Raw genomic sequence first — 72,089 nt, forward strand, 5'->3', positions numbered from 1 at the left:
ACATGTTGTCTCTGGATCAAGTTGTAATTAAGAACACAACCACAGTGTACTGTAACTTCTTGCTAATTGACATACACTGTCTTTTCTCTCTCCATCTACTGCCTCGCATAGCTGAGCCTATGTGGCGCTATAGTCATGCTGACATGACACCATTGACTTCCAGCTTTCTGTACACAACTGGGAGATTTCTGGCAACATGCTCGCACGTTTTTATTCGTTTCGGCCAAAGGAGTAATATCTAACTCGTCCTTACGTTTTGTGGAGCTGGGTATTTTATTGGCTGCAGATAGATATTATATCAGCCAAAGGCTCTAGCGGCGTGGAATGTAGACCAGAGCCGAAATTAGGTCGCATCCACGGTCTGCCTGCTGGACGACGCCTCCATAAGTCAGCAGAAGCCTCCTGCTTTTGTGTTAACCCGTTTTCAGGTACCAACGACCTGAGATGACAGGAAGCTTCTACGGTGTGACCGACTGTTGCTTGATAACTGCTCGAACCCAAACACCAGCCTCCATCCAAGAGATTTCCAGATGACACAGAAACATGGTTCTTCTATAAACTAGACAATGATCTGCAATATTTAAACCCCCAGAACCAGACTGTCATCTTAGGCAGCGATGGGCCCTAATGCAGCATGCAGTCTGTACCAGTTGTCACAGTTCTAACGACGCCACTGTGGTTGCCATCTTCAGACCATGAAGCATCATCCTCTATCTGGTTGCCTCAGTCTGCGACTACTTGCACTTGCCACCACCTCCATGATCCAGTCCGAGCTGTAAGGTCCGAACAGCTCAGCAAAGGCTTTGCCCACTGCTACTCACCAGCTGGCAGATCCGTGTTTATTGCTGAGGTAGTCCTGCTAGGCTCGCCTGTCTAATCCTGTACTCCACCTCGTTCATCCCCACCTGCCATCTACTGTCTGTCTGGTGTAAATGCAGTGATCTACACTGTATGTATGATTGTTAATAACGAGTTTTAACAACAGATTGGTTGCTTACATCTTCACACCTCCACCTACTTCCATCAGTGAACCGTTCGTCCATACCATGCCATAACAACAATCCAGTACACCTGTTATCAGAAGAACTGTTGGAGGCTGTTGTTGTGGTTCACTAGAGGGGAGAAATGAAGAGGGTGCAGAAACAGAGGCCATCAGAGCAAGTTGCCAAGTAATTTGCGATTAAGTTTTGTTTTGCCTGTCAGGTTGTATTCTTTTCCTTTTCTTTCTTTTCTGTCTCGGTTTGTTGTACGTTTGTGTGCTAATGGTATGCAAAAATGTCTCTCAGTGAAACAGTATAAACACAGGGAGCGACTGAGCAGTTGCTGATTGAGGTAGCTAATGTTCAAGACGATACTGAGATTTTGGATGAGAAAACAGGTCATTTAAAGGGAGAAAGAATGGAACGGCCAATTTCTATCATGTCTCCACCCATCCTTGATACTCGTACTGCCTTATTAGTGACCTCATTCTCGGGTAAATCTGGGTTGACGTTTTGCCCTTTTGGATAGTTTATGTACTGCTGTGAAGTTAGGGAACTGGAGTAGCGAGCAGTTGTTAAATGTGGCTCGTTTACAATTAACAGGGGGCGCTAGAGCATATGTAACGTGCATCGAGAAGTTGGGGGATGCACAGTCTTCCACAGACTTTCAGGAAGGGCTTGTATATCGCTATCAGATCGTTAAGGGATCTATCAGCTGAGATGTCGCAGCAGTGCGCATGGAATTCCACAAAACCTTGGACGAGCAGTAGCAAATGTGGCAGCTTTGTCTGACATTGACTTAATGTCTAGGCCGAGGGAGAAATGAGTAGTTTATATGTTATCAGCGTGGCTCTCTGGAGTACATTCAGCAGTTTTGTAGGAAGCTACGGGTATCAAAGGTGCAAACAGGTCAGCCACTCCATTCAGAAATATGCCAAGGCATGTGGACTGTAACACTAATGCACTTCTGTTAAATGGGACAGCAGGTGTTGTGACCGTTGACAATGCTGCCAGCAAGTTTGACCGCAGGACACTCCTGTGTGAAATCAGTGGCAGACATTTGCCTATCTGCTGTGCAAAGGGAAAATTGTGGAAGTTTTTGTTGGATACAGGATCATGGGTATTTATGGTTAACCAGGACGTATTTGGTGCCATGAATTTAAACATTGTAGACTAATGAAGGCTATATGGTGTGAGTCGTAATAGCGTTCTCTCAATAGGTTCAGCAATGTTGGATTTCTGAATGGGGAGGAAAAAATTCCGCATGTGTGTGGAAGTTCACCCTATGGTAAGCATAAGCTATGACACCATTCTTGGCTTGGGCTTCCTAGGTAAACATAATACCAAAGTCAATCTGCAACAGCGCGTAGTGGAGCTGAATGGACATCATTCCATCTCGATTTTACTGCTGGAGGACTCGACCTGTCACGAGGAACACCCAAGAATCAGGAAACCAATTTAACTGCAGTTTTTTAGACTTGATTTGGGGATGCAATACCAGAAGGTACAGCAGGGCTGCTTTGGATGAAAGGAGCTGGTCTTGTGTACAGTAGAGCACTTGTTGGAGAATGAAGAAATGGATCAGGCGCAGTGTTTCATGTGATGTAGTTTGTCATTTGTGCAAGAAAGTGACAGATGATGGGTAGTGCCTGTAAGTGTAGACAATTTTGGTTTCGATGAGTTCAGGCAATCAAAAGGTGTACTGGTAGCTAACTGAGGAGTGTTAGAGGAAGATGAGATGAATGGGGATTTCGATGTAGAATACATGAAGCTTGGAGAGTGTGTCGATTTATCTGCACTAAGGTGTTGCATCTGAACAGATGTGATAGAGTAGATATGGAGAGATTATCTACTTCTACATTTACGCCTTACTCTGCAAACCACTGTGATGTGCATAGCACAGAGTACATCCCAGTGTACCAGTTGTTAAGATTTATTCCTATTCCTTTATTGTATGGAGCAAGGGAAGAATTATTGTTTGAATGCACCTGTTCATGCTGTAATTATTCTAATTTTATCCTCACAAGCCCAGTCCCTATGTGAGCGATATGCGTGGGGTTGCAGTATATTCCTAGAGTCATCTTTTAAAGTCAGTTCTTGAAATTTTGTTACTAGACTTTCTTGGGATAGTTTACATCTATCTTCAAGAGCCTGCCAGTTCAGTTTCTTCAATATCTCTGTGACACACTTCTACATAACAGACAACTGTGTAGGCATTTAATAACCCCTGTTAACATGTTAGTCCTTTTTGGTATGAGTCCCACACACTTGAGCAACATTCTGGAAACAGTCGCGTGAGTGGTTTGTAAACAGTCTCCTTTGCAAACTGATTGCAGTTCCCCAGTATTCTTCCAATAAACCGAAGTATACCACCTGCTTGACCCACAACTGAACCTATGTGATCATTCCATTTCATATCCCACAAAGTGCTATGCCCAGGTATTTGTATGAGTTCGCCGATTCCAACGGTGGCTCATTGATTTTATAGTCATGGGATACTACGTTTTTTCGTGTTGTAAAGTGGACAATTTTACATTTCTGAAAATTTAAAGAAGGTTGCCACTTTTAAATCTTGTCAAGATCTTACTGAATATTTATGCAGCATCTTTCATACAGTGCTTCATTATAGGTAACTGCATCATCTGCAAAAAGTCTGAGGTTACTAGTAATATTAACTTCAAGGTCATTCATATAGAACATGAACAGCAAGGATCCCAACATGCTTTTCTGGTTCGCATCCGAAGTTGCTTCTACATCTGACGATGACTTTCCATCCAGCATAACATGCTGCATCCTGCCTGCCAAAAAAGTCCTCAATCCAGTCACAGATGTCTCTTGAAACTTGATACCCTACTTCTGACAATCGGCATAGGTACAGTACTGAATCAAATACTGCCTCTACCTGACTGCCTTGATCCAAAGCTTTCAGTATGTCATGTGAGAAAAGTGAAAGTTGGCCACCACAGGATCGATGTTTTCGGAACCCATGTTGGTTGTTGGCATGGAGGAGGTCATTCTGTTCGAGACATCTCATTACGTCTTAGCTCAGAATATCTTCTAAGATTCTACAACAAATCGATGTCAAGGATATTGGCTGGTAGTTTTGTGGATCACTTCTACTAGTCTTCTTGTAGACAGGTGTGAGCTGTGCCTTTCTCTGAGAACTGGGCTCGGTTTTTTGTTTGAGGTATCTAAAATAGATTATAGTTAGAGGAGGGATTAACTTAGCCGCAAATTCAGTACAGAATCTGATGGGGATTCCACTGGGCCCTGGAGATTTGTTCGGTTTTAAGGATTTCAGCTGATCTTTAACACTACTGACACCAATACTTACTTAACAAAACATTTCAGTGGTATTAGGATTAAATTAGGGCACCTCTCCTGAGTTCTCCTTCGTAAAGGAACATTTCTAGTTAGGCTTTGCTATGCTCAACTTCAGTTGTATCTGGACACTAACTTTGGCGCCACTAACAGTGTTGGCATACGACCAGAATTTCTTTGGGTTTTGTGAAAGACCATTTGACAATATGCCGCTATGGTAGTCATTGAAGGCTTCATGCATCGCTCTCTTGACAGTCAAACCACATTTCATTCAGCATTATTGGAGGAATATGTGGGATTACTTAATCGTCCGCAACTCGTGGTCGTGCGGTAGCGTTCTCGCTTCCCGCGCCCGGGTTCCCAGGTTCGATTCCCGGCGGGATCAGGGATTTTCTCTGCCTCGTGATGATGGGGTGTTGTATGGTGTCCTTAGGTTAGTCAGGTTTAAGTAGTTCTAAGTTCTAGAGGACTGATGGCAACAGATGTTAAGTCCCATAGTGCTCAGAACCATTTGAACCATTTTTTTTATTACTTAATCTGTCTGGGCCATTGTCTGCTACACTGCTTGTGCAGTACAGAATTCCGACTGGGAACAAACCAACTGGGAACAAACCACCTATCTAAAAGAAACCATATAGGGTCCCCCATCATACACAACCAATGATGGAGGAATTTACTGCTCAACAGCTTCAGGATGGAATTATAGAAGAAAGAGCCAGTTCCTGCTCAGCACCGGTTGTCATCATGCCAAAGAAATCCTCAGTTGTTTGCAATGATAGGTACTAAAACAAGTGAACAACAACTAACGTGTACCCCATGCTGAACATTAGGCAATCTGGAACAATGGCACTATTTTATCACTAAGGATTTACAACGTGAGTACCACCAATTAGAAGTAGCACGAGAAGATTGGCTTACAACAGCTTTTTGAATCCCATTTGCCCATTTACAGCATTATTCTACGCCTCTATGTTTGGAAAATCCATAGGTAACATTCCAACTCTCGTTAGTCAGGCTGACATGGGGCCTGAAATCGAAACAATGCATGGTCTATCTAGACGATATCATTGTTTCTCCATGGAACAAACTTGATGACAATACAATGATTTCCAAGATGTTGTATCAGGATTGCAAGACATAATCCAACTGAAATTCAAATTCTTCTGCAATCCCTCTGACAGTCCGTAGTCGATAGGAATGCACAATCTCGTTGATTTTCCTGACAAGAGCATCGTCGGTAGACGTCGAAGGACATCCTGAACGAGGGTCGTCTTTAACTTCCGTCCGGCCGTTTTTAAACCGTGTGAACCATTCGTAATACAGAGTATGGCTTAAGCACCCATCACTGTAGGCATCCTGCAAAATTTGGTGAGTCTCTATAAGGATTTTCTTGAGTTTCACGCAAAATTTAATGCAGACGAATTGCTATTCTAGCCCTGTCATTTCGAAATTCGCAAACTGTGCGACAATCATTCTTCTCAATGCAGCACTCAGCAATAACTAACAGACACACAACAACGAAACTTCCAGCAGTTACACATTAAACACTGGCGTTTGCAAGGACGCCAACCGCGGTTCCCTCCACCACACCATCAGCGTGAAATTAGATACGTTCCTGAATTTTTTGAATAGGCCTCGTATGATATCGTATTTCGTGAATTATGTCTTGCCCAAAGATATAATTTTGCAGTCATATTCAGAGATGCATGTGAATACGGTCTGCAGCATATGTAGTGAATAAAGTTAATAGTAAAGAAGTAATAAACGAAACATCATGGATGATGTGTCGGTTTTACTGCATGAACAGCAAGTATGTAGAAAGCGATATATTTCTTTCCTATCATGATTTTATAGGGGGGTGTCAGCAAAAAACGTTTCTTGAGGGTTTGAAATTATGTATTCAATTCGTTGCAACTAAGTGCTCTCATTCTAAAATATTGGCTATTTGCAGATCGTGGGCTACACGTCTCTCGTCCCCCCTCCCCCCATCGCCACCACTTCGATAGGACAATGCTTCTTTCCAGATAGTAAGTAATATGTGTACCAAGTTTGCTTAAAATCGATACAGTAATTTATGAGGAAATGTGGAACAGACATAAGTACATACATTTTTAGAACATGTGTCGAAGCAGTGCTGTAAACAGGGTTTTGTAGCCACAACTGTATGATCTGCAAAAAGCTCATCAAAAAAATTCTTCATTCCTAGATATGTTTTGAGGTCAACTGTGGATTACTGCTCCAAAGTTCGTCTGTACTCTCACTTCTACTACAAATTCAAAATTGTATATTAATGTGACTAATTGAAATTTCAAGATGCTGAGATACATTCTCAGTATTAGGAGACAGTAGTAGTTTGCAAACGAGGTTATCATTTTCAGAATCTAACTCTGATATATGAAAGGCTGAGCAAAAGCAATAGTTACCATAGATATTATCAAATTAGAAGCACTTCCCTCTCCGCTTTCTCTTCCTTGTTTACTTGTTTAAGACGATACTGGATAGGCACTTCAAAATCTGTAAGAAATTCTGCTTAATCGAGAGCTACAAATCATATGTGGAAGACCATACAGTTGGACACAGTTCCTTCAGAGTCATTTTAACAAGTCTGTCAGTTGCAACAGATTCATTTATTTGTTGCCATCGAACCACAGCATTACTAAAGAAAACACAAAACTTTTGCAGTTCCAATACATTCATGATGAATTAATTTAGTACTACATGTAAATTGTGTTGAATAATGTATGAACTCAGCATTTGGGATCTGTGCTTTATTTCTTGACTGCAAACATGGGTATTTGTCACTCATACATTCAGCACAATTATATTCTTGACTTCTGAATTTATGCTGTTGTATGTTCATCTCCTCTAAATCAAATATTATTTCTTTTTCAAAACTCTCAGTATCACGGGCTCTACCTCACAGAAATCTAATAACGATTCCTTTATTTCAAACTCCTTTCTACCTGGTTTACTTAACTCTTATCTTATAACAACACCAAGTTGGTTCTTTGATGATACCATGGTTGTCGAAACTGAGGCCCGATGTAAGCCTCGGTTTGTTTCTAAATACATTTCACCATATGCTTGCTGTGATACTGGATACATCTTAAGTTGAAGGTATAGATAAGCCAGTGAAGGAGTCATTCAACAGCAGCTGAAGTTTTTGATCCAGAAACCGAGCAGTGGCGATGTCGTTATAGCTCAAACCAGGTGTTAGGCTGCTGATACTAGAAAAGAAGTCGGCTGCGATGTTATCGGCACAATGAATGTGACGGATGTCAGTTGCAATTTGGCAGACGTATTCAGTGTGTCTGAAGTGCCATAGAGAGCATTTTTCACTGATCTCTCGAAATGTTAACACGATGGGTTTGTGATCAGTGTAAATAGTAATATGTCAGGCCTCGACAAAAATGTAGAAACGGTTTAAACTCTCAAAGATCACCTAAAGATCTTTGTCATAAGTGATCCAACGTGTTTAGCTGGATTGCACTTTTTGGGGAAAGAAACTCAGAATCAGCGAGTGATATAGTGTTGGCGAGACTGAGATGCGAGTCCTTGAAAGCGGTTTCCATTTCCAGTGTCCATTGGAGGGAACATTTACCGGTTCTGTTGTGGCCTGCCAGTTCATTTGTGAAAAGGTGTTTGTGTTGCAGCAGTTTATGGAAGGTGGTGTTGCTAACAGTTAACCATGCCAAAGAAATGCCGCAGTTATTAATAATTCTGGTTGTTTATGCAGATGAGAAAGTAAAGTATCTAACTTTCGATGTATGGGTATGATGTGCCAACACTTTAGAGCCAAAGTAGGTTACCACAGGTTCGCTGACAATGTACCTGTTCTCGTCAAGTGCAATTTCTTAATCAATTAACCTCAGTTGTGCAGACTTTAAGAGATGCTCATATAATTGGGCATTTTTGCAAAATGTTAGTGTACCATCGAGATAACTGAAGCAAAATGGAAGGGCCTTTAGAACACCATGCAAAACACAATGCTACATCTGGGCTGCTTCTTTAAGCCTGAGAGATAACCAAAAACCCAAACAGTCCAAATTGAATTATCACTGCAGTTTTAAGTCTGTCATTGATTGGCAGTGCAATCTGATCATACACTTTTCGGCAGTCTAACGCACTAAAAATGGTTGCACTGGTGAAATCCTGGATGCTTGTTATCTCTCTGGAATTGGTCACTACAAGGACGGATTGAGCTATGCTTCTTACATGCTAGATGGAGTGGTTAGAACCATGGACTGTCTGAATGGCATATGACTCCATCCTTGGTCTTATATAGTTGCTCTGCACGACCCAAAAGATGCATAAGGAAACAGGTGGGCTTGGGATGGTAGAAATACTGTGCACCATTATGTGTGTGGCCATGCCTCATAGTTTCATGGTCTGCTGTGTTTCCGAGGACCCACTATATGGCAGGCAAGGGTAAACTATGAAGGTGTCTTAAGCGTCTCCAGTGTTCTGCAGATCGCTTGTAGTTTGCTTTCTATGGCCTTCAGTATAGCTTCCAACAGACTATTTTCCTTTTGTAACCTGGTAGTTTCACACTTGACAGTTGCATAATAATCGTCAATGCTATGGAGCTTGGATGCCAAGGTGCTATAGTAGGACCACCACCGACCTCTTTCGTCATCCAGTGCAAGAGTATTTAAGTTGCCTACCGTGAGTGTTGTGTGTGCTGTCAAAAGACTCTTTACGCTGGGAATAGTGAGACCATCGACGAAATCTAACAAACAAGCTTTCTGCAAAACCATGGTCAAATCTGCTTGCACGAGGAAATCTGTGTCCAAATTTCGTTGAGCAATGACAGCTAACATGAATGTCAATCTGCAGCGATCGACCAGTCTTATGTCAAACAGCAAACTCTTGTGACCATACAAGCATTTCACAGAATCATTGACTACCACTGAATGGAGCATACTGGCTTGCTTGCCATCAGGAATGTACGTGGCTGGAAGCGTTTTGAGTACCTAAGATGTCTATCCTGTGAGTGGTGAGTGTTGTCAAATGATCTTTTACACTGGGAATAGCGAGAATATCGATGGAATGTACCAAGCAAGATTTCTGTAAATCCACAGTCAAATTGGCTTGCACGGGGAAATCTGCCTCCAAAATTCGTTGAGCAGTGTCAGTTAACATGAATGTCCACTTGCAGTGATCTACGAATCTGTTTTAAACCGCAAAGTCTTGTGACCACACATGACATGAAAGAATCGTTAACTTCCATTAAAGGAACAACACTGGCTTGCTTGGTATCAGGAGAGTGTGGGACTGGCAGTATGCTGACGTCCGATATCACATCGATTAAAAGCACTAAGCCTGAAGAATAGTCATTCACAAACAGCCTCTGTGATGTTGTAGAGTGTAGTCATGCTGGAGGTGACAGTGCTGGTGTCGTACTGCAGTTCGCAGCAGGAGTAGCCCTAAGTGGGTTGTGTATTATAGGGTATTGACGGGTCCTTGTGATAGGTGCTGGAGGTGGTCGTCACTATCTCTTCGGCCTAACCCAGTCTGCATCTGGCATTTGGGTGTAAACATTGTTTTGTTTACTTCATAGCCTTCTGTGAAACCAGAAAATGTCTGTTTGTGGCAGCTCGTAACTATCTGTACAAGTCTGGGGTGCAAGGGCGTGGTGTGTATGTGCGCTACCTGCAGCCATAGTTTGTAGTTGCAGTATATCTAACAGATTATTCAGCTTCTGGACGGTGGTGCAGAGAGTATGGAGGTCCTCTGGTATACTCGATGGTCGTCGGGTGGTGGGGGTGGTATTGCAGCGAAACATCAACTTGTCAGAATCGTCTGGCACGGACCAGCTGTGTTTGGTAAGAAAGATGGTTGTCTTGGCAGCCACCGTGGTGTGCATGTAGAATATAGCGTATGCTCTATCAGTAACCTGGAGCAACTTGCATAATGGCTGTCCTTTGTGAGTAAGTAAGCTTAGTCGAACTAGTAGTAGCAGTTGTTGTCGTCAGATCTGTCGTAGCAGTGTGTCCAAAATAATGCTGATGTCATTAATTCCATGCAGATGTATAACGAATTCAGATGGTGTCTTTTCCCCATACCTCTCGTGGTAAAGGATTTGCTTGAGCATTTGACTCGTTAGTATTTTGCAACGTGAGATTAGCGCCGTTTTGAGAGTGTTGTAGACATGTTGAGAAGGGGTGTAAGTTACTGTCTGATACCAAAGACGTCATTCGTTGATGGAGACTACTGATCATTTGAGGTCGTCACAGATTTGTGGTTGGGTGCCAATGTTTTGACAGGCACATATGGCAGTGCCTGTAATTGTAAACGTGACGTGAGAGGACAGCGAGAGCTGATGGCCAGAAAAGTCTGTTGCTCTTGAGAGCGGTAATGATGCCTTTGGAGGAACCCGAACTGGTAGGATGTTCAGGTTGGGTTCAATGTCAGTTACCATTGCAGCTTGACTGTGTGAAGCATCCTTCACCGTAACTTCGGATGACATGACCACTGCAGATGTTAGCAGGTTCTTCTTAGTTGGTTCAGAGTGTAGCATGGAGTTCAGTGGTCAAAATACATGAGACGGGCGTTGCAGAGTCTCAATCTCGTCTTTAATGTCCTGGAATATATCCTTGTGAATCGCGACATATAAAGTAGCCACAAGAACAAAGCGTCTTCTGTAGGATCACCACTTACGTAGGAACGCTACCAGCTACACGTAAAACACACAGACGAATTATTTGTTTGACAATATTCAATTTTGTTACACTCAAACAAAAATCATGATGCAAACTCATTAGTAAGCTAAAGAGAACAGAACGATCAAAGACTATAAAAAGGTAAAGAAGCATTGCACTTGCCACATATCGATTAGTGGATTATGTCACGCACTTGCCACATACCGATTAGTGGATGTCACGCCCACATACTAAATTAGGAAACATATGAAGACAGACATGTGGATATATTCAGTTTTCTGGCCATCAACAGCCAAAAGGAATACTCCAACACTTCCAAATAAGCACACTTTAATGAGAAAATAATCACTGGGAATACAGAACAACAGATCTTGTGTCACTGCCACTGGAACAAGAATCTAAAAAACAATGAGTCTCAAGTACTTTCTACACCTACTCTCTCAGGCAATGCTGGTCGCCATAGAGACCCGCCATGGAAGTGTGGAGCACAGGGGTAGGGAGATGGAAGAAGTCCCATTGAAGTTTGTTTCTGTGCAATGAAATTTTGTGTGACCAACCATGTAATGTCCAGTCCTTAAGAAGACCATGGTTGGACCAATAGTTGTGGAGCCTACAGAAAAGAGTATGATGCATCTGGATACAAGGCAGTCTCAGAGACAAGCAGGTGGGTAAAGGTGGCTTCCTGTGCAAGAGTACAGGGTTGCAGTTGTGACGATACACACTGGCACGGTGATGTTAAAGAGTCCATTGCTCTCGATTCTGGCGCCAATGTTGGTGTCGTCCATCTTCACCAAGACCTGAAACGAGTGTGAGAGCGTTGCAGGTGGTGTTGCGCCATCGTCAGAGTCGTCTTTAGGCTTAGGGAACATGGAGAGAGTGTCATCATGCAGGTGAATGGCCAGGTGCTCTGCATGATGATGGGAGACGTCGATGCTAAACGTCGCATTTGACGATTGCACATGGTTTCCCAGTGAGCTGTCACCTGTCGGAGTTGAGGTGGTGGTTTCATCGTAGTGGGTGACATTTGCATTGGGGAGGGGGTCACATTGAGAAACAGGATGGAATCACATAAGCCTGAAAGATCCACATTTGACACAGACTGTCATTGTTTAACGTCCACACAGACTTGACCCTGTTTGTTGTTCAATACGATGCCCATCGTGTTCTTGGACCTGGCCAGGACATGGTGTGGGCCTGAGTAATGTAGTTACAGAGCTGGCCAGGCTGTTTCATCTCCGAGCATAGTCAATTTGAGTTAGCTAGTACACTGTGATTAAATATTCGGGCAGTTGAATGTGGTTGGGGTAGGGACATGCGAATTCAGCAATATGAAGTTTAACCTTTTCGACCATGCCAGTAATTCACGTGAAGGCATGACTGATTAGTGTTTGAAGAACTTGGCTGGGAGGGCGAGCTATTCCCCATAAAGTACTTCTGTCAGCAAAGCCTTAAGATCATCTTTATGCACTGCACAGATTTCTAGTAGTACCCAGGGTAATGCTTCAGTCCATGTCTTCTCATGGCACATGAGTGCTTTCTTGAACATACGGAGCCATCGTTCTACAAGGGCATTGCTCTGTGAGTGGTAAGCAGTGGTATGGAACTTAGCCACGCCATGCATGGTGCATAGTTTTTCAAGCATTTGGGACTCGACTTACCGACCTTGATCAGTTGTGATCGAAGATGGGCAACCAAACCTCTCGACCTACATGTTAATAAAAACAATAGCTACAGAGTTGTCAGTAATATCTTGAAGGTGCATGGCCTTCATTCACTGCATACTTCTATCAATAGCCAACAGTACGTATCATAAGCCCTTGGATGATGGTAGAGGGCCAATAATGTCAAGGTGGGTGTGCCTTGGGCGTCCTTCTGGAACATCAATTTTTTTTAATGTGATCTGGTTATGATTCCCAACATTATTTGTTTGGCACAAGCTGCATGTGCATAACCATGCCTGGCAGTCCTCTTAAAGTCTGGCCAGACAAAACGTTCTGCAATTACATGTACTGTTGCTGTAATACCAGAGTGTGGCCGAAGAGAAGATTCCTCTTCGCATAGCAGCTGTGACGAATGGACACAGATTACACATAGAGATGTCACAATTTCTAGGACTGGTGACCCCAGACAGCCGTTGCGAAACTACAGCAACATTTTGCAAGATGGCATTCACGAAGTCCTGCACCTTCCTGTCTTCTTGCTGCAAGCAACCCAACTCTTCAAAATTCAGTTGGGAAGTAAATGCTGAAACCCAGGATACGTACTCCACCATCACATGTCTGCTCCTGTAATGTGTGTGATGTCTGTGGTATACTGATTAATGAGAACCACGTGATGAAAATGGTGAGCTGGCAGATCTGCTACCAGGTTACTGATGATCTCTGCAAGGAGTTTGTGGTCAGTATATATGGCGACTTCTCTGCCTTTCAGTGTCACACTGGAAGTACTTCATAGTCTCATATACCATGAACAGCTCCTGGTCTAATGCAGACCACTTTCTTTGCATCTGCTTTCATCTGTGGCGATAGGAATGCACACATCTGGGAAGGTGTGCGTGAGCATAATGTAATTTGCTAATACAACATTGAGTTTCTTGAAGACTTTAATCATGTTGTTCATCCATTCCGATGTTTGTCTACCTGCTAAGATATCTGTTACTGGAGCCTGAATAAATGTGGGCTTAGGTAGGTGTCATCTACAAAAGTTTATGGTTCCCTGAAAAAAGATGCATTTTTTTAATCTTGTAGGTCTACGTAGGTCATGAATGACATCAATCCAATTGGATGCTAGCTGGACGACATCAACATCTCCTGCATTGCCCAGGAATGTCACTGAATCTCAACGTGATTCAGATCATTTCTGGTTGATTTTTACCCCGTTAACCTTCTAAGCTTATAAAACTTGCTGGGGGTGTGACTGATGATCCCCAACTAAGACACAAAATATTAAAATATTATCCAGATACGCATAGCAAAACAGCTTCTACAAGACCAAGCTGATGAACTGTTGCCATTGTTTGGCCACATTCTTGAGTGCATAAAGAATGAAACAGGTTTCAAACAGGCTGAAAGGGGTGATCAGTGCTATTTTGGGCATGTCTCCTGGACAGTATGCTTTATGACATTCAATGACACTAAAGACCTATACGTCATTAAGAAGATGTGCAAAGTCCTGTATATGTGGAACAGGATAAACGTCAATGATGGAACTAATATTAAGGCGCTGCAAAATTGGTAGAAACCTTCTTTCTCGAGTACAAGATGAGTGGGGGCCAACTACTTACTCTCCAAAGAGTGTATTGTTCCATTTCAGAAAAGTTCTTCCCCAACGGCCGGCCGTTGTGGCCGTGCGGTTCTAGGCGCTACAGTCTGGAACCGAGCGACTGCTACAGTTGCAGGTTCGAATCCTGCCTCGGGCATGTATGTGTGTGGTGTCCTTCGGTTAGTTAGGTTTAATTAGTTCTAAGTTCTAGGTGACTGATCACCTCAGAAGTTAAGTCGCATAGTGCTCAGAGCCATTTCTTCACCAACCTCTTTTGCATGGCGAAACTAATGTGCTTGTAGCCAATGTGCCTTGTGGTGCACAAGTGGATTATCAGTGGTATTTACCTTGTGTCACATGCGATTTTTAAAAAAATTGAAGCTAGTTCACCAACTTATAGGGCAGGGGGGAGGGAGAGGAGAGAGAGAGAGAGAGGTGCTAGGTAACAGGAGTGTAAGATGTGCTGCTACTAACCTGTGCTGCTAGGGTCGTCTTGGCCAAGGTATCCATAATAGAGAATGTTATGTTATATGTGAAAGTAGATGAGAGCAGCTGAAGTATGTGAAGAAATCCCTCAAAGTGATGTCGAGCAGACATTGCATCTTGGCATTTCTTATGTGGAGAGCGTCGACGTCAGTGCATTTCGCTGTGGGGCAGGCTCGGAAACTGCCAGCTGCTCCAATAAAGATGCTTGCTCTGTGAGTACAGATATGATTGACTCAGAATTGAGTTGCAAATAGGGTATGCATGCCTTGGTTTGATAGTGTACTAAGAGATGAGAATGTAGATAAAGGATAAGTCATAGAATCAAAGGACATCTATTCCTAGATCTGTGTCATCTCCATCATCCACCTGGAAGGTCCACGGAAAGTATACATCTGGCATGACTTAAACCTGCAGTTCGATTATACTGTGTACCCTTATATATGTCTTATTATTCGCATGTAAGGATAGTTTCATTGGACAGTCATGGCTTGTGGCATAGAACGTCAATATCGCATTTGAGTTGTGCAGAACCGATATGCATGAAAAACCAAGAGGGTCTTTTGAGTTTTGGAAAGTGCTTTTCAGGGATTGTAGAGTAAGCATCACTAGTTCCCATGGTCAGCAATGCCCTCTGGTGTCGATGCTCAGATGTGCTGCGATTTGGCGTTTCGTAGTTTTCCCAGGTCTGGCTTATGCCGTTATGGTGTATTTTCAATATTTTGAAAGAGGAATGACAACTTATAAGTAGCTGTAAAGAATTCTCAGATCTTACCGTGGCAAAAACCTGTGTAACACTGACTTTTAAATCGTTTTCTTGAAAGAAAAGTACATGAATACACTATAGTTTTTTTCATTTTTTGTGAGGTAGGGGGCAGCCCATTATTGCCCTTGCGCAATGGGTCGTTTAAATAAATAGTTATTCTTCCCGCGTTTCACAGGGAATGAAACGGTAGAACCGCTAATAACTGATACACTATACCGTGCACTTACAGTGGTTTGCAGAGCATGGATGTAGATTTATTTGTACACAGCTGCAGTTCGATAGTAGTGTTTGTACTGTGGGGAGCAAAGTGTTTACTGTTGGCAGACCAACTGAATATCTTTGGTTTGTTTATATTTACATCAGTATATCTATAGTAGGAGAAGCATTATTTGATGAAGTAAAGCGACGACATACTGTGTTTGTGGTTCTCAATATTATATTCACTGGATACATTTCTGAATTACTGATTCTTAGGGAATGTTTCTTTAAGTTTCTGTTAAGTGCAACACCTGTATTTATTACTACCCAGTGTAAGTTCCAAAATCACTGCAAAATATGTCCCTTGTTTATAAGTCTATGTGGTGCTCGTAAATACTTGTTTCTTGTGTTCGATTATATGCGATGGGGCGCAAGCTCATGTTACTTTCACAAATAGTAAACCGATTCAGACTGGGAAATGTAAGATATAAAATTTCGGGAATTATTCGTATCAGCCCAAACAAGTACTTAATTTTCGTTGTTTCGTTATTTTCCCTGTTATTAACGTTATGGAATTTTAACAAAGTATGCAACATTGTGTCCGGCTGCACGAGGCTTTTCCCTACTTACAAAATAAATAATAAAATCTATAGTTTGTAAGATTAGACTAGTGTTTGTGCTTTAATTCCCTTCTGAGTTTCTGGGAGCAGTAGGTGCAAGAGATACAAATGCTCTCGCTGTATTATCTGTAGAGTGCACTCCTTGAAACCCGCAGTATTGAAAAAAGGAATGTATATGTTGCATCATTGATGAACACCTGCAGGTTTTTCTCAACATGGATTATTGAAGAGTTAATTTCTGTTCCGCATGATGTCAATAAAAGCAGTGAACATATTTTGGTTCGTTTGAAATGTTGTTAATTACAATATATTAAATATGTGATAGATAACATATATTTTACTGATGTTGTCACCATAGATGCATTATCATCTTAATACAGTAAGGCTATGAGATTGGGCCATTTCTTATTATTTCTCCTCTGAAGTGAAGATATATTACTTTTCCAACAGTAATTGTGTTATCTATGAATCTTAGGTGCACAGTTTACAGTTCTATATAACAATAATAAAACATTGAAAATGAACGAATTAGATAAAGAAAGTATTACGAAAAGAGAGATTGTCTATAACCGAGCAGAGGAACTTATTCATATTTCTAAGGAAAATCAGGACAAGGAGAATCTTGAGTAGCGGCAACTTGAAGTGCATAGTAGTGTCTTATTTAGGAACATATGTGAACGACAGAGTAACAACTATTGTGAAGTATTCTCTTCCTCCCTCCCACCCCCCGCCCCTTTCCTCCTCACACCCTGATTGATTGCTACATCTGTTTGTGTTATCTTTCATTTTCTTCATCAAATCTCATTGCTGTTGATTTCCTCAGATTTAACTTATATTCTCGTTCTGTCCCTTTTGTTTTCACTTCATCTATTTTTTTTCTTATCACATTTTTGTTTGTACACATCTTTAATATTCTCCATTTTAATTATTCAAGTGTGTCTTGGATTTCATTCCAAACTATTTTAGTTTTCATCAAGTTTATGCAGCGTCTTCACCCAGTGACGTAAGATAAGCATAACTATATATTAACTGTGTCCAATAAAAAGAAAGACAGGAAGTCTTCTGCCCTGAAACATAGTTCTTTGTAGCCTTTCTATATTCTTTATTTTAACGAACAAAAAAATGTTGTTCTTCATTTTCAAATGTGCCTTTACAATTAGGAAAATGGAAGAGTATCTCCTGGGTAGTTTGTGTGTTGTGGTATCCCTATCAGATAGAATTGACAGAGGATATCGAAAAAGTTCAAAGAAAGGCAGTTGTTTTGTACTGTGGTGAAGTAGGGGAGGAAGTCTTGTGGATATGGTGATTGATATGGGTTGGCAATTATTAACACAGAGGTGTTTTTTGTGGTTGTTTGAAATTTTAATGATCAACTTTTCCCTTCGAATGCCAACATATTTTCTTTCAGTCCCACATACACAGGGAGAAATAACTATCATAATAAAATAAAATAGATCAGAGCTCACATGGACTTATTTAGCTCCAGTGGAGTGTTCACTGATATGAAACTTCCTGACAGATTAAAATTGTATGCAGGACCAGAACTTGAATGTGGGACATTTGTCTTTTCCAAGTAAGTGCTCTGCCGACTGAGCTACACAATCACAGCTCGTGACCACTCCTCACAGCCTTAGTTCTGCCAGTACCTCACCTCCAACCTTCCAGACTTCACAGAAGTTCTGCAGTGTATCTTGCAAGATGAGCAATCGTGGAAGAAAGGATACCTCTGAGACATGGTGTAGCCACACTCTGGGGTTGTTTCCAGAATGAATTTCCACTCTGCAGCAGTGTGTGTGCCAATTTGAAACTTACTAGCATGTTCTTCTAATCTGCCAGGAAGTTTCAAAGATTTGGGTAATTATTTTTCCCCTTTGTGGAGCAGTTAAGAAGTAGGCTGTAATGGCTATTAAATTGATTTGAATTTTGTGAATCCAAATTGGTGTCAGCTATTTGTGAGAAATGAAACTTTGTGCCGGACCAGGACTTGAACTCGGATTTCCCATTTATTGTGAGTTGTCGCCTTAACCAGTTAACATGCCTCCAGGACAGACCCAAACTTCCATATGTCACTGAGCCCACAACCTTTATCTACATCAGTGAACATTCTCTGCAAGCCATTGTATGGTGGGTGACAGAGGGTTCGATGAACCAGTACTGGTCATTTCCTTTTCTTTTCCACTCACAGAAAGAGCGAGGGGAAAATGGCTGTCTCTATGCCTCCATATAATCCTTAATCTCTCTAATTTTATCTTCTTAGTCCTTACACAAAATGTGCATTGGCAGTAGTAGAATCATTCTGCAGTCAGCATCAAATGCTGGTTCTCTAAGTTTTCTCAGTAGTGCTTCTTGAAAAGACCCTCACCTTCCCTCCAGTGTCTCCCATTTGAGTTCCTGAAGTGTCTCTGTAATACTTGCATGTTCGCTGAACCTATCGGTAACAAATCTAGCAGCCCACCTCCGAATTACTTCGATGTCTTCCTTTAATCCACCCTGGTGTGAAACATTCAAACACTACTCAACAATAAGTTGGAGTAGTGTCCTACATGCAGTCTCCTTTACAGATGAACCACATGTTTCTCAAATTGCCCATTGAACCAAAGTCAACCAGTCACCTTCCCTACTGCAATCCTTACATTCTCATTCCCTTTTATATTGATTTGCAAACACTGTGCCTAGATATTTTGTTGACTTGAAGTCAAGCAGCACACTACTGATACTGTATTTGAACATTATGGGTTTGTTTTTCCTATTCATCTGTGTTAACTTACATTCTTTAACATTTAAAGCTAGGTGCCATTCATCGCACCAACTAGAAATTTTGTCTAATTCTATTTGTATCCTTATACATTCATTCAATTACAACACTGTCCCATACACCACAGCACCATCAGCAAACAGCCACAGACTGCTGCTTACCTTCTCTGCCAGATTATTTATGTATGTAGAAAATAAGAGCGATGCTATCACATTTCCCTGGGGCACTCATGATGATACCCTTGCTTCCACATTTCATGATTCCCTCAGGGTTATGAACTCTGTGAAATATGGAAGTTTGGGTTGATCCTGGGGGTTCGCTCGGATAGCTGAAGTGGTTAAGGCAACTGCTCACAATAAGTGGGAAATTCAGGTTCAAGTACAGGCTTGGCACAAATTTTCATTCACTGCAAAAACTGTTATCAATCCAGATTCACAAAATGTGAATCAATTTCATAGAATTTACCACAACTGTAATTGTAAGAACAGTATCCCTTCCTTCAGACATGCGTGTCTTTGGGAAGTCTTTAATACAATATCAAAGTGGTACAGAGAGTGGCAGCTTACTTTAAATATTCAGAAATATAAATTTATGTGCATCACTGAATGAAAAAAATTTACTGTCCTGTGATCATAGTGCCAGTGAGTGATAATGTTGTAACACGTTTTTTTAGGTATATGAAATGGAATGATCACATAGTGTAGTATCTTTATTGTCACATGAGAGGTATATACAATCATTTGAGTAAAATATTGGTGACATGTCGGGTTATCGGAAACGTCCGATCCCACCCATGTGCTTTGACCAGTGACGTCACCAATATGGCTGAAACGACAACTCCCATATCGTGACTATGACGTCATTAAGTAAACATGATATCAAACACAAAAATAGATCGAAAAACCATCAAACACATATTCCTCCAAAACTAATGGGACAAGTGCGGGGAAATCGGGGGTTTTTGGGTGGGGCCAAACTAAAAATAAACACACGCCACTAAACCAAATGACAAAAACGCTAAAATAAAATGACTACAACCTTCCCAAAATCAACTAAAAACAATATCCACTGGAATCGAACACTTCCCTTGAGTTATATAGGTCAACAGAAACAGAAACGGATTCAAAATCATAAAACCCAAAACTACAACCACATCCACAATCATTACTACCTCAAAAAACACAACGAAAATGGAATCAAACACTTCCCTTCACCTATATAGGTCAGCAGCAACTACCAATACCACACTATAAATCTCAAAACTTTTGCCTTCACCACACTTAATACTACCATAAAAAGACACCTAGAAAATCAAAATTGGAATCGAACACTTCCCTTGACCTGTTATCCTTACGACATCTCCACATTTAGCGGCCCCTGGTCCGAAACGCTGGATCATTTCTTCACGACGCACTGAACACTTCACGACTTCATCCAAAAATCCGAATAGTTGAAGAAATTTTGTTGGAGACAACGCACTGTCACCCATCATCGCCGACAACCGAAAACTGTTGACGTTGTCAGTCATATCCACACCTACCAAATACATAAACTAAGCAATTTACCAAAATTCACACACGACGAACAGAAAGAAACTACAATAATGTCGACATAACAAAACCAAAATCGTTAACTCTTTGAAAAATATTCCGCTGAAAGCACAGTCACTACCGACGCCACACACGTGCAGTGCTACCACGCAAACGAACCCCATTCACCACATAACATGCTACCCATAAACACACCACTAGAGAGAACCACAGACCGCAACAATACGCCACCTATAAACACGCCACACACGCAAACTAAACCAAAAACATCACACAACACATAAACACACCACCAGAGAGCACCATCGATCACATCAAAACGACACCTACAAACACGCCACTCTCACAAACTAAATTCCGCGCCATCATGATGTCACACATCACAACAGCCTTACATCACAGCTCAAAGCCGACGGGTGGAATCGGACGCTTCCGTTGACCCTGTCAGTGAATACCGCTGTGTGTCCACATAGGTTTATATGAAAAACAACAAATATTAAAAGAAAGTGTATCCATACACCAACAAGCATGTTACAACATAAAAAGTTTACGCTATCAAAAATTTTCCAACAAGGTTTTTTCCTAACTATTTCACAAACAAAGAACAAAACAAAAATGATAGATTAGGACAAGCAGTAGGCAAGGAAAATATACAAAAAGGAAAGCACAAGTGGTCACTGGTTTGCAGGGCCCATTGGAAATCGTCATGGAGATTCTGAGAAAGCTGATTTGGTGGATGCTTTATGATAAATGCGAACTACTGCGTGAAAGCCTACTTATGAAGTATTGAGAAGCAATTGTAAGTGATGAATCTAGAAATATACTACAATCCCGTATGTATTTCTTGCCATTGGATACAAAGACAAGGTTAGCATAGTTACAGTGTGTAGAAAGACGTTCAAGCAATCGCTTGTCAATACTCCATAACTGAATGAAATGGGAAGAAGCTGTAGTAACTTGCACAATTAGAAGTACTCAGTGCTGGACATGGTTTGCAGAATCTAGAGGTCGATAAATATAATCATGCTGAAAACTTTATGTTGTAAGAAACTATAAATTGTGAGGACATTGGTTCAAAAGCCCCATCCAATCTTTCAGATTTAGTGTTTCCATGTTTCCCTAAATCACTTGAAGGAAATCTCAGCCTATTTTCTTTGAAAAGCACATGGCCAATATTTTCCTCAGTTTGTGCTCTGTCTCTAAAACCCCCTTTTTAAGTGGAATGCTATAGCCTAATCTACCTTCTTTTTGCCTGTCTTCCTTACAACAATGTGTTATTCCACAACAGAATATGAAATGAGTGCAACTTGGTGGTCAGTGTTGTTGAAATGTGAAATAACTGCCTAATTTTCCACACACTTGTCATGGTTGGAAACTTAATTATTAATTTTATTGACAGATAAAGCATTTCCTACATTAATTTTTTTGAGTTCAGAGGATAGTACTTAATATACTGTGTTCACAGGTAGGGTTCACAACCCTGTGTCCTTTCTCAAATATTTTGTTTTGATCAATCAATGGAAAATCCAGAGTGGAATAATGACAATATTTTGAAAAGGATAGTCACTACTCACCATATAGCGGAGATGCTGAGCCGCAGATAGGTACAACAAAAAGTCTGTCAAACAAAGCTTTTGGCCAAACAGAAATAGACTACACACACACACACACACACACACACACACACACACACACACACACACACACACACACACAGAGTCTCTGGCTGCCAAGACCAGACTGGCATTGTCAGTCAGAGAATATAACCATGTATGTGTGTGTGTGTGTGGTGTTGTTGTTGTTGTTGTTTAATTTTGACAAAGGCCCATTTGGCTGAAAGCTTTGTTTGACAGTCTTTTTATTGTACCTATCTGCAACTCAGCATCTCTGCTATATTATTTTGATCATAATTTTATAATTATGCACTTTGCCAAATTGTAAAACATGTACAAGAAGCAGTAATCTTCAACATTTTTATTTTATAGAATGTTTTCGTGTGTGAAACAAATGTCAGCATTGCTGCCAAGCATTGCTTGCTTCCACACTAGCTCAGTTGCCAGTGCCTGGAGTGGCAGGCCTGGTGGACCTCGTAAGTGGCTGAGTCACAACAAGAAAATATATCCACCACAATTACCTGATGAAGAACCAAGACCTGCTGTAAGTATCCTGATTTTAGATGTAATCTGGTGGCAGATTTTATATGATGCTTACTTTCATAACAAGTCATTTTCGTCAGGGAACTACAGGAATGCACCAGGGATGGCCTTTTAAAAAAATAACATACATTAGCAAACAGAATATGCTCCAAATTCTATGTACTCTCTCTTTTATTACTTGCACTTTGCTTATATCATGAATATAGTTCTTTCCCCTCTTTTTTCCTAAATAATTTTGGAGTTTTGTCTATTGGGACTTCCTTGTAACATAGAGCTTCAAGATAAATTTGATGCATTAGTTTTGAGTCTATATACATATTTTAAAATGCAGTTATTGAGCTAGTTTTCTTTTGCATCAAACGCTATCCACGAGCATGCCAGAGTTTTCTTTGGTCACTGGTGGGTTACTTTCCATTTCTTGTTAGAAAGCATGCTGTCCTTTCACAACTGTTATGGTCTGTTGATCCACTTCTGCATTGTGTGTCATAGTTTGTCATACTGAGAAAGGAAAGGTACACTAAGATGGTTTGTCGGTGTTTACTGTAGTCGTCTGTTCATAAACTGATTTGATGCAACTCTCCACACTAGTCCATCTTGGGTGTCTTTTCATACCTGCTCTGTATAGCCATTCAAACTTGCTTACTGTTTTGTTGTCTTGGTGTCTTTCTACAGTTTAGATGGTCTGCAATTTCCTGTTTCCAAATTAACTGATACTTATTGCTTTGAGGTTTGTTCTGTTGTTCTGTCACTGCATTCTGTTAAATTATGCTGTACAACTCTTTTCTCTGCAGTTTGATTCAGTATATCATTAGTTCCCCAGTCTACTTATATCACAATTCAAAAATAAATTTTTTTGTAACCATTCACACTTATTATTATTCTCACAATGTCTATCTCCATGAGCAGGTGGATTTATTACACCTAAAAAGGCACAGACACTGTGTGTGCAAGACTTCTGTAGGTAACCTTAGGCACTGTGTTTCAGTGGTCATGGTTCTCTTCCATTCAAATGTACATCACATACACTTTCTATAAATCAAACTGGGCAATGTTAGAGAAGCCATTTTTGCTTTGTTCATTGTATAGAATGTGTATGTTAATATGACTGGAAAAGAAAATATGACTACTGAAAGGCAGTGTCTGAGATCAGCCACAGAAGTCACACACAAAGCATCTGAGCTATTTTGGGTCACCACCTGCTGACTGAGATATAATCCTTTGATACATGTAGTGGCAAGAGCAGTAAATGAGGCTAGCTGCAATAATTTATTTCCAAGTTGATATTTGTAATGGTCATGTCAAGTCTAACCCAAAATGTTTACTCCTTAAGCTACCCATTTGATCTTCATTAGCATCACATTTAAGAAACATCTACCAACTTTTTGTCTGTGCTGTTTGTATACCACATTTTGCTTTCATATAATGTATAATAATAATAATAATAATAATGGAAAAGACCTTCTAAGTTATATATTTTTATCTGATGTTAACATATTTCTCTTCTTCAACAAAGCCAGTCAACATTTCTTACCTTCTTTAACTTCAGCTGTTGTCAGGTATTTTGGTACCCAAATAACAAAACTCATCTACTGCAGTCAGCACCTCATTTTCCAATCTAATTTTATCAACATTACCTGTCTAAATTTGATTACTTTCTTGTATAAGATGGACATAAAAGAGTTTACTGTTGGGTTTCATCTCCATTCACTTACAGCGAGACAAAAGTTTATCATAAATTAATGAACAGCTCTAGAACAAATCTTTCACTTTGCAGCAATTTGTGCTCTGATCTCAAATTTCATGACATTTTTCACCTAGCACTTCTAGTTTACAGATTATTCCAAAACAGCATGCTGCCCCAATAGAGAATTGACAACATTCCATCAATCAGGGCAGGCTAGTTCTAAGGTTTAGCTGACATGTGCTTTATTTTTACACATGACTCATCCAAAGAATGCAATTGTTTGTAAGTTGTCACCATTCCTTGTTGCACATTGGTAGTTGATTGATTGTAGTTGCTGATTTTTTTAAATTATGTGCTCTTGTGTTGGTGTTAAATACTTGTGTAGTATCTTATAATGCTGGTGCCACCTTCAGCTGACATTTCCTACAAATCAGGCAAGTTGGCATAGTGACTTAGATGCTGAACTTATAGAGCTGTTACAGTCCTTTGGAAAGACGTAGTCCGATTTCATGTACAGCCCAGTTCAGACCAAACATTTATGTGATCTTTAAAGCTGTGGTCATTGATGAGATGATAAACCCTAATTTTCCTTTCGTCGCTCTTTTTCTTCCCCTCAGATCCCACAGTTTTGCAGCCATTTCAGATTCATTTCATTTTTTCCAGCCAACACAACCGCTCACCCTATTTAGACTGTGGTTTGACAAAATTTATCTTGGTATTATCTGCAAACTTTAAAATTTTCAAATGTCTTTCTTTCAGTATGTTTGTCATATGAAAGCCAACATCAAATACAGTCCATGGAAGATGTGGTATATAGCATGTTTGGTACGTGGATTGTCGGTGGAAGAAGCACTTAAACAACTCAGTTTTGTTAATAAGAAAGGTGCAACATACGTGAGAGATACCATTTTGGAAGCACAAAATTTGGCAGTAGAGAAGCACAATGTAGAATACAAGACAAATTTATGGGTTGGTAAGTGTTTTTTCTAATTTTAAATAGGTGTGAAGTATTATGTTTTCACTTAAGAATCACAGGTTTATGGATTTGTACTCCTTCAGCAAAATCAGCCTTTTACTCAGATGTCTCAGTAATTTTTCATGTTACTTCTCTTTTCTGCATTCATTGATGACAACCTGAGTAATAAGGGCAGGACTCTTTATGTTGATATATCATCAGAATAGAATATAGTTGTTCTTTCTTCCTCTTCCCCCATTTGTCTCCTACATTATTCCATGATCCCTCCTCTTCATACTGCCAATTCCCTCCATAACAAGAAATTTGATAAATAATAATTTACTAAGTCTTTGACAGTTCAGTTATTGTTATAACAGATCATCCAGGAAATAATAAGTAGAACTGAGTTAACACTACAGCCATTGGCCATTTGCATTTAGGTGGACCCTGTGTATTATTGGTGAGTGGTGTTTTTATAAAGATAAGAATCAAAATGTCAGGTAAGTGTGAGATTTGGGTGGTGATTGATTTTAGAATGTGGGGGAAACAGGATTGATTGCCATTCATCATGAAACCTAGAAGATTAATAGACATGAATTGATGACTAAATTAGAAGTGGGAGGACGTTGTTAAGTTCAGAACATGAGAATGTTGAAGCTGCTGACTGAACTCAACAACACTCAAAATTTCCGAAGAAGTAGTGGAAGGTGTTGATGCAATGACTTTTCCATGCACCTGCAGTCTTCAGTTTTATGTATCTTGATCCTGTATGTTTTGTTTTGTTCTGTTTATAAATTGTCTTGGTCTTTTCTTATTTCTTGTAACCCCACAAAGAACTCCTTGGTCATATATGATGCACTCACATGGCTACATGACCTACTCACCTAAATTTTCACTTTCATTACATTCATAATTATACCTTACTCTCTAACAAAATCATGGGCATGACATCCATAGACCTCTCTGCTGCCTGCAGTATGGTTAATCTCAGATTCCTCATGCAAAAGATCTACCCTGTAACAAAAAATTGGCTATTAGAGGCCTCGAAAACCAATGTTTCTCTGCATATTTCCAGGACAGAAGAAGGAGGTGGTGGAGATAGCAAATGGTCTACTTGAGGGTAGTGTACTGCCTCCAACACTCTGTAATATTTGTACCAATGAACCACTACCCCACACGCTTCAAATAGGTCTTCATTGATGACTGAGCCATGGACATTCAGAGTAGTGTGCTTAAGAAAATTAAAGTTGGGATCACTACAGCTGTAGAGAGGCTCGAGCACTACTGCGTCTTAAAAAATAATTAATAAAAAAATAATAAAACAGCTCACATTAGTGAATATAACTGTCAGAAAAACTACCCCCTGGTCACCCTGAAAATAGGGAAATATGGATATACCACAACAGACTGCAGACAGAAACAACAAGATACAAAGCAAATCTCAAAAGGCAGAAGCCCCAGTACTTATGCAATTTTGGTGAGATCCAGAAAACCCACCACTTTTATTCCTGCCCTGATTTCTCCCCTCACTGCTGAATTTCAGACCTCATGTCACTTCTCATCTAATTTTCATAAGCCTAGTTGTCCCGCTGTAACAATTTTTGATGCTTTCTGTCACTCGCCGTCTTCTCAGAATTTGTTTTACAAAAAATTTTGATTTTAGCATGCAGTACAGTTATATCAGCTGTTAGCTGCAGCTATAGACCACAGGGTGCTTCAGCACCATCTAGATGCACATTTCTCAATTTCTGTTCGCACATGAATGCTGCTCCGTCAGTTGCATGTTTATCTGTCACTGGTCACTCACGCCACATCTAATACATGTATTATTTTATGTATGACAAAGGCATACACAGTTTTTATGGTTGTCGAGATTGATTATGACTAAGCCTGCTGGCATCTACTCTGCTGATTTTTGCATGTGGCCACTCAGATTCCATTTGCTCCTGGGCTAAACTAGTCTGACTTATCTGTACTATTTCCTACGTATTCATGTGCCATTTTTTGGTTGTTGCTACAAATGTTTGAAACAGCTTAACTGTACTGACGTATTTGTTTTCTGTGATCTGTATTCCTTTTCTTCTTTTGATCTGTATGTATTCTTTTAATTTTTAATGTGATAGCAATCCACAGTTCTTGGATGGTTTGCATTAAATACTCAGTGAAACTATGTTTTCTATGTATGAAGTAAGTTACACTTGTAAAATTTAAATTAATGATAAAGAGAAATAGCTAAGATCGACACCCAAATTTCTCTACATAAATGAATAGTGCTGCTGACCTTAAAAAAATTTCATGTTAAGTCCATATCACTATTTCCAAATCCTGTTTGCATTAGTTGGTATTTTTTTTCCATAGATTGTGTGCAATTAAAACCAAACCAACTGCATTGCTGCTTCTACAAATTTTAGATAGGTCAAAATAGGATTAAATAAAAAGAAAAATGAAAGTACAAATTAGGACACACACACACACACACACACACACACACACACACACACACACACACTAGTGCACTCCTACATGGTGCTTGCTTGACGCATAATGCCGGGATTGCACTCTGGCAGGTAGACTCAGCTGTGGGATGTATGGGATAGGGTGGACAGAGGGAGAGACAGATGGGATGCAGGAAGAGCAGTTCAGGGTAGGTAGTTAGTGGCTTGGAGAGAGGTAGCTGGTTTGCTGCTGCTTGGTAATTATTCCTTGGTAAATATTTGGCTGGCCACAGCTCCATATTCACGATGGATCAATAGTGATTGAATTGGGAGTGGTTGATAGGTCAGAGAAAGGGGAAGTGTTGGGTGGAGGGTGTATGAACAGTGGGTTAACTGAGATTGAGTCAAGAAGGGTTATGGAGGTGAAGAATGTGTTGTAACGATCCAAGTGGTGTGGACTGTGAAGTAGCCATTGAAATCGAGAATGTTGTGCTCAGCCTCGTGTGCCACCCAGTGCTCATCTTTGTTCTTGACCATAGTGTGGCAGTGGCAATTCATTCTGCTGAACAGCCAGTTGGTTGTCGCACAGACGTAAAAAGCTGTTCAATGACTGCAGCAGAGCTGGGATATGACGTGGTTGGTTTCACCAGTGCCCTTGCCTCTGATGGGAAAGGAAAAGCCTATGACGGGACTGGCATGGGAAGTACTAAGTGGTTGGATTGGGCATATATTGCACCTGAGTTTTCCACTGGGAATGATCACTGTGTCAAGAACTGGTAGTGGAAGTTGATAGAGATGAATATGATGTTGTATGGGTTGAGTGGATTATGGATACTACTTTAGGGTGTCCTCGTTTCAGGGCATGATGATAGATTATCAAAGTCCCGGCAAAGAATATAGTTCAGGTGTTCCAGTCCAGCGTGATAACTAGGTAAAGAGGGCGACTCTCGTGGTGGTGGTGGGAGGATTAGGGATGTGTGAGGATGTGGCAAGAGAAATCTGTTTGCAGAGTAGGTGTAAGCAGTAGTAGCACCTGCCTGTGAAGGCCCTTGAGAGATCTTCATCATAGTGTTCAAGGGAGTTCTTGTCACTGCCACACACCATTCATGGGGCACCAGGCTGTAAGAGAAGGGTTTTTTGGTGTGGTTGTCATGACATCTGTCGAAGTGCAGGTACTGTTGATGGTTAGTAGTTTTAATATGGGTAGAGGTGTGGACTGAGCCATCAGAGGGGTGGAGTTCAACATCCACAAAGTTGGCATATAGATTTGAGGAGGAGCAGGTGAAGTGGATGAGAGAGAAGTTGTTGAGATTGTGAGAGAATGATGACAGAATGTCTTGGACCTGAGTCCACATCATGATGAAACCAAAGAGAACCAGCCAAGGGTTCTGGGGTTTCGGGAGGCTAGGAAGGTTTCCTATAGACAGCACATAAAAAGGTTGGCATTGCTGGGTGCCATGTAGATGCCCATGGCAGTGCCACAGATTTGTTTTTATACCTTCCTTTAAAAGGAGAATTAGTTGTGTGTCAGGATATAGTTGGTAAGGTGCATGAGGAATGAGGTTGTGGGTTTTGAGTCTGAAGGATGTTGAGAAAATGGCAAATCTGTGGGCAGAAGGGATGTTGGTGTATAGTGAGGTGGCATCAACAGTGATGAATGGGGATCCAAGAGATATAGGGGTGGACGTGCCAAAGACCTACTCTCCTTCTTCTGACTTCATTGTCACCATTCCTCCAAACATAGCCACTCTTGTCCCAACACTGAGTCTTGACTCAGCCGGTTCATACCACCATCAACTGTGATAGTCCCACCTCCCACCTTATCACCACATGGTCACCTTCCTACAACTTGGCCTCACCATCCTCCCCAAAACTCCCTCTAAGAACACTAAACATACAGCAGAAGAAAGGTCAACCATACACAATCTCAAAACAGATCCTGACCTAATATCCTCCCAGCAGACAAAGGCTCCACCAATCTCATGATGAATTGCAGTGACGACTTGACAGAAGACTTGCGCTGTCTGCCGTAACTCCACCACCTACAAGCTCTGCCATAGTGGTCCCATCTGAGAAGTGCAACGTAACTACAAATCCATACTGAAATCCTTAGGCCCATTCCAGAACCTTTCCTCTGAGTGCCTCTCCCTACTCCCTCAGTGATACCGCACACAACCACCTTATATATGCTCCCCACAATCCCTAAATCTAACAGTTGTGGACACTTCATTGTAGCAGGTTATTATGCTCCTACTGAAAGAATTTCCACCCATTTTCAACAACACTTCCACCCAGTTGCCCAAAACTTACCCCTTCACATCAAAGATATTAATCACTTCCTTCACCAACTCTTCACCATCCCCACTCCTTTACCTCCTGGGTCTCTGCTTGTCACTGTTGATCTCACCTCCATATACAGCAACACCCCTCATGACCATGGCCTTGCCGTTACCTCTCCCAATGTCCTATACAGTCCAAACCCACAACATCGTTCTTCATATACCTTATCGACTAAATCCTGACACACAAAGTTATTTGTCTGTTCAGGGTAATGTACATAAATAAACTTATAGCACAGACATGGACACCCACATAACACCCTTCTATGTCATCCTTTTTATGTGCCATCTAGGGGGAACCTCCCTACCCTCTCCAAACCCCAAATCCCGTGTCTCATTCACTGATGATATTGTTGTGGTCTGGGCTCAAGGCCAACTCATTTCTTCGCAAGCTTAACACCTTCTCTCCCATCCACATCCACCTAACACCGTATCTCACGTCGTGCCAGTCCTGGCAATCAATAGTTTTACTCCTGACTACAATGGTGGAGGTAGCTGTCAAAAGCTCGAGAATTTTATTTGAATTGACTTGGCTTAAAAACTGAGAAGATTTTATCCAGACATGCCACTGCGAAAGACTCCAAGAACAGTATACACACAGCATTGTCAAGTGCATCTAGGGGCCTAGACTCTTAATGACATAAGAAACTGAGGATGGCCCATCCTATCAGCTAACATGGAGAAGGAGTTATGGAATTTGGTCAGGAAACATACAAACAAGTAGGCAAGACTTGAATAACTACAAGCTTTAATGCTTGTCTGAACTAAATTAAATTAGTGATCTGCATGAAATTTCACTATTCCTGATTGTACAAAATACCACGGAGGAAAGTACACAACTAACTATGAACACAAGCAGAGCCAGAGCAATTATGACAAGTCCAGGCCCTGGGCCTGGCCTGCTCAGGGATCCCTCCTGGGCGGTTGTCTGAACTGAACTCTCTTTCAGACGCCACCGCCTCTGCCTTTATACTTTACTGTAGGCCACATTGCCCCTTCCGTGTTGTTGCTTGTGGACACAGCCTAGTGAGGTCTCGTGTGTGACCATATATGGTCACCGCGATTGCACTGCTGCATTTCACAGCCCTCCATGTGAGGTCCTGTGATACTTTGTGAGTCTGTGTAACATTTCCAGTCAATGTCCAAGACAATGCCCTTCCTGTGGCGTCTCTTTTGTGCTGTGGGCACTTTCTGGAACACTTATTCATTCGGGCTTCTGGTCTGTTGCTTTTCAGGTATTGCCTTTTTAAATATGTGACAATATAGATAAGCTGAATATAATAGAAAGAAACATTCCACATGGGAAAAATATATATAAAAAACAAAGATGCTGTGACTTACCAAACGGGAAAGCCCTGGTAGATAGACACAATAAAAAATACACAAACACATACACACACAAATTTCAAGCTTTCACAACCCAAGGTTGCTTCATCAGGAAAGAGGGAAGGAGAGGGAAAGACGAAAGGATGTGGGTTTTAAGGGAGAGGGTAAGTAGTCATTCCAATCCCGGGAGCACCTAAGGTACAGCTATCTATATATCATTGAGGCAAACAAATCATTCCTTGGTTACAAGGTCCATCCTAAATGCTGTTCCCTTTTTCACTTATAATTCTCTCTCTGTCATCCTGTAGTCTCCGTGAGGAAGCAAAGTTGTAGGTTTGGATCACTTAATCTGCATATATCGAAGATTTTATATTATATCCTGTGATACCATTCTGTCCAAAGAATATCAAAGAGATGTGCTCCAGTTATTGGCATAAATGATCACTCATTTGACTCCCAGCCTGTAAAGTTGAGAATTGAAAGGTATGGATCAGAAGACAGAATGAGCCAAAATATGTAACAAATAGCAATAAATTTATTTCACAATCTTGGTGGAAATTACATTTTAAACATTGTAACATTCTTTCAACTAAATTTGAGTGTAAGGGTTGCCCTAAGCTGCATTTTTTGGGTGTTCTTTGTTAGTTTGTTACACTTAAATTTTTCTGTACATCCTCCAGATGTACCTCACAATAATAATAACCTGTTCAACTCTCAAACTCTCACCAAAATTGTAATTGATTATCAAGAATATTTGCAAATTTGCATGAAATTGGAATAGCTTACTATGATTTATCAAATGTGGAAGTGAGGTTTTGTGGAAACAATATCAGTAAGGATTCTGAAATTCTATACTTTTACACAATGCACCCTGAAAAAGTTGATTTCAGGTTTGCAGTAGAGCTTTATCAGGAAGTGATGTGGTGTTATGACTGCATCCAGACTGTAAAGGTCTGATGCCTAAAACTTTACATGTTGGTCATATGATAAAAACCTAAACAATAAATTAATTTATAGCAAAAACATGGGGCATTTGTATCTCTGGCAACATTTTCAATTACTATGGGTGATACTGAATCTCTACACATCTTTGGTGACAAACACCTTGTTTCACTGGAAGTTCCTGTGTGCTAGACCATACCCTATTTCCTTCTACTAACACAACACTACTGCATAGCACCGAAAAGCTTCCCTTGCTTTAGTTTATTCCTTAAGTAATTGCACAGGAGCATGTGTAGTGTGGCTAGAAACATCAAAATTTCAAGACCCTGAGTTTGTACAAATATCTTTAAGCAAAAATCAAACACTGGAAACTTCAGGTGGGAATATCAACAACGTAGGGAAAGAGAGATTGCTATTTACCATAAAGAAGACTTGCAAACTGGCACAGTTAAAACACACTTAAACAAAGCTTTTCCCCACAGCCTTCGTTAATAAACACACACACACACACACACACACACACACACACACACACACACACACACACACACACACACGCATACGCATACAAGCAAGCACACCTCATGCACACATGACTGCCAGCTCCAGCATCTCAGGCTGGAATGTAACATCAAGTGGGATGCAAGCAACAGTTTGGAGGGGGTGGGGAAGGGGAAGGGGAAGAGGAAGATATAGTAGCAAATGTCAAATTATTCACCTTGCACCTGATGCGGTTTTAATCAACTTGGCTGGCTTCTAAACTGATTGAAATATGTAAATTTGCAAGTAAGGCTGACTGCTAGGGGATACATTTCTTCAGTAGATAACTGTTTAAACAACATGACCACTAGGAGCCTGTCCTTTCAGAATAATGTAACCCACCTACTTGCTTATTGCAGATGGCTGCCATATTAAGATTGTGTTTTTATTTTTTAAGAATACCATCTAGGTTACTGGACAAGATTTTGACTTGCTATATTTCTGATTCTATTTCTCTCTTTATGCAGCTGAATCATTTGTTGGCAAGGGGTTGGTTGTAAAAGGCATACGGAGACATGCAAGAGCAAGACACGGCTTAGTGGAGTACTTTCACTGTCATTACTTTGTACGGCTGGAGGAAGGGAAGCCTCCAGAACACTATTATCCATATCAACGAGAACTCTCAGGTCAGGAGTTACTGGACAAGTGGCTGACTAAGATGCGGAGCAGGAAGATCACCAGCTCATTGTAGTAGGCAGGTATGTATCACCAAAGGAGGGAATATAGTGTGTTGTCACCTACAGTTCATTTACCATTCTGCATTGTACCATCAGAAAGCAGGAATAAAGAAAAAGAGAACTATTGAAACCATATTATTTGCAGTTACACACTACATGGTCTAAAAACACAGGTTGCATTTTGAATTGTAGGAACCTGAGCTTTCTCTGCTAATTATGCAGGTTGTTATGAAGTTGGCCATAGCTCCTGGTGTTTAAATGCATCGAACTCTAGTGTGATATTTACTCATACTATTTTTAAACAAGTAGTCAAGAAGTTTCACATCTGACAATTATAATTTTACTTTATTTGATTTCAAGATGTGCTACATTTCCCAGTAAATTCCACTTACAAAGTTGGGCTGGAATGTTAATGTTATGGCTGACAGGAGAGCCAACCGTGTTCCTAAAGGAGGCCGAAATGCACACGTTTTAGCTCACGCAGGCTGGCGTGAGGTCTGGAACATGACAAGGGAATTAGAATTGATAAAAATGGACATAGCTGGTGGAATACTTAACTTTAATCCATTAATGGAGAATGTCGCTCTTTATGGTACATGATTCACAATATCAGTAGTACCGATACTGGCGCCTTGCTAGGTCGTAGCAAATAACGTAGCTGAAGGCTATGCTAACTATCGTCTCGACAAATGAGAGTGTGGAAGTCAGTGAACCATCGCTAGCAAAGTCGGCTGTACAACTGGGGCGAGTGCTAGGAAGTCTCTCTAGACCGGCCGTGTGGCGGCGCTCGGTCTGCAATCACTGATAGTGGCGACACACGGGTCCGACATATACTACCGGACCGCAGCCGATTTAAAGGCTACCACCTAGCAAGTGTGGTGTCTGGCGCTGACACCACATTCCTCCCCCGCAAATCGGCGGACAGTTGTGGCATAAGGCTTCCACCCGCCGTGGGGAGGACCCCATGTTGACATATGCGATGAGGTGGGGAGCCTAACAACAGGCGAGACTGTGCCACCCGCACCCTGTCGTTCGGACCGCGGGGAGCGAGGAAACACCTGAAAACCTGCTCCAGGGTGCACGCCAACATGCAGTGTATGCGCCCGTAGAGAGACAGGAGGGGCCGAAGGGTCGACCTCCATCAGGCCGGGGCACTCGACGGGTGAAGACGACATATGGTCCGGAGCAGGCAAGAGTTCCATGTCACGGGAAGCGATCAGCGGCGCGTGACCCGGTGAGGTGCCCGGCAGTTGCAGCGACTCGTCCACTGCGGGCGACGCCGGCAGAAGAACAGGCAGCGGCGGCGGCGGTGACGGCGGCGGTGACGGCGGCGGTGACGGGGTGGCAGCGCGTCACCATGGGGCAAAATGCAAGGCAGCGTCGGTAACACCTGGGGCTGAGGCAAGCCAGTAGATGGGTCCCCGGGGCACTGACCGGACGGCACCATCGCTGAAAGCAGACGGCGAGCAGCAGATCCCGTGCGACGACAGAGGCGCAGCTGATTGAGATGCCGACGCACCTCACCAGAGGCCCCCAAAACCAGATACATAGCGCGTCCGAGGCAGCAAAGGATGCGCCCTTCGAGCCAACGCCGTGAACCTCGGTAGTGGCGATAGTAGACAACGTCGCCTGAAGCAAAAGCACATGTCTGCCGCTGCACAGGAACCTGATGCGGCGGATGTAGCAAAGACATCAAGGTTTGATGAGGGCGACCGTGGAGCAACTCAGCTGGCGAGCGACCATCTCGGGGCTGAGAGCGATACGAGCAATAACGCATCCTCCCGAGAGTGCGACTCTTTCAACTTCAACATCTGTGACTTGAAAGTCCTGACCAATTGTTCAGCGGCACCGTTTGACTGTGGCGAAAATGGCGCGGACATCAGATGTTGAATACCATTGACCTTGCAGAATGACTGAAATTCTGCAGACGTGAATGGTGGGCCATTGTCGGAAACAATAGTCTGTGGAAGACCTTCAATGCAAAAGATAGCGGATAACGCTTGGATGGTGGCAGATGACGTCGTGGAAGACATCCGGACAACAAAAGGAAAATTACTGAATGAATCTACCACAACCAAACATCGAGCATTCCAGAATGGACCAGCAAAATCGATGTGTAAGCGTTGCCAAGGGGAAGTGGCGTTTGGCCATGGAAATAATTTCCGCGGTGGTGCTGATTGTTGTTCGGCACACACCTTGCAAGAAGAGCACATATTCGTAATCGCGGCATCGATCCCGAACCAAGTACAGTGCTGACGAGCAATATACCCCAATGTCCTTGGTTGAGAAGCTGTAAGACAGAGGACTGTAACGAATGTGGTACCACGACCCTGGACTTATCATTATCAGAATGCAACAGCAAAACACCACGTCGTACAAAAATTCTCTCCTTGTGAGCAAAAAATCGGTGAACCAACGGGTCCCCTATCCGTGATTTTGGCAAGGGCCATTGCGTAGCAACAAAACGCAGAACGGTAGCAAGGACAGGGTCGGCAGCTGTGGCTGTAGCGACACGAGGAAAATCAATCGGAAACGATTCGACCACGTCATCGGTTTCCGCATCAATGAACATGCAAGCAAGTTCGGAGGAATCGAATGCCCTATCCTGAGCAACAGGCAAGTGGGACAACACATCGGCATTTCCGTGCTAAGCAGTGGACCGATACAAGATATCGTAGCGGTACTGAGGAAAATAGACCAGCGAATGAATTTCTGTGCTGTACGTGGGGGTACAGGCTTAGTCAGATGAAAAAGCGATGTCAAAGGTTTGTGGTCTGTGATTATGGTAAAGTGATGACCATACAAGAAATCAGGAAACTTTGTAACACCAAATACGAGAGCCAGTGCTTCTTTCTCGATCTGTGAATAATTTCTTTGCGCAGACGAGAGCAATTTGGACGCAAAGGCAATAGGGCGATCGTGCGATCCATCTTTGTGCGCAAGCACAGCACCTATCCTGAAATCCGAGCATCCACCATCAACAAAAGGGGCTTCCGGGGAGCGAACGGCGTAAGGCAAGTATTGGAAAGCAACGGCCGATTTCAACTGGCGAAAGGCGTGTTCCTTATGGCGTAAGCGATGAAGCGGAGCTGAAATGGAAGAGGCATGCGGCGATTTCAACTGGCGAAAGGCGTGTTCCTTATGGCGTAAGCGATGAAGCGGAGCTGAAATGGAAGAGGCATGCGGAATATATTTATGATAATAGTTGATTTTTCCCAGCACAGTCTGTAGCTGCTTAAAATTCTGCGGCGACGGCAAGTCTTGTATGGCACGAAGGTGTGTGGGGCTGGGATGTATGCCTTGGGCATTGAGTACATGTCCCAAGTATGGCAAGTCCCTTGCAAAAAACACACATTTGTCTTTCCGCAAGCGAAGACCATTTTGTCGCAAGACCTGAAATAATGTTCGGAGATTGGCCAAATGTTCTTCTTCCGTCTTTTCGGAGATCACAATACCGTCCAGATAATTTGCTGCAGTAGGGACCGATGCACAAACACTTTGTAGATATTGCTGAAACAATGCAGGGGTGGATGCACACCCGAAAGGCAGTTGTTTGAATCGATACAAACCAAGATGCGTGTTAACCACCAAAACGCGCTGGGATTCTTCGTCCACCGGTATTTGCAAGTACACATCTGCGAGGTCCAACTTCGAAAAATATTTACCCGGTCACAGTTTGTCAAAAAGATCTTCCGGGCGGGGTAAAGGAAAAGTTGCAATCACTAGTTGTGGATTCACTGTTGCCTTGAAGTCCACACAAAGTCTCAATTTTCCGGAAGGTTTTGGCAAAATTACTAAGGGTGATGCCCAGAGAGAAGCCTGCATACATTCAATTATACCTTGCGATTCCAAATCGTGTAATGTTTTTGCGACCTCATCACGCAATGCATGGGGAACATTGTGCACTCTGAAAAATTTCGGTTGCGCGTTTACTTTCAGTTCCAAATGTGCTTTATAGTTTTTAGCGCAACCGAGACCCAGTGCAAAAATGTCTGCAAATTCTTCACATAGACGAGAAACATTGTCTGAAGGCACAGTCTGGTTCACTGATAGGACCTTATTTATTATAGACAAGTTAAACAAATGAAATAAATCAAAACCAAACAAGTTCACTGCAGAAGAAGAACGAAGGATGTAAAATGACACAAGTTTTGTTTGTCCTTTGTATGTTGCAAGAAGGCTGCACCGTCCTAACACAGGGATGTGTTGTCCTGAATAACTACTTAATTTAACATTTGCACCACACAACTGAGGTGTGCCCAGCAGTTTGTAAGTGTCTTGATTGATCAGTGAAACTGCAGCTCCGGTATCGAGCTGGAAACTATCACTTGGCCGTTAAATGTCCAAGTCCACAAAAAGTCCACAGTCCTGCCGGCGACAAGAGCGACCATCCCGCGCAACACGAACCGACACCGGCACACAATCACTTGCGACCTGACGTGAGCTCCGGCGATGTGGCACTAGGCGGAGTGGAATGAACTACACGAATTTCCATGGGCGAAGTTTCGCGAGCCTGAGTATCCTTAGTGCGATTCCGATTCCGGCACGAAGCAAAGGGCCTGGAACGGTTTTGAGCTTCTGGTCTGAGCTTTTTCTGGCAAACACTCTGAACATGTCCTTTTTTATTACAATAAAAGCAAATAGCTTGGCGTGACGGGCAATTCTCATGCAAATGTTTAGTAGCACACCGCGGGCATGATTTGATCACTGCATTTGCTTGCCTGCGCAGCACACGTGGCTGAGAGCCTGGTGGCAGCGGCGCGGCCGGGCGCGAGGGCTGTTTACTACTCTGTGCAGCTCGCCCGGCAGGCCGGTTAACCTGACACACTGCTGGCGAAGTTTCAAATGATTTCTGAGCAAAGTCAAGTGTATTCTGCCGATCCAAGATGTCCGTCACTTGTTGAAGGGAAGGATTTACTAGTTTCAAAATCTGTTCCCTAATACGAACATCAGAAACGTTCTGTGCAATTGCATCACGTACCATAGTATCTGAATAAGGGAGTCCACATTGACACTCAAAAGCACAATCCCTAGTAAGGCCTTGCAAGGTTGCAACCCACTCCCGATTAGTCTGACCTGTTATACGTTTTGTACGAAAGAAGGTATACTGTTTGGCAACTACATTGACTGATTCTTTGAAATATGCATCTAATGCAGACAAAATTTCTTTGTAGGACAGAGTTGCGACGTCGCGTCGGGGAAATAATTTGACTATCAAACGGTACGTGGTCACACCGACCGACGATAATAAAAAAGGCTGCCGCTCGTTGCCTTGAATTCTGTAGGCGGCGAGATGGAATCCAAATTGGCGTGACCACTCCGTCCAGCTTTCCAGTGCAGCATCAAAAGGTCGAAAAGTGGGTGCAACAGTGTGTTGTGGCTGCGTTAGCGGTGAAGCGGCTGCCGCCGCATCTTTTGGCATCGCACGTTGACCCTGGACGAGCTGTCCAAGGGCATCCAGTAAGGCCTGCGTCTGCTGATTCTGTAAGCGATAAAATTTGGACAGTACATCTGGGGATTGTGGAGAAGCCATTACACAAGTAAATTAGGGCAATATCAATACGAACGCGGTTTTGCCTCGTCGCCAATGTTGTGGCTGACAGGAGAGCCAACCGTGTTCCTAAAGGAGGTCGAAATGCACGCATTTTAGCTCATGCAGGCTGGCGTGAGATCTGGAACATGACAAGGGAATTAGAATTGATAAAAACAGACGTAGCTGGTGGAATACTTAACTTTAATCCATTAATGGAGAACGTCGCTCTTTATGGTACATGATTCACAATATCAATAGTACGGATACTGGCTCCTTGCTAGGTCGTAGCAAATAATGTAGCTGAAGGCTATGCTAACTATCGTCTCGCCAAATGGGAGCGTAGAAGTCAGTGAACCATCGCTAGCAAAGTCGGCCGTACAACTGGGGCGAGTGCTAGGAAGTCTCTCTAGACCTGTCGTGTGGCGGCGCTTGGTCTTCAATCACTGATAGTGGCGACAAGCGGGTCCGACGTATACTACCGGACCGCGGCCGATTTAAAGGTTACCACCTAGCAAGTGTGGTTTCTGGCGGTGACATCACAGTTAAGACTTGTTGATAGTGTAAACCAAACTGAACAAAATAAGAACTGCAACTGTGCAGTTCTTGTAAAATACCATGTAATTCTGTAAAAAATTGTTATCATACAAATACAGGTCTAACTGCAAAACATATACTGGAATGAAAAGTATTGAATTTTCTGGAGCTACTATGAAGAAAATGACTTCCAGAAATGATATAACATCACTGCTAAAGCTGAAAGACAATTTTGAGCACTCTAAGTCAATAATGAGAATTAATTCCATATTGGTACCCATTTTGAGAATACTTGATGTTGTACAAAAAATTATAAATTCAACAAAATATGCAAAAAATAAGATACTGGGAATGAACATTGGGCATATTTGTTGTGTATAAGCCTCTAGTCTCATTAATGGCCTCAATTCAATGAGGTAGCCTACAAGTTGCTTCATGTGCACTGTATCAAGCTGAAGTCACTCATCAATGATTAGGCACTGTGGAGCTGTCATATTGTGAGGCTGTTGGCTGCTGCATTTCACCTGCTATGGGATTATTTAGCATAGCCAAGACAAGGCTGTTGTCATCTAGGAAGATGAGTGTATCCACTGCATACTCACCATAAAAATGCAGGGAAATGAGCAACACTTGGTCACTGAGAATGTTGAAATAGACATTCTGGTTCATTTTCATGGTAAACTGAATGACTAGGCCCAAGTCATGTTCTGGGTAGGTGGGGGAATCATCACAGAACCATCTCTGGCCTGAACCACATCCTCCACACACTGAAGGCTAAATGCTTCATTGGACCGTTGGTGCACTCAGTACCTTGCATCATTTGAAAAGAGGCAAAATAGTGACTTGTCACAGCACATCACATGCCTCCTGTCAATTGCTGTACAGTTTCTGTGTTGTTTGTCTCATTGAAGTTTAGCTTTATCTGCTGCTGTGAGCCATGGTCTTTGATTGTACTTGACACCAGAAGCCTGTAGCACGCAGTTCCCTTCACTAAGGGAAACTAGTTTAGATGGCCTTGCTTTCACCAGTAAGAGAACCATGTCGGGTTTGAAATTAATTGTCACTAGTGAACGTGGCAGTGCTTCAGAATCGCTAGTTTTGTATGGGAATTGGATACATGTCCTAATTTCCTCCCCCCCCCCCTTCTATCTATCTCTCTGTCCATCTCCTCCTCCTTCTCCTCCATCCCTCTGTCAATCTCCTTCTTCCACATCTCTCTGTTCATTTCCTGTCCCCTCCCCCCTCCTCCGTGCTAACCATCTCCTCTTTCTCCCTCTCTCTGGCCTTTAGCTTAGTCTAATGTTAATACAATTCAGATTCTGTAGTAGTTGTGTTGTTGTGGCCTTCAGTCCAGAGACTTGTTTGATGCAGCTCTCCATGCTACACTATTCTGTGCAAGCTTCTTCATCTCCCAGTACTTACTGCAACCTACGTCCTTCTGAACCTGCTTAGTGTATTCATCTCTAGGTCTCCATCTACAATTTTTACCCTCCACGCTGCCCTACAATGCTAAATTTGTGATCCCTTGATGCCTCAGAACATGTCCTACCAACCGGTCCCTCCTTCTTGTCAGGTTGTGCCACAAACTCCTCTTCTCCCCAATTCTATTCAATACCTCCTCATTAGTTATGTGATCTACCCATCTAATCTTCAGCATTCTTCTGTAGCACCACATTTCGAAAGCTTCTATTCTCTTCTTGTCCAAACTATTTATCGTCCATGTTTCACTTCCATACATGGCTACACTCCATACAAATACTTTCAGAAAGGACTTCCTGACACTTAAATCTATACTCGATGTCAACAATTCTCTCTTTTTCAGAAACACTTTCCTTGCCATTGCCAGTCTACATTTTACACTCCTGGAAATGGAAAAAAGAACACATTGACACCGGTGTGTCAGACCCACCATACTTGCTCCGCACACTGCGAGAGGGCTGTACAAGCAATGATCACACGCACGGCACAGCGGACACACCAGGAACCGCGGTGTTGGCCGTCGAATGGCGCTAGCTGCGCAGCATTTGTGCACCGCCGCCGTCAGTGTCAGCCAGTTTGCCGTGGCATACGGAGCTCCATTGCAGTCTTTAACACTGGTAGCATGCCGCGACAGCGTGGACGTGAACCGTATGTGCAGTTGACGGACTTTGAGCGAGGGCATATAGTGGGCATGCGGGAGGCCGGGTGGATGTACCGCCGAATTGCTCAACACGTGGGGCGTGAGGTCTCCACAGTACATCGATGTTGTCGCCAGTGGTCGGCGGAAGGTGCACGTGCCCATCGACCTGGGACCGGACCACAGCGACGCACGGATGCACGCCAAGACCGTAGGATCCTACGCAGTGCCGTAGGGGACCGCACCGCTCTCGCCCCAACATCGTGCAGCCCGCCTCCAGTGGTGTCGCGACAGGCGTGAATGGAGGGACGAATGGAGACGTGTCGTCTTCAGCGATGAGAGTTGCTTCTGCCTTGGTGCCAATGATGGTTGTATGCGTGTTTGGCGCCGTGCAGGTGAGCGCCACAATCAGGACTGCATACGACCGAGGCACACAGGGCCAACACCCGGCATCATGGTGTGGGGAGCGATCTCCTACACTGGTCGTCGAGGGGACACTGAATAGTGCACGGTACATCCAAACCGTCATCGAACCCATCGTTCTACCATTCCTAGACCGGCAAGGGAACTTGCTGTTCCAACAGGACAATGCACGTCCACATGTATCCCGTGCCACCCAACGTGCTCTAGAAGGTGTAAGTCAACTACCCTGGCCAGCAAGATCTCCGGATCTGTCCCCCATTGAGCATGTTTGGGACTGGATGAAGCGTCGTCTCACGCGGTCTGCACGTCCAGCATGAATGCTGGTCCAACTGAGGCGCCAGGTGGAAATGGCATGGCAAGCCGTTCCACAGGACAACATCCAGCATCTCTACGATCGTCTCCATGGGTGAATAGCAGCCTGCATTGCTGCGAAAGGTGGATATACACTGTGCTAGTGCCGACATTGTGCATGCTCTGTTGCCTGTGTCTATGTGCCTGTGGTGCTGTCAGTGTGATCATGTGATGTATCTTACCCCAGGAATGTGTCAATAAAGTTTCCCCTTCCTGGGACAATGAATTCATGGTGTTCTTATTTCAATTTCCAGGAGTGTATATCCTCTCTACTTCGACCATCATCAGTTATTTTACTCCCTAAATAGCAATACTCCTTTACTACTTTAAGTGTCTCATTTCCTAATCTAATTCCGTCAGCATCACCCGACTTAATTAGACTACATTCCATTATCCTTGTTTTGCTTTTGTTGATGTTCATCTTATATCCTTCTTTCAAGACACTGTCCATTCTGTTCAACTGCTCTTCCAAGTCCTTTCCTGTCTCTGACAGAATTACAATGTTATCGGCGAACCTCAACGTTTTTATTTCTTCTCCATGGATTTTAATACCTACTCTGAATTTTTCTTTTGATTCCTCTACTGCTTGCTCAATATACAGATTGAATAACATCGGGGAGAGGCTACAACTCTGTTTCACTCCCTACCCAACCACTGCTTCCCTTTCATGCCCCTCGACTCTTATGACTGCCATCTGGTTTCTGTACAAATTGTAAATAGCCTTTCGCTCCCTGTATTTTACCCCTGCCACCTTAAGAATTTAAAAGAGAGTATTCCAGTCAACATTGTCAAAAGCTTTTTCTAAGTCTACAAATGCTAGAAATGTAGGTTTGCGTTTCCTTAATCTTTCTTCTAAGATAAGTCGTAGGGTCAGTGTTGCCTCACGTGTTCCACTGAGGTCGGCTTCTACCAGTTTTTCCATTTGTCTCTAAAGAATTCATGTTAGTATTTTGCAGCCTTGGCTTATTAAACTGCAGTTCAGTAACTTTCACACATGTCAAAACCTGCTTCCTTTGGCATTGGAATTATTATATTCTTCTTGAAGTCTGAGGGTATTTCACCTGTCTCGTACATCTTGCTCACCAGATGGTAGAGTTTTGTCATGACTGGCTCTCCCAAGGCCGTCAGTAGTTCTAATGGAATGTTGTCTACTCCCGGAGCCTTGTTTCGACTCAGGTCTTTCAGTGCTCTGTCAAACTCTTCACGCAAGTATCATATCTCCCATTTCATCTTCATCTAAATCCTCTTCCATTTCCATAATATTATCCTCAAGTACATCGCCCTTGTATGGACCCTCTATATACTCCTTCCACCTTTCTGCTTTCCCTTCTTTGTTTAGAACTGGGTTTCCATCTGATCTCTTGATATTCATACAAGTGGTTCTATTTTCTCCAAAGGTCTCTTTAACTTTATTGTAGGCAATATCTATCTTACCCCTAGTTAGATAAGCCTCTACATCCTTACATTTGTCCTCTAGCCATCCCTGGTAAGCCATTTTGCACTTCCTGTCGATCTCATTTTTGTGACTTTTGTATTCCTTTTTGCTTGCTTCAGTTACTGCATTTTTATATTTTCTCCTTTCATCAATTAAATTCAATATTTCTTTTGTTACCCAAGGATTTCTTCTAGCCCTCGTCTTTTCACCTACTTGATCCTCTGATGCCTTCACTACTTCATCCCTCAGAGCTACCCATTCTTTTTCTACTGTATTTCTTCCCCCCCCCCCCCTCCCCATTCCTGTCAATTGTTCCCTTATGCTCTCCCTGAAACTCTGTACAACCTCTCGTGTAGTCAGTTCATCCAGGTCCCATCTCCTTAATTCCCACCTTTTTGCAGTTTCTTCAGTTTTAATCTACAGTCCATAATCAATAGATTGTGGTCAGAGTCCACACCTGCCCCTGGAAATGTCTTACAATTTAAAACCTGGTTGCTAAACCTCTCTCTTACCATTATATAATCTATCTGAACCCTGTCTGTATCTCCAGGCTTCTTCCATGTATACAACCTTCTTTCATGATTATTGAACCAAGTGTTCACTATGATTAAGTTATGCTCTGTGCAAAATTCTACCAGACGGCTTCCTCTTTCATTTCCTACCCCCAGTCCATATTCACCTACTACGTTTCCTTCTCTTCCTTTGCCTACTATCGAGTACCAGTCACCCATAGCTATTAAATTTTCGTCTCCCTTCACTATCTGAATAATTTCTTTTATCTCATCATACACTTCATCAATCTCTTCGTCATCTGCGGAGCTATTTGGCGTATAAACTTGTACTACTGTGGTAGGTGGGGGCTTCATGTCTATCTTGGCCACAATAATGCGTTCACTATGCTGTTTGTAGTAGCTTACCTGCACTCCTATTTTTTTATTCATTATTAAACCTACTCCTGCATTAACCCTGTTTGATTTTGTATTTATAACCGTGTATTCACCTGACCAAAAGGTCCTGTTCCTCTTGCCACCGAACTTCACTAATTCCACTATATCTAACTTTAACTTATCCAGTTCCCTTTTTAAATTTTCTAACCTACCTGCCCGATTAAGAGATCTGTCATTCCACGCTCCAGTTCATAGAATGCCAGTTTTCTTTCTCCTGATAACGACATCCTCCTGAGTAGTCTCCATTCGGAGATCCGAATGGGGGGCTATTTTACCTCTGGAATATTTTACTCAAGAGGATGCCATCTTCATTTAACCATACAGTAAAGCTGCATGCCCTCAGGAAAAATTATGGCCGTAGTTTCCCCTTGATCTCTGTAGTAGTATTCTAATCATAAGCTGATAAGACATAATACAATTTTCTGTTATCTGTGAAAATGGACTGCGAGGCAGAAAACAGAACAACACATTGTTGTGCATACAATTTTTGTCTAAAAATATGTTTAATGAGAAAGACTACATGTCAGAGAAACAATTTTTCTAACATTTTAAACGCCCTGCTATTGTGGTTAAAACTGACTGTGAGGAAGAAAACAAAATTGCACTTTTGCACAGCAGAGCGCAGTGCACCACAGCACAGCATTTTCTTTCTTGTAGTTGTTTTTAACAGAAAACCTGTACATTGTTGTTCAATATATATATATACAGAAAACCTGTACATTGTTGTTATTAAAAACAAAGATTCCAAGACTTACCAAGCGGGAAAGCGCCGGCAGACAGGCACATGAACAAAACACACAAACACACACACAGAATTACTAGCTTTCGCAACCGATGGTTGCTTCTTCAGGAAGGAGAGGGAAAGACGAAAGGATGTGGGTTTTAAGGGAGAGGGTAAGGAGTCATTCCAATCCCGGGAGCGGAAAGACTTCCCTTAGGGGAAAAAAAAAAGGACAGGTGTACACTCGCACACACACACATATCCATCCGCACATACACAGACACAAGCAGACATATTTAAAGGCAAAGAGTAAGGGCAGAGATGTCAGTCGAGGCGGAAGTACAGAGGCAAAGAAGTTGTTGAAAGACAGGTGAGGTATGAGCGGCGGTAACTTGAAATTAGCGGAGGTTGAGGCCTGGCGGATATCGAGAAGAGAGGATATACTGAAGGGCGAGTTCCCATCTCCGGAGTTCGGATAGGTTGGTGTTGGTGGGAAGTATCCAGATAACTCGGACGGTGTAACACTGTGCCAAGATGTGCTGGCCGTGCATCAAGGCATGTTTAGCCACAGGGTGATCCTCATTACCAACAAACACTGTCTGCCTGTGTCCATTCATGCGAATGGACAGTTTGTTGCTGGTCATTCCCACATAGAAAGCGTCACAGTGCAGGCAGGTCAGTTGGTAAATCACGTGGGTGCTTTCACACGTGGCTCTCCCTTTGATCGTGTACACCTTCCGGGTTACAGGACTGGAGTAGGTGGTGGTGGGAGGGTGCATAGGACAGGTTTTACACCGGGGGCAGTTGCAAGGGTAGGAGCCAGAGGGTAGGGAAGGTGGTTTGGGGATTTCATAGGGATGAACCAAGAGGTTACGAAGGTTAGGTGGACGGCGGAAAGACACTCTAGGTGGAGTGGGGAGGATTTCATGAAGGATGGATCTCATTTCGGGGCAGGATTTTAGGAAGTCGTATCCCTGCTGGAGAGCCACATTCAAGGTCTGATCCAGTCCCGGGAGGTATTCTGTCACAAGTGGGGCACTTTTGGGGTTCTTCTGTGAGAGGTTCTGGGTTTGAGGGGATGAGGAAGTGGCTCTGGTTATCTGCTTCTGTACCAGGTTGGGAGGGTAGTTGCGGGATGCGAAAGCTGTTTTCAGGTTGTTGGTGTAATGGTCGAGGGATTCAGGACTGGAGCAGATTCGTTTGCCACGAAGGCCTAGGCTGTAGGGAAGGGACCGTTTGATATGGAATGGGTGGCAGCTGTCATAATGGAGGTACTGTTGCTTGTTGGTGGGTTTGATGTGGACGGATGTGTGCAGCTGGCCATTGGACAGATGGAGGTCAACGTCTAGGAAAGTGGCATGGGATTTGGAGTAGGACCAGGTGAATCTGATGGAACCAAAGGAGTTGAGGTTGGAGAGGAAATTCTGGAGTTGTTCTTCACTGTGAGTCCAGATCATGAAGATGTCATCAATAAATCTGTCCCAAACTTTGGGTTGGCAGGCTTGGGTAACCAAGAAGGCTTCCTCTAAGCGACCCATAAATAGGTTGGCATACGAGGGGGCCATCCTGGTACCCATGGCTGTTCCCTTTAATTGTTGGTATGTCTGGCCTTCAAAAGTGAAGAAGTTGTGGGTCAGGATGAAGCTGGCTAAGGTGACGAGGAAAGAGGTTTTAGGTAGGGTGGCAGGTGATCGGCGTGAAAGGAAGTGCTCCATTGCAGCGAGGCCCTGGACGTGCGGGATATTCGTGTATAGGGAAGTAGCATCAATGGTTACAAGGATGGTTTCCGGGGGTAACAGACTGGGTACGGATTCCAGGCGTTCGAGAAAGTGGTTGGTGTCTTTGATGAAGGATGGGAGACTGCATGTAATGGGTTGAAGGTGTTGATCTACGTAGGCAGAGATACGTTCCGTGGGGGCTTGGTAACCAGCTACAATGGGGCGGCCAGGATGTTTGGGTTTGTGAATTTTAGGAAGTAGGTAGAAGGTAGGAGTGCGAGGTGTCGGTGGGGTGAGGAGTTTGATGGAGTCAGGTGAAAGGTTTTGTAGGGGGCCTAAGGTTCTGAGGATTCCTTGAAGCTCCGCCTGGACATCAGGAATGGGATTACCTTGGCAAACTTTGTATGTAGAGTTGTCTGAAAGCTGACGCAGTCCCCCAGCCACATACTCCCGACGACCAAGTACCACGGTCGTGGAACCCTTGTCAGCCGGAAGAATGATGATGGATCGGTCAGCCTTCAGATCACGGATAGCCTGGGCTTCGGCTGTGGTGATGTTGGGAGTGGGATTAAGGTTTTTCAAGAAAGATTGAGAGGCAAGGCTGGAAGTGAGAAATTCCTGGAAGGTTTGGAGAGGGTGATTTTGAGGAAGAGGAGGTGGGTCTCGCTGTGATGGAGGAAGGAACTGTTGCAGGCAGGGTTCAATTTGGATAGTGTCTTGGGGAGTTGGATCATTAGGAGTGGGATCAGGATTGTTTTTCTTCATGCTAAAGTGATATTTCCAGCAGAGACTACGAGTGTAGGACAGTAAATCTTTGACAAGGGCAGTTTGGTTGAACCTGGGAGTGGGGCTGAAGGTGAGGCCTTTGGATAGGACAGAGGTTTCGGATTGGGAGAGGGGTTTGGAGGAAAGGTTAACTACTGAATTGGGGTGTTGTGGTTCCAGATTGTGTTGTCTAGAATTTTGAGGTGTTGGGGGGAGTGGAGCTGGAAGTGGGAGATTGAGTAGATGGGAGAGACTGGGTCTGTGTGCAATGAGAGGAGGTTGAGGATTGTTGGAAAGGTTGTGGAGGGTGAGTGAGTTGCCTTTCCGGAGGTGGGAAAGCAGGAGATTGGATAGTTTTTTGAGGTGGAGGGTGGCATGTTGTTCTAATTTGCGGTTGGCCTGTAGGAGGATGCTATGTACAGCCGGTGATGCTATGTACAGCACACAAGGGTTCCACGACCGTGGTACTTGGTCGTCGGGAGTATGTGGCTGGGGGACTGCGTCAGCTTTCAGACAACTCTACATACAAAGTTTGCCAAGGTAATCCCATTCCTGATGTCCAGGCGGAGCTTCAAGGAATCCTCAGAACCTTAGGCCCCCTACAAAACCTTTCACCTGACTCCATCAAACTCCTCACCCCACCGACACCTCGCACTCCTACCTTCTACCTACTTCCTAAAATTCACAAACCCAAACATCCTGGCCGCCCCATTGTAGCTGGTTACCAAGCCCCCACAGAACGTATCTCTGCCTACGTAGATCAACACCTTCAACCCATTACATGCAGTCTCCCATCCTTCATCAAAGACACCAACCACTTTCTCGAACGCCTGGAATCCGTACCCAGTCTGTTACCCCCGGAAACCATCCTTGTAACCATTGATGCCACTTCCCTATACACGAATATCCCGCACGTCCAGGGCCTCGCTGCAATGGAGCACTTCCTTTCACGCCGATCACCTGCCACCCTACCTAAAACCTCTTTCCTCGTCACCTTAGCCAGCTTCATCCTGACCCACAACTTCTTCACTTTTGAAGGCCAGACATACCAACAATTAAAGGGAACAGCCATGGGTACCAGGATGGCCCCCTCGTATGCCAACCTATTTATGGGTCGCTTAGAGGAAGCCTTTTTGGTTACCCAAGCCTGCCAACCCAAAGTTTGGTACAGATTTATTGATGACATCTTCATGATCTGGACTCACAGTGAAGAACAACTCCAGAATTTCCTCTCCAACCTCAACTCCTTTGGTTCCATCAGATTCACCTGGTCCTACTCCAAATCCCATGCCACTTTCCTAGACGTTGACCTCCATCTGTCCAATGGCCAGCTGCACACATCCGTCCACATCAAACCCACCAACAAGCAACAGTACCTCCATTATGACAGCTGCCACCCATTCCATATCAAACGGTCCCTTCCCTACAGCCTAGGCCTTCGTGGCAAACGAATCTGCTCCAGTCCTGAATCCCTCGACCATTACACCAACAACCTGAAAACAGCTTTCGCATCCCGCAACTACCCTCCCAACCTGGTACAGAAGCAGATAACCAGAGCCACTTCCTCATCCCCTCAAACCCAGAACCTCTCACAGAAGAACCCCAAAAGTGCCCCACTTGTGACAGAATACCTCCCGGGACTGGATCAGACCTTGAATGTGGCTCTCCAGCAGGGATACGACTTCCTAAAATCCTGCCCCGAAATGAGATCCATCCTTCATGAAATCCTCCCCACTCCACCAAGAGTGTCTTTCCGCCGTCCACCTAACCTTCGTAACCTCTTGGTTCATCCCTATGAAATCCCCAAACCACCTTCCCTACCCTCTGGCTCCTACCCTTGCAACCGCCCCGGTGTAAAACCTGTCCTATGCACCCTCCCACCACCACCTACTCCAGTCCTGTAACCCGGAAGGTGTACACGATCAAAGGGAGAGCCACGTGTGAAAGCACCCACGTGATTTACCAACTGACCTGCCTGCACTGTGACGCTTTCTATGTGGGAATGACCAGCAACAAACTGTCCATTCGCATGAATGGACACAGGCAGACAGTGTTTGTTGGTAATGAGGATCACCCTGTGGCTAAACATGCCTTGATGCACGGCCAGCACATCTTGGCACAGTGTTACACCGTCCGAGTTATCTGGATACTTCCCACCAACACCAACCTATCCGAACTCCGGAGATGGGAACTCGCCCTTCAGTATATCCTCTCTTCTCGATATCCGCCAGGCCTCAACCTCCGCTAATTTCAAGTTACCGCCGCTCATACCTCACCTGTCTTTCAACAACTTCTTTGCCTCTGTACTTCCACCTCGACTGACATCTCTGCCCTTACTCTTTGCCTTTAAATATGTCTGCTTGTGTCTGTGTATGTGCGGATGGATATGTGTGTGTGTGCGCGAGTGTACACCTGTCCTTTTTTTTTTCCCCTAAGGGAAGTCTTTCCGCTCCCGGGATTGGAATGACTCCTTACCCTCTCCCTTAAAACCCACATCCTTTTGTCTTTCCCTCTCCTTCCTGAAGAAGCAACCATCGGTTGCGAAAGCTAGTAATTCTGTGTGTTTTGTTCTCGTGCCTGTCTGCCAGCGTTTTCCCGCTTGGTAAGTCTTGGAATCTTTGTAAAGAAACTTCCACATGGGAAAAACATATTAAAAACAAAGATTCCAAGACTTACCAAGCGGGAAAACGCCGGTAGATAGGCACAAAGAATAAAACACACAAACACACACATTTTTTTTTTTTGAAAATAAATAGAAATTTATATGGGTAGAGATAAAGGTGTGAAAAAAGTCGAAAAAGTATTGGTTTGAGATGAGCTATGTTGATCCTGTGCTGAACTTAGGTTGGTGAACAACAATGGGTGCAAAGTTTAGGTAGTTATGTTGTCTCCAGATCACGTTAAAGGGCGGGGAAATTCGTGTTTGTGTGTTTTATTCATTGTGCCTATCTACCGGCGCTTTCCTGCTTGGTAAGTCTTGGAATTTTTGTTTTATATATATATATATATATATATATATATATATATATATATATCTCCTATGTCTCTCTGAATGTTTATTAAATTACGATGTAACAATTTACATAAATCACTCAATAACTTTGAGATTTTTAGTAAAAACATTTTCCCTTCATATATCACATATTATATATATCAAAATATGTAGCCTATGCCTGCTCGAATGTTCATTAAAGTATTGTGTAATAATTTGAAGTTACTCAGCTAAGAACTTTTTGAGATTTTTGGTAATAATGTTAAATGATGATTTATCTCTATCTAGTGGTATATACTGACAAGTTCTGATGTTTCCCTTCAGTCTATGTTGGCTGTGATCTGTTTACGACCACCAAATTTGCACTGTGTTACCTGGCTGTGAATGTTATATAATTCATTGTAGACATATTGGACAGTGTGCGTTGCTATGCTAACAAATCAGGCATCTACATACACAGTGTCATAGTGGATGAGACCAAACATGATAACTTCTTTCTGCCACTCTGTTGTGTCTCCATGTTGACAGATCTTATTGTGCTGATTCCATACATCTGACTAGCACTTACACAACACTTCACTGGCGTGACTTACGCCAGTGGTGAGAATCACATGAGTGCCTGATAACTGGCCTACACCATATGCAAACAGTGGACACACTGCGTTGGAACATCAGAAATATTAGGAAAAGAATAGAATGCTGATCATCAAAAGATAACTCATAGAGTTGCAGACAGGTGCAATGAAAAGACTGTTATCATTATAACTTTCGGCAGAAGCCTTTTCCGGTAAAGAAAACACGCACACATTGACTCAAGCAAGCATACCTCATGCATACATGACAACTTATAGAGGATTGCAATTGTCATGTGAATAGCAATGTAGAGTGGGGTGGGAAGGGGGAGGGATAGCAGGGTATTGGTGGAGGGGGAGTGCTGTCTTGTGGGAGTTCATAGACCAGAGATTGTCAGACACAGTGTCGGGAGGTGAGGTATGTGGGAAAAATATGGGGAGGAGTACGGAAGGGAAAATGATGAGCAGGTAAGTTGGCTATGTGTGACACACAGAGAGGGGAGGGGAATGTGAGAAGGTAAAAGATGATAGGACAAGGGAAGAGGGTGTGGGCACAGAAGATTACCTTAGTTTGAGGCCAGGAAAATTTCAGGAGTGGAGGATGTGTTGTAAGGTGAACTCCCACCTGTGCAGTTCAGAAATGCTGGTTGTGGAGTTGTGGAGGGGAGGATCTAGATGGCTTGGGTTCTGAAGCAGCCATTGAAATGAAGCAGGTTGTCTTCAGCTGCATGCTGTGCTGGAGGGTGGTCCACTTTGCTCTTAGCCATAGTTTGTCTGTGGCTTTTTCCCCTGGTGGATAGCTGGTTGGTAGTCACACCAATATAAAAAGCTGTATGAGAGTGTTGGGTGAATGGACTGAGCATGACTTGCACGTGGATTTTCCTCAGGGGTAAGGGTCTAGATGGGAGTGGCGTAATGATAGACTAGGATGTTGTGGAGGTTATGTGGGCAATGGAACACACTGTAAGAGAGGTGGGAATGTGTTGGGTGAATGGACTGAGCAGGACTTGCACGTGGATGTTCCTCAGGGGTAAGGGTCAAGATGGGAGTGGCGTAATGATAGACTAGGATGTTGTGGAGGTTAGGTGGGCAATGGAACACCACTGTAAGAGAGGTGGGAATGATCCTGGGTAGGATGTCCTTCATTTCAGGGAATGATAATAGATACTCAAAGTCCTGACGAAGGATGATATTAAGTTCTTCCACTCCGAGGTGTAATTAGGTGACAATGGGGATACTCTTTTGTAGCTAGCTCTTGGAGGTTGAGGGATGCATAGAGAAATGGCATGGGAAATCTGTTTGCAGACTAGATCTGGGGGATGGTGCCAGTCTGTGAAGGCTTTGGTGAGATCTTCAGTATACTGGGAAAAGGCTGTACATGAGGCATTTTTTGGTGTGGAAGGGATTGCGGCTGTCAAGATGTAGGTAGTGTTAGCGGTTGGTAGGTTTGGTGTGGATGGAGCTGTCAGAGAGGAGGAGGTCAATGTCCAGGACTGTGTTGAAGAGACCAGTTGAAATGGATTGGAGAGAAGGTGTAGAGGTTGTGAAGGGATGAGGATAGGATGCCTTGGCCCTGGGTCCAGATCATGAAGATATCGTCGGTGAATTTGACTCAGACCAGGAGTTTGGAGTTTTGGGAGGCTAGGAATATTTCCTCTAGGCGGTCTATAAACAGATTGGTGTATGAGGGTGTCATACAGGTGCCAAAGCTGAGCTGTATATTTGTTTGCATACCTTCCTATCAAAGGAGAAGTAGATATACATTTGGATAAAAATGGTTAGATGGATAAGAATTGAGGTATTGGGTTTGGAGTCTGAAGGATGTTGGGAAAGGTAGTTTCCAATTGTGGTAAGGCCATTGGCATGAGAAATGTTGTTGTGTAGGGAAGTAGCATCAACAGTGACTAGTAGGAAACCAGGAGGCTGAGAGGTGGAGAGTTTTTACATTCTCTCCTCTTTGTGTGCTGCCCTCTGTCAGTGCCTATCCTTTCCTTTTCTTCTCCCAGTTTTTTACCCCACAAAGCACCTCCTGATGCTGTGTTGGGCAGTCTCTAGTCCCTGCACACGCCACCAGACTGCGCTCTTCTCTCCTGCTACCTGTACCCTGGTATCCCTCCCTCTTCCCCATACCAAGGCAGATTGCTATTCATATGACAGTCGCATTCTGGTCAGTGCTAGTGGTCATATGAGGGTGGTGAGGTTTGCTTGCTTGTGTGAATGTGTGTGTGGTTTCTTTGCTGAAGATGGCTTTGGCCAAAAGCTATAATGTGTAACAGTCTTTTCGTTGTGTCTGTCTGGAACTCAGTGTGTCATCTTTACAGAGATTAGCAGTCTATCCATATCTTAATATTGTTGCTACACCATCTACAGTGCTTCAAAGTGATCAGTGTGCTCTTTCTTTTGGGGAAGGGAAGAGGAGGGGAGAGGTGATTTTTATTTTGTTTGGTGAGCTTATGTTGTTACCTCTGCCTTGATGTTATATTCAGTCCTTACATAATACTTTTATTAGAGTTTCTGTCCCTGTAATTAAATGATTACTTGCTATTCAGATAGATGATAAAGATATTTTTTGCAGCTATAACTCTAAACAGTATCATTAGAACCATATATATTATATTTCAAATTTTTGTTTCAGATCTTCACCATATTTGCAGTATCAGAAGTTGCATTCTGCTTTTCTTACACCACAGTCCTGAAAAATATTCTTGTAAATATAATATTTATAATAAAAGTATATTGAAAAACTTACGAGCTTAATACATTAAACAGTAGTTATTCTTAATCTTTGACCTTGGCACTGTCACCCTTTGGCTTTTACAAATTGCATTCATAAAGTTGTAACTGGACTTTACAGATTCACAGTTAATAGCCCAGGAATCTCCACCAACAAAGAAATTTGCATCTTTTGGTTTTTGTGTACAATAGAGAGGGATGGGAGTATTTTCACAACAGAAACTTAGTGATCCACAGCTTCTCAATGCTGTTCACCAGACCTGCAGATGAACACTCTAGGTGATACATTCATTGCCATTGACCACGTATGTAATGTTTATGGCTGATGTGATGACACGTTTGTTAGTTGGTGAAGCCGATGAATGTGAGAGTAAAAGAACCTAGTTGTGTGGAGAAACTGATCTGTAGCTTTGTTCGAGGCTTAGGTTAGATTGGAAGGTGACAGTTTGGTTATGAGTTGCCAAAGCTAATGAATGTGAAGCAAGAAAACTCTGATTGTGGTGACACACTGGTCTGTAGTTTAGACCATTTGAGAAAATCGCTACTGATGTCCTGTTACAGTCACCATGTTGTCACAGGTTTCCCATGTCACTAGTTAAAGCCAACGACTCATATCAAATATTTCTCTTTATCATCACTTTCTAAGGACAGCCTTTCAATACTGAAACACATACACTCCAAGAAACTCTCAAGGGCATGGGTGTCAGGAAGTGTGGAGTTTCACATCTGTATTCACAATTGATGCAGCAGGATAGACCATTGCTAAAAGCAGTGTCATGAATGGGAAGCTTTTTCAGGTAATGTGCATAATGGTGATCTGTGTGACTGCTCAAAAGCTACATGGAAAGCACGGTGTGCAACATTGTTTCTAGTGCCAAGCAACTAGCCACAGAATTAAACATGCAAGTCACTATATCGGCGATAGTCTCATCTCATAAAACCATTTAAATGCTGTCTCAGCAGAACAAAATTTGTGGTCAGATGGGCTGACTGCAAGGTGCATAAATGTAAAAAGCCCAAGCAAAAGGGGAAGAAGCCAACCTAGTGTGATGGTGAGTGAGCAAGAAAATAAGGAAGAGATGAATTATCGTGCACTAGGTAGGCTCAACTGCAGGCAGGACAAAGAATATCTGAGAATGGCCCCAAAAAGCTTGTGACTTAGGTGGCTGTCAACAACACTCTTCCAGGCAGTCCGCTGCACTGGTTGCCATGGGGTGTTGGTGGGAAATGAAACACTGTACTCAGTGAAATCACCCCACCTGGCAGGGGAGTTCCCTGTGTGCTGACATGGTAACACCACATTAAACCATCATCATACTAGATCGAAATGGCAATTACTCTGCCCACCCAAGAAGTTCCAAGACTCATTTTATTCTCAGTGTACAAATGACATCAGCACAGTAGCTAAAATGGCAGCTTGAATTAAAAACTCTAAACAGATGTGCATTCAGTCAGTTGTGATCGGGCAGGGGTAGGTAGTGGGCATGCTACTGTAGTGTGCCAACATTGTTGTGTCACAAATCACAGCAGAGCATCATCTCTAAGTCAATTGTTCAAGATACTTTCCAGAATGTTTTGAAGATGAGAAAGGTGTGTAGAAACTATGTCCTGCACACCTCGACTCCTCCTGTGACTTGATTGAAATGAAAAATGCAAACAATTCGTGCCTAGAAAAAATTTACGCAGATGGTGAGACTTAGTGTTGTCAGTAAGAACCTGCCACAAAACAACAAAGTTCTGAAATCCACATGAAGGTTCAACACTTTGATTACAAACCAACTTTCAAGCCAATGTGACACTTAAAATGAATAACATCCCAAATGACTTTTTTGAAAACTTTGCATGTTTATTTAAACATTCTGTGCATTGTAATCAAGTGTGTCTCCATAGCTTCCAAGTTGATCTCAGATTCATTTTTGGATTATCAGTGGAGGTTTACACAATCATTGACTGAGTGAAACATCTGGAAAGATCTATATTCGTATCCTGCACGTTTGCATTTAAGAGGTAAGACAGCACTTTTAACCATTATGTACTGGTATCATTTGATAACTTTTATTTTAATAACTGTTCCAAAAGCTTCAAATGAGGAATTTATTTTTAATGCACATATGCCCTGAAACAGCATATTTTCATAGTTCACAAGTTGTAATAAAAAAACCAGCAAATACAGTATTTTAGTTTTGTGAGTTTTATTCCAATGTGGCATCAGCTCTTTTCAGTGTGGCATGTAAAGTGGTTTTGCAATATATTGCTTCACATTTTGTAGCACAGAACTTAATGCATTGTTCATGGTCATGGATACATCACTATGTTAAATTCCATATTATGGCATAACACACTCTTCCTGCTTCATGGCCAATTAGCTGACTTTTTCTCAAGTGAGGGCAAATGGAGAGATGAATGGCCGCATGTGTGCCATTTGCCACAGTGAAATGTGTGTGGCACCTGTATTTTTAGGAGGCAAAGGTAAAGTTGAGTTAGTAGATTCTCGAGATATTTACCACAGCCAGTGATCTTGGTTCCTTCACATGAAACACCCAGGTACAAATGACAGCTCCGATGATGCTATGCCCTTTTATATATTGCGCCCACTATGCTACTGCCAACTGTATATGTGCATATCGCTATCCCGTGACTTTTGTCACCTCAGTGTATAAAAAACAAGAGTCAATTAGAATGTGTGTGTGTGTGTGTGTGTGTGTGTGTGTGTGTGTTTTATCCCAGGATGGAATAATATTTATATCATGAAAATGATAGACTGATACTCAGCACATGGAGGAGGTGCTGAGGTGCAGACAGGCTTGATGAAAAGATTGCAGATTGCCAAACATTTAAGCCTTTGCACAAAAAAGTCCTCCTTTGGAAATAAAAAACCCACACACATTCACACTAGAAGGCCTTCTTTGTCCAAAGGCTTAAATGTTTAGCAGTCTATTCATTGTGTATGTCTGCAACTCAATGCCTTCCCTACATGGTGAATAGCAATCCATCTTTAATGTCTCAGATATTTGATGTTAAGGAATTATTTCAACTAGAGTAGTCAACATTTTTTCTTTCCTTCACTGTTCCCAAATTCTCTTCGTATTCTTGCTGTGTTCTCTCTTGCATTTTTCTGATCGTTAATTTCTCATTCTCTTTCCCATTTATTTTTGTTTAAGTATATATTTTTAAGATGTTTGTGAACTGTTCTCTATTGGTTCTGTTATGTTGTACAATTCCCACTTCTTTAATGTCTTCTTCTGTTTCAACAATCAAGTTTTTCTTATTTTTGCTAGCATTCACTAGATTTGCCTTGTGAGCCTATTCTTGTACATTTTGTGGTTACGTTCATACCATTTCATCTTTCCTTTTCTATAAGTGTCTGTTATTGTTCTTGTCTGCTTATAGATCTCTCTCAAAGGCCTCTTTATCCAAATTCATTTGTGAAAAACTGGTCATGAGAATTTTCCTTCCCTGCTTTTCAGTTACTCTTATTTTGTTTCACCATGAATCATTGCATCTTCAGGAGCATAGAGTGCTTCTGGTAGAACTACTGTTCTCAATAAAGTGAAATCTATGGATATTAGTGTAAAATATGAGTTCCTCAAGGAAGTCTTGTAGGGCCATTACTGTTCACAATATTTGATTTTGTGGATAAAATTGATAGCTAGTTGAGGCAATTTGTGGATAGTGTAGGAAAGTTTCAAAGCCAAAAGACTGCAGCGAAATATAGGTTTTATGATTGAGCAGGGGCTGACAGTTGACTCCAAGTGTGAATAAATCTAATACAGTGTGCACAATTAAGCAGAAAGATGTACTATTATTCAATTTCCCTATTGGTGATAATTCTCTGCAGATAGTAATAACTGATAAACAGCCGGGAGTAACAACCAAGAGCAAACTAAAGTTGAATGGTCACATAAAACTAATTTAGGCTCACATTCATTAGAAAAACACAGTTCATCCCTGAAAGAAGTGATTTACAAAACGTTCATTCAACTTATTCTTGGGTAATGGTCATCAGCCAGTGGCCCTTAGCAGGTAGGTTTCGTAGAGGAAATGGTTAAAATCCAAAGATGAGTGTCACTTTCGTCATTAGATATCCCTTTTGTAAGCATGAGAGCATGTTAATCAAGCATATGACAGAAGTTTCAAAATAGAGGTTGGTCATGACAGAGAAGTGCACTAATAAAATTCTTAGGTAGTTTGTTCGAAGAAGAATCTAACGACATATTACTTCCTCCCACATATATCTCACAAAATGGCCACCTGAGAATATTAGAGCTCATATGGAGGGTTTCTGACAGTTGTCTTTCTGATGCATTATTCACAAATGGAAATGGGAAGTGGAAAATGGCAGTTGTATCAGGAGCATCCTCCCCTTGCAGAGTATAGATCTACAAACATGTGTCATGATTTTGCGGTGTTTCATGACTGTATTCTTCACTGCTATGGAAAACATCATTTAACAAAGAAAAATTTTGTAAATGCATGTATAATCAGCGTGTATACGACCTGGAACAACTGGGAAGTCCGGGAAAAACCTGAGAATTTTTTTAAATTGTGAGAATTTTTCATTGGTTTAGTTTTCAGCAAAATTTTTGTAATTTTCACTGGTTAGGACCGACACTCTAACAAAGGACATTAATGTATCCCACTACTGCAGAATAATACTGTAGCAATGAAACGGGAATGAGAAAAAAAGGCCAAAATAAAACTTAAATCACTAAGGGAATGCATCACATACTACAACAATACACAGTGCTCATACAAGCCTCCGCCAACAGCAAAATGTGTCAAAGCCTTCAGGAAGACTGTGCAATGCTTCATAACAACAAATTGCCTCTGATGAACGTAACATCACAACTGTTTACATTAGATTTGTTTTAGGAGTTATGAGTGGGCCCATGTGCATGTGCAGTTGAGTCGCATATGAGAACCATCTTCTCCTGATTCTGGCTACAGAAAAGTGGCTGTTGGCCGTGTAAGCAGTCGCAGCAAGCAGCTAGATGCTACTGGGAAAAATTTTACTTGTGTTCCCAAGGTGCCAGATACACGCATGTGCAGCAGGCCTGGACCTGGGGGCGGGAGGGGGGGGGGGGGGGGATCAGAGGTATCTGACCCGGGTGGCAATTTTGAAAGGCGGGGGGCACCAAGTTTATATTTTTGAGGAGAAAAAAATCTTGTTTCACAAAGTGCCTAGCATCCAGCGCACGTTGGTTTTTCAATTATTCATATGATCTTGAAACGCATTCCCTATTGGATGTTGAACATTTTTGAACACATTGTAAGTTGATTTTTGAATGCGTGCATAGTGTATGTGATATCTGTGTTAGAGAAATCCTTGTCGCATCTAGAAAGAGACTTTCCTGCAGACAAAAGGGGACGGGGCTACACGAGCTGAGCGGAATAAAGCCGAACGGATTAATGCCATTCTGATTATGTGGTTGACTGGGTTTGCAAATGATTAGTGTCGTTATTACTAGCGAAATCAGATTCAGAAATCAGATTCAGACTACCAGAGTGGAAAGAAACGACTAACAGGAATAACAGGTAAGAAAGATCACATATTATCATCTCGGTGTATACAAGAAAATGAAATTTTGGTTGACAATTTTTGGCCACATAGCTACACTAGTAAGGGCCAGTTGTACAGTCCCCAGCTAGCAGCCGCTTAAGTTCTATTCTGAAAGTAGTGTGAAAAACGCGTTGTACGAACATGTATCAACTCCTAACTGGAGGATAATCGTGGGATAACTAAACCAATGTTTCTGGTAGGGCTAGTGAAGTTAAATGGTGAATAAGTTTTGACAATGGCAGGAATAGTTACAGAATTATTGATGACAAGATCGTTTGTTAGAACAAGGAAGGAGAAGAAACTTGGATATCTCACAACTTGTGGAAGAATATGACGATTCCAAATTTGTATAAAAATTTCGTGCTACTACTTTTCGATCTCATGCATAAGCATTTTGCTTATAGTAGGCCAAATAGGCAACTGACTTTGGTTCTTTGTGAATTATATTGTCGTATTAAAAAAATGACCATTTGTGCCAAAACTGTCTCATTTATTTGGTGTGTGTTAAAATTGCTGCAATGTTAGAAGGGTCTATTTTGTTTCATCTAGTAGACATTGACAAAACAGGCGTAATCAGATTAAGAAGCACACCAATCTTAGGTATTGTTTGTATTAACAGCTCTTTTCGTATTAGACAAAGACATTTTGATTTTTCATGTAGCAAAACGTTTGACAAACTTTGATGAGGTAATAGATTCTTTCGCAGAAAGGAAAGCATGGGATGCAAAGCTGTCGCAAGGTTAGAGAGAAAAAAATACTAGGAGCTAGGGATTGAAGTGCGTTCTGACTTGCTTGTCTCTTGTCTTTACTGGTTTTGTGTGTCCTATATTTAATGTTATGTTACACAAAACGGCAAGTTATTACCCAATAGGCAATAAAGAGTGCAAATTTTCTGAAGAGTTCTTCTTCTCCCTATTGCAAATAATCTCATCCAGTATTAGTTGCGAGTGTGTGTTTTTTAAAGGTGCAGGATGTCAAACCGGCCGACTGGTAGCAGGAGAGGCACTACAGGACATTTTAATTTCCACTGTCCTGAATGTAGTTTGATGGCTTCCATTAAAAAATTACACGTTTCAGTTCCACAGAGCGAAATACAGTGACGCGGAATACGGTGCTGTGTGAAGAGGTGTGGCACTGCACTTTGGCACACTTAAGACCAAATAACATGTCTTACATTGCCTCGAACACATATGTTTTATGTATCACTGTGCTACAAAATGAACATATTTTTGAAAATTTGCTTTTTAAAAAAAATTTTTACACCCTATCTCAAACGCTTGATGTTCAGAAATATCGTAGATCTGGGGCTGATGCGCAAAGCACTCTTGACTTATAGTTGGGATGTGGGTAGTTTCAGCTTGACCCGTGTTATTTGGTGGTTTTGCTGTTTCCTCTTGGTTTACTGCTCTCATGTCAAATAAAACCAAAATGGATTTCTGTGGCTGGGAGCTATCAAGTGAATTAAAATACATTCACATAATTAAGGAAAGCTAAAATATGTTATTAGTTTGTTTTTATTTTATTTTCACCTTTCTGACAGTCGAGCAGAACAATGAAGTTATTTTTGTCGGTTTGCTAAAGAAATGTGGCTTTTATTAATGTTTTCCGCTGAGGCAGTCAATGTATTTGAAACGAAGTGTTTAATTCCACGCTATTGGCTAGTTTCAGCTGTTCGCTGCATTTGAAGTGTACATTTTCATCTTCTAGCACGTATGGGATTATGCCACAATAAAGAACCAAACATGAGATAATACAGTACTGGTACTCTAAGAAGGTTTCATCCTGGAAACCACACTGTAAAGCTTATCAAGTTGAGGACTACTTCATTGGGATTCTGGACATACGAATGTGCACTTTAAGTATGCACTTTAAATGTGCTCATTTTAGTACGGTTCACGAAATTCTGATGCTCTTGGAATATTCTCTGATGTCTTGTTTCTTTTATGACATAGTGTAAGATCTTTTAATGTTTTCACAGGCGCCGACTCCATAGAGCCTGAGGAAGCACCCCTCCCCCCCCCCCCCCAATAATTCAATAAAATTATTAGTCATATTATGCTTTGTAAAATCACAAAATTATGATGGAATTTTTTATTTTCCTCATTTGAAATAGTTGCCTTTTTTCTTTGTGTAATGAGTTAAAACAAATAATTATTACGGTAGTAATAACTGGAAACGAGTGGTGTGAATCATGATAGTGTTACGGTGCTGCGGGCACACTTAGAATTTGTCCCGGTGCGCGAATCTTTGGGTAAAGTCTGTCGTCGGTGGGCCAGCACTGCAGCTGCGGTGACATCACAAGGACTGGAGTAGAAGCACCTGAAACCCACTGCCTTGCGTCACCTTGACGCCTCGAGACATTACGACACCGCGTCTATGTAAAGCCCACCCAGTTGTAGCAGTCATTCAATGTGGATAGTTCCATTCGCTGCATTCTGCTGGCGTGTAGTGTGTTCCGATTTTAGTGTCTAATTGACTGTTTTATATACTATATTTTATTTTTTTACTTTAGTCTCTTAGTGTATTGTGAATTAAGTCGCAATGGATAAACTTGTTACCAAAAAGGCGCACTTGAAATTCGACGATACTGCAAGTCAACCTCCAACAATTATTGTGTCGTCAATTGCTTCGTCGTCTTCAGGCAAGAAGTGTTCAAAGCCGAAATCTGGACAATCCGGAGGGAAGATCATTTCAGAAGTCTTGGCTGATCAACTATACATGACTGGAATATGAAGCATCTACCGAAAACGTTTTTTGCAAAACCTGCAAACAAGCAGATGCTAAAAATCTATTACAATTTCGTTTAAAAAAAATGATGCATTTACTTCATAGGGTTTCCCAACCACAAAAAGGCTTTGGAAAAGTTCCGTCTTCATGAAAATACATTTTGCGCGTAAAGGTGTTCTCAAACCAAATTCTATCACTAACCGAAGTGTGGCCTCCCAGTTGAATGAACAGTTAGATAGTGATATGAGGAAAGGCCGTTTAGCTATTGTGACAATTTTTACTATGGTGCAATTTGTATGCCGACAAGGACTAGCAATTAGTGGGCACAAAGATGTAAATTCAGTTTTTTTTAAGTTGTTGGAACTCCAAAAGAATGACATACTTGAGTTTAAAGATCGGTTAGGGTTAGGACGTCCCACGATATTTAAAGTGAGATCATTGATCTACTGGGAAAGTCTGTGTTGAGAAAAGTATTGGTTTCAGTCAAGAAGACAAAATTTTTCTATTATGTTTGACAAAAAAAGTGATTCTTTGATTCATGAACAAGTGTCATTTTGTATTCATACTGTTGATGATTCCTTAATCGCCAAGGAAAACTTTATTGGCTTATACGAGACCCCCAACACTAAATCACAAACACTGTTTAGTATTTTAAAAGACAATTTTGCTCGTCTTTAGTTGTCAATGGATAACACAGGAGGACAGTACTATGATGGTGCCTCGAATATGAGAGGTAAGTTCAAAGGACTAAAAAAGTTAGTTTTGGATAGACAGCCAAAAGCACGTTATGTGCACTGAACTGCTCACAGTTTAGAATTGACAGTTGTAGACAGTCTGTGCCATCTTATGCCTATGAGGGATATTATGGCTTTTAGCCAAGGAGTTAATAAACACTGTTACAGAATCCAACAAAAGGATGGGACTTTTCAGAAGCATATGCTGTGAGAGCGCCAACGACCAAGCTGGTCTACGACCACCTTGCCTGACTCGATGGACTATGTGAGATTCTAGTATCTTGAAAATATTGAAAAACTTTCAAGAACTTCTAGAGTTTTTTTGAAACATTTTCTGCAGAGGACAAAACAGGGGTAGGTTGCAAATGTGCAGGCTAGCTTGAGTCAATGTTACAATTCAAGGCTTATTTCTGTTTACATCTTTACTGGCATGCAATGAACCCAGTAGAGGCGGTCAATGAAAAAATTCAATACCTTCATCTAACTGTTGCTGATCTGGAAAACATATATGAGGCCTTGATTTGTGTATTGAATGGAAGACATGATAGTTTTGAACACTTCTGGGAATTGTCTTAAAAGAAAAACCTTCACAAGTTGATGATACTTTGCTTCCTCGGAATCGAAGTATACCAAAGAAGTATGAAAACAACGAAGCCATCTCACCACACACTTTCAAAACCCGAAAGGAATATTACAAAGCCATTTACACTGAAGTTTGTGAAATGGAGCAATCTTGCATTACTGAGTGGTTTTCTTCAACTGGACTCACACAGGTAATTGCAGCTGAACAAGAATGCTACATTCAGTAAACAGAGGTGAAACAAATTTGGAAAAAATCAACGGAGGTTTTCAAAAATGACCTAGACACTGAGAGACTGAGCTTTCACTTGAATATATTAGCCGATATCAGTAATAAAAAACAACTGGTCTTAGAAACAACGTGTGATGTAAGAAAGTATATTACACAAGAGCCTGCAGTTGGAGAAATGTTATGTGAAGCAGTGAAGTGCATTAATCTTGTCCAAGTAGTTCCAATCACGGCAGCAACAGCAGAACGGTCATTTAGCACCCTTAGACCTCTGAAGTCATATCTCCGATCAATAATGGGACAGAAGCGATTGAACAACTTGGCTGTTCTTTATGCCCACGAGGATATTATGGATGAATTGGACATCCGACCAGTCGTCAACGACTTCATATTCAGTAATCCAGACGGTCGACATTTGTACATTTCTAAAGACACTCTAGCTCTAATATTGACATTTAGAGCAATATTAAAAATCTTTATGAAACAGAGAATTAAATACATACAAAATGTTAAATTTTAATTTTCAAAATATTAGTACTAGTCTAGTACTGTATTACTATAGTACTGTATTAGTTATTCTCAAATACGTAAGCATTTTTAGGGTGTAAGACCCAATTAAAACCTGCTATTTACATACTTTTTGACTGAAATTATTAGGCATACTGTATTAACTTTATTAACTGTATTAGAACATTAACTTTGAGATATTGTTTTTATTGAATGAATCCGGAGCCTTATTCAAAGTAAGCTTAAATTAGTTATTTCACTAATTAATCAAAGTGCTATTACTGTGCGACAGTGATATTTTATGTTTTATTCTTTTAATGATAGTTTAGGATTTATTTAAATATAATATCACTCTGTTCAAATCTATATATTCGCTGCTCTGTAATAGTCTATAAGCATGATTATTACTGTAAACTAAATTATTTTTTTTTTTACGAAAATACCGAGCATGTTTACGTTTTGTTTCTTTTTTCAAAGTCAAAAATGTGTCAGGCTTGTCGAGTTTCCCGGAGTGTCAAGTTATCGAGAGTCAACATTTCGGGGTTCTAATGTTGATCATATAACTCTTAAATGCTTAAGAAACTTTAAAACTCACTATTTTTCATCTAAAATTTAGAAAATTTGCCGGGGCAAGACCCCCAGTATGCCCCTCCCAATGCTTTTGTAAGGCAGTACCCCTTCCTGCTTCATCGTAGCTGCGCAAGCGCGTTGGCGCCTGTTGTCTGGCGTGAAATAAACCTATTCCTAACAGGTCGCGGGTAAATATTGCGAATGGTGGTTTGAAAAGCGTTGCTTTCAATGTAAATTTCCTTTTACGCAAGTTGAACTGTGTGCGAGAATGTACGATAAATGTAATTTCTTGAATCATAGAGCGTTTGACTCTCATTTAAAAATCAGCTCTCTGATGACGAGCCATATAGAATAATTTCGAGCCCAAAGGATGCTATTGGCTGACTACATCACGTGTTCTGTGACTGAATATCCGCCGTCATCGGCTGGCGAGATCACGTGACATCTCGATTTCATCGCTTCGCAAAGTAACATGCGGTGTTTTGTGGAATTCCAATTTATACTTTCGTAATACGAAAATATGCAGATCGCTGTCGCAGAAGCAGCGAAAAAAGCATGCCAAATTTAAAAGAACGCAAAATCCCCAAGATTGGCAAAGTTCTACATCTGCATCTACATGACTACTCTCCAATTCACATTTAAGTGCTTGGCAGAGGGTTCGTCGAACTACAATCATACTATCTCTCTACCATTCCACTCCCGAACAGCGCGCGGGAAAAACGAACACCTAAACCTTTCTGTTCGAGCTCTGATTTCCCCTATTTTATTTTGATGATCATTCCTACCTATGTAGGTTGGGCGCAACAAAATGTTTTCGGATTCGGAAGAGAAAGTTGGTGACTGAAATTTCGTAAATAGATCTCGCCGCGACTAAAACCGTCTTTGCTTTAATGACTTCCATCCCAACTCGCGTATCATATCTGCCACACTCTCTCCCCTATTACGTGATAATACAAAACGAGCTGCCCTTTTTTGCACCTTTTCGATATCTTCCGTCAATCCCACCTGGTAAGGACCCCACACCGCGCAGCAATATTCTAACACAGGACGAACGAGTGTAGTGTAAGCTGTCTCTTTAGTGGACTTGTTGCATCTTATAAGTGTCCTGCCAATGAAACGCAACCTTTGGCTCGCCTTCCCCACAATATCATCTAAGTGGTCTTTCCAACTGAAGTTGTTCGTAATTTTAACACCCAGGTACTTAGTTGAATTGACAGCCTTGAGAATTGTACTATTTATCGAGTAATCGAATTCCAACGGATTTCTTTTGGAACTCATGTGGATCACCTCACTTTTTTCGTTATTTAGCGTCAACTGCCACCTGCCACACCTTACAGCAATCTTTTCTAAATCGCTTTGCAACTGATACTGGTCTTTGGATGACCTTACTAGACGGTAAGTTACAGCATCATCTGCGAGCAACCTAAGAGACCTGCCCAGATTGTCACCCAGGTCATTTATATAGATCAGGAACAGCAGAGGTCCCAGGACGCTTCCCTGGGCAACACCTGATTTCACTTCAGTTTTAGTCGATGATTTGCCGTCTATTACTACGAACTGCGACCTTCCTGACAGGAAATCACGAATTCAGTCGCACAACTGAGACGATACCCCATAGGCCCGCAGCTTGATTAGAAGTCGCTTGTGAGGAACGGTGCCAAAAGCTTTCCAGAAATACGGAATTAACTTGAGATCCCCTGTCGATAGCAGCCATTACTTCGTGCGAATAAAGAGCTAGCTGCGTTGCACAAGAACAATGGTTTCTGAAACCATGCTGATTACGTATCAATAGATCGTTCCCTTTGAGGTGATTCATAATGTTTGAATACAGTATATGCTCCAAAACCCTACCGCAAACCGACGTCTGTAGTTAGTTGGATTACTCCTACTACCCTTCTTAAACACTGGTGCGACCTGCGCAATTTTCCAATCTGTAGGTACAGATCTATCGGTGAGCGAGCGGTTGTATATGAGTGCTAAGTAGGGAGCTATTGTATCAGCATAATCTGAAAGGAACCTAATCGGTATACAATCTGGACCTGAAGACTTGCCCGTATCAAGCGATTTGAGTTGCTTCGCAACCCCTAACGTATCTACTTCTAAGAAACTCATGATGGCAGCTGTTAGTGTTTCAAATTCTGGAATATTCCATTCGTTTTCCCTGGTGAAGGAATTTCGGAAAACTGCGTTCAATAACTCCGCTTTAGCGGCACAGTCGTCGGTAACAGTACCATCGGCACTGCGCAGCGAAGGTATTGACTGTGTCTTGCCGCTTGTGTACTTTACATACGACCTGAATTTCTTCGAATTTTCTACTAAATTTCGATACAATGTTTCGTTGTGGAACCTATTAAAGGCATCTCGCATTGAAGTCCGTGCCAAATTTCACGCGTCTGTAAATTTTAGCCAATCTTCGGGATTTCGCGTTCTTCTGAACTTCGCATGCTTTTTCCATTGCCTCTGCAACAGCGTTCGGACCTGTTTTGTGTACCATGGGGGATCAGTTCCATCTCTTACCAATTTATGAGGTATGAATCTCTCAATTGCTGTTGCTACTATGTCTTTGAACTTGAGCCACAACTTGTCTACATTTGCATAGTCAGTTCGGAAGGAATGGAGATTGTCTCTTAGGATGGCTTCTAGTAACACTTTATCCGCTTTTTTAAATAAAATATTTTGCGTTTGTTTCTGGTGGATTTGGAAGTTGTGCAGAAGTTCGAAATATAGTACATACTTCAATGCGAGATGCTTTCAATAATTTCCACAACGAAACTCTGTGTCGAAATCTGCAGAAAACCCAAGGGGATTCTGGTCATACATAAAGCACACCAGTGGCAAGACGCAATCAATACCTTCACTGCGCGATAACAACGGTGAAGTCATTGATGACAGTGCCACTAAAACAGAGTTATTAAAAACGATTTTCCGAAACTCCTTCACCAAAAAAGACGAAGTAAATATCCCTGAATTCCCATCAAGAACAACTGCCAAGTTGAGAAACATATAAATAGATATCCTCGGTGTCGCAAAGCAGCGTAAATCACTTAATAAAAGCAAGGCTTCTGGTCCAGATTGTATACCAGTCAGGTTCCTCTCAGTGCTGATACAGTAGCTCCATATTTAGCAATTATATACAACCGCTCGCTCACAGAAAGATCCGTATCTAAAGACTGGAAAATTGCTCAAGTCACACCAATACCCAAAAAGGGAAGTAGGAGTAATTCGTTGAATTACAGGCCCATATCAGTAACGTCGACTTGCAGTAGGGTTTTAGAACTTGTACTGTATTCGAACATTATGAAGTACCTCGAAGAAAACGATTTGTTGACACGTTGTCAGCACGGATTCAGAAAATATCGTTCTTGCGAAACACAACTAGCTGTTTATACTCATGAAGTAATGAGTGCTATCGACAGGGATGTCAAACTGATTCCATATTTTTAGATTTCCAAAACGCTTTCGACACCGTTCCTCAGAGGCGTCTCCTAACCAAACTGCATGCCTATGGAATATCGCCTCAGTTGTGCGACTGGATTCGTGATTTCCTGTCAGTAAGGTCGCAGTTCGTAGTAATAGACGGAAAGTCATCCAGCAAAACAGAAATAATATCCGGCGTTCCCCAAGGAAGTGTTATAGGCCCTCTATTGTTTCTGATCTATATTAACGACATAGGAGACAATCTCAGTAGCCGTCTTAGATTGTTTGCAGATTTACCGTCTTGTGAAGTCATTAGGTGACCAAAACGAATTGCAAAATGATTCAGATATCTGTATGGTGCGAAAAGTGGCAGTTGACCCTGAATAAAGAAAAGTGTGAAGTTATTCACTTGAGTATTAAAAGAAATCCGCTAAATTTCTATTACGCGATAAGTCACACAGATCTGAAGGCTGTAAATTCAACTAAATACATAGAGACTATAATTACAAATACCCTAATCTGGAACGATCACACAGATAATGTTGTGGGTAGAGCCAACCAAAGACTGCGATTCATTGGCAGAGCACTTAATAGGTGCAACAGGAGACTGCTTATACCACGCTTGTCCGCCCTGTTCTGGAGTATTGTTGCACGGTGTGGGATCCGCATCAGATGGGACTGATGGATGACATCGTAAAAGTACAAAGAAGGGCAGCTCGTTTTGAATTATCGCAAGTAGGGGAGATAGTGCCACAAACATGATACGTGAATTGGAGTGGCAATCATTAAAACAAAGGTGTTTTCGTTGCGACGGAATCATGAAATTTCAGTCACCAGTTTTCTCTTCTTATTGCAAAAGCATTCTGTTGGTACCCATCTACATAGCGAGAAATGATCATCACGATAAAGTAAGATAAATCAGGGCTCGCACAGAAAAATTTAAGTGCTCGTTTTTCTCGCGCGCTGTTCGCGAGTGGAACGGTAGAGAGACAACTTGAAAGTGGTTCATTGAACCCTCTGCCAGGCACTTTATTGTGAATAGCAGAGTAATCAGGTAGATGTAGATGCAGCGTACATGTTGCTGCACATTAAAGAGCTTTCCAAAACGTGTTTTTTTCCCCTGAGTTTCGTTTTCTAAAGTGCCGGGAAATCGTATGCCCATGTATAAAACCTTTACCATTCAAAGGATTGATAAGTTTTACAGTTATGGGTGAAAATATACTGTCACTTAACACGTCAAGTGTGTGTTTTCATCCGGAACGAAGTGTATTTTTAACCGGGAAATCCAGGAACTTTTTTCCTTGTTCGCGTGTACACCCTGATAATGCAGCAGTGTATTCATGTAAGTAGAATTTCTTTGGTGTCATTGCAGTCTGACGATGAGCTCCACGACAATCTAGAACGTTAGGGTGTTCATTTCATCCGGCGTGTTTGCGTGTTTACAGGGTTCCTAAAGGCAACAGGGTTTCTACCAGTGCCTTTATCTTGGCCTTTGAGGGTGATTCATTCCGTGAAAAGGTCAAGGTGATGGTTTACCGCTGTGACATTAAACCATACATCCCTTCCCCTCCACGGTGCTTTAAGTACTGGAAATTCGGGCACATGTCTTCCTGCTGCACTTTCAGTGCCACATGTCGCGACTGCTGACGTCCACTGCATCCAGATATGCCCTGTGCACCTCCTCCCACTTGTATCTACTGCAGAGTGCAGCACTCCCCCTGCTTGCCAGACTGCACAGTACTGCAAAAGGAGCGGAAAATCATGGAGTACAAGCCCCTGGAGCAGTTGACTTACCAAGAGGCTAAACATAAATTTGAACGATTACACTCCATTCCTTTGGCATCCACATACACTGCAGCTAGATTACCATCGCCATCACAAGTACCAGTCATACCACACTCTGTGCCACGAACAGTGGGCCCTCAGTGCCTCCAGAATACATCTGCCCTCATGGTGGTAGGGGGGAAATCTCCTTCTGTTGCTCCCAAAGTACCTACATCAGGAGCAAGGTCCTCCCAAATGCAGGGGACATCGGTCCCCTCCCCCCAGCCAGAGAAGCAACAGCCTCCTCTGGCACCTCTTGTGTGGAAGGGGTCCCTTGGGACCCTCTCTCCCAAGGTCTCCACTAATGCCACAGTGGGCACTCGCCAGTGGTTAAGGGAGCCAAAAGGTGCTGGATGAAGAGCTTCACGGTCTTCCTCTGTGCCTGATGGTACTTCAGAGAAGTCCTCCCAGCAGGCCCCTAAAGAGAAGCAAAAGTGCAAGCAAACAAATAAGTCTGCTAAGAAAAAGGACCCTCTGGTGGCCTTGAAATGACCACCCCTCTCCCAATCAATTCTGCACTCTGGATGAGATGGAGACCTCAGCACCCCCTGAGGCAGCAGGTGACCCTGAGGTATAACCTGCCTCCTTGCATGCTTCATACCATCCTAGTCTCACGATAACACCACCCTCTGGTGGAAATGTTACGTTTTTTTCCACCACCTGGTTGAGCTATGGCAACTGTTAAGCTTCACACATGCTTTCTGCATCGCCCTCCAGGATAACTGGTTCCCGCCAATGTGGACCCCTGCCCTTTGCGGCTATAGGGGATATTACAGGAACAGTAGCGACTACAATAGAGTGTCAGGAGGAGTTTGTGTCTGTGTCCTGAATTCAGTATGCAGTGAACCTGTGCCCCTTCAAACCCCGCTTGAAGCTGTGGCTGTCAGGATAACGACACTGCAGTAAATAACTGTCTGCAATGTATATCTTCCTCCAGATGGTGCAGTACCCCTGAACGCATTGGCTGCACTGATTCATCAACTCCTAAAACCTCAGCTACTTTTGGGAGATTCTAACACCCATAGCCCCTTGTGGGGTGGCACTGTGCTTACTGGCCGAGGTAGAGATGTCGAAGCTTTCCTGTCTCAACTCGACCTCTGCCTTTTAAATACTGGGGGCCCCACATATTTCAGTGTGGCTCGTGACACTTACTTGGCAATTGATTTATTCCTCTGCAGCCTAGGACTTCTCCCATCTGTCCACTGGAGAGCCCACGATGACTTGTGTGGTAGTGACCACTTTCCCATATTCCTGTCACTCCTCCAACGCCATTGCCCCAGATTTTTTATCAAGATGGGCTTTAAACAAGGCAGACTGAGAAGCTTTCACCTCTGCTGTCCCCACTGAAACTCTCCCACATGGTACCATCGATGTGGTAGTTGAGCAGGTCACTAGAACGATCGTTTCTACGGTGGGAAACAAGATCCCTTGTTCTTAGGGTGCCCCTAGTGA

General features: G+C 42.4%; 1 protein-coding gene across 1 annotated transcript; it reads left to right on the plus strand.

Annotated features, from left to right (window-relative positions):
* The first annotated feature begins 15,802 nt into the window (after positions 1–15,802).
* LOC126354346 (39S ribosomal protein L22, mitochondrial) lies at positions 15,803–54,523 on the plus strand. Its single transcript, XM_050003921.1, has 5 exons — positions 15,803–16,003; positions 22,582–22,753; positions 25,196–25,409; positions 33,441–33,671; positions 54,393–54,523. Exons 2-4 carry the CDS (start codon positions 22,583–22,585, stop codon positions 33,662–33,664), a joined length of 609 nt encoding a protein of 202 aa, XP_049859878.1. The 5' UTR covers positions 15,803–16,003; position 22,582; the 3' UTR covers positions 33,665–33,671; positions 54,393–54,523.
* Positions 54,524–72,089: the final 17,566 nt, after the last annotated feature.

This window comes from Schistocerca gregaria, chromosome 3, assembly GCF_023897955.1.
Source record: "Schistocerca gregaria isolate iqSchGreg1 chromosome 3, iqSchGreg1.2, whole genome shotgun sequence".
Taxonomy (NCBI): Eukaryota; Metazoa; Arthropoda; class Insecta; order Orthoptera; family Acrididae; genus Schistocerca; species Schistocerca gregaria.

Coding starts and splice junctions, on each gene's coding strand:
- LOC126354346 (XM_050003921.1), top strand. CDS start 22,583: ATGTTTTCGTGTGTGAAACAAATGTCAGCATTGCTGCCAAGCATTGCT. Junction 22,754..25,195: donor ATGAAGAACCAAGACCTGCT/GTAAGTATCCTG, acceptor TCTTTCTTTCAG/TATGTTTGTCATATGAAAGC. Junction 25,410..33,440: donor CAAGACAAATTTATGGGTTG/GTAAGTGTTTTT, acceptor CTCTTTATGCAG/CTGAATCATTTGTTGGCAAG.